We start from the raw sequence: 72089 nt of genomic DNA on the forward strand, positions 1-72089 counted from the left end.
ACACTTAAAGTATTAAAGGAATTTTGCTATTTGGGGAGCAAAATCACTGATGATGGTCGAAGTAGAGAGGATATAAAATGTAGACTGGCAATGGCAAGGAAAGCATTTCTGAAAAAGAGAAATTTGTTAACATCGAGTATAGATTTAAGTGTCAGAAAGTCGTTTCTGAGAGTATTTGTATGGAGTGTAGCCATGTATGGAAGTGGAACACGGACGATAAATATTTCGGACAAGAAGAGAATAGAAGCTTTCGAAATGTGGTGCTACAGAAGAATGCTGAAGATTAGATGGGTAGATCACATAACGACTAGAAGAAGGGATCGGTTGGTAGGACATGTTCTGAGGCTTCAAGGGATCACCAATTTAGTATTGGAGGGCAGCGTGGAGGGTAAAAATCGTAGAGGGAGACCAAGAGATAAATACACTAAGCAAATTCAGAAGAATATAGGCTGCAGTACGTACTGGGAGATGAAGCAGCTTGCACAGGATAGAGTAGCATGGAGAGCTGTATCAAACCAGTCTCACGACTGAAGACCACAACAACAACAACAACAGCTATTAAAAGTACTTCGCATTGAAGATCGCGCTAAATTTCTAGCTTCTGTAAAACTTCGCCAGCATATCGGTAAGAACAGCTGTCTTAGTGTGATGTCGCAAGGCTTCGAGATCCTGTGGTAGAGGAGGAACATAAACGCTATCCTTGATGTAACCCCACAAGAAAAAAATCGCAAAGTGGTCTCCTGGCCATGGTGGTCACTCGATTATCACCAGATCAGTGGCAACAACACAGCCAATCCAGTGACGGGGCAACATCTCATTCAGGTAATCTCGTACACTATTGTCGAAATGTGCAAGGATGCTATCTTGTTGAAGGATGAAATCCCGGCTATCAGTTTCAAGTTGTCGCGAAGCCACAATTACAGCATGTCGCGGTAGGTGATACCATTGACAGTTCTCTCAGTGCTGAAGAAGGGCCACGGCACGGCATACAATAACTTTCTCGGAATCCTGCACGTGTTCGATAGCTGCATGTGGGTGGGTTGATTCGGTTGACCTTTCCCGAGTGTCTTCGTCGCTGAAGGTTAATTTGCTTTCTTAGTCGAAATTTTCAAAGTTGTCCTGCAAATCAATGCAGAACTGCAGACGGCGCAATTTACGTCATTGTTTATGGTTTGCAGCTTGTATGGTTTCACTCTTAATTGCTTACAAAGGATTTTCCGTGCTGTGGCCTGAGGGATGTTCAGTTCTGCAGTAGTTCCACTCCACAGACACACGTTGTGGGACTTCGCAACATCACGTCCGTCGCATGGTCTGCTGCCTGTTCTGATAGCCCGAACATTTTACACCACGCAAACAATCACCTGCTTCTAGTTTCTTGTACCACTTCACTATACGTACTGTTTTGAACGGGTGGTGCCTCGCGAAAGTTGCCACAGTAAGTTCTTTATTCATGCGCTACCGATTGGCAACGGGCAAATTCTAGCACATTAAATGCTTCATCTGCCTGGTTCGCAGCCTCTTTCAGCAACTGCGGTCGGTGGAGCCCCTGTCGGCTGTTCCCCAAACTAACTTGCCGACATCAGGTTCAAAAAGAAACTACGAGGATTCGCCTTTCAAGTACTGTATTCTTTGCTATGTCATATTTGGGCATTTTCCTATATCGATTTTTTAAAATATTTCATCGACTTTATAATTACGCGGTAAATACAAATTAATAAACCTTACATAAAAATTAACTTTGTTTTGAGTTCTAGGTGCTGCTTCGGAAAGAAATGCTAATGTTTTCGAAAATACAGTAACATTTTTAACTTTGCTTTTAAAAGGTAAAACCTTACATCAACTTCTTGTTATTTTACCCATGTTGTATCTTGCGAACTCTGCAGCCTTTAATGAATTATGCTCAATATCGTAACTAGCCACAGAAGATTTTGAAATGCTTTTAAGACTCATAATAGATTTCGGCCATTGTTGCCGATCTTCGGATGGCCAATGTTTCCAATTACATAATTATTGTCAACACCGCTGCTAAAAAATATTTGAATATTTAGTGCCACTATAGTGTTGTTTCGATGGTAAGAACAGAGTACTATGCCTGCGTTTATTAAAATATGCCGTGATAAAGTAGTATACAATTACATACGTTCCAGGAGACGGTGTTCCGCCTTGCCATCGTCTCTATACACTTCCGGGAAAATTTACACGTTGTTGCATTCTAAACAGTACACATCTTTTAAATATATCCTTGTGGCTCGTAAAGCACACTTAAAAATATCCATCACGTCAGTTTGGACTTCATACATGTGCTTTACAGTCGATGTTTTTGTTTATAAAGCAAAGGGCCTCCACCATACAAATATTTGATCTTATTTTGTAAAGATCTTCAACTAAGGAAGGAAAGTCTGTTGCAGGTGAAGCATGTGAAAAACAGAAAAAGGTTTTACTGGAAGAATTAGTATATCATTTGAAGACTAGAATAAATACAGGACTATTTTTTACAACCAATTATATACATACGTATCTCTCTTATATTCAAAAGTTTTGATGATCATTATAGTGCATAAGTTAATTGAAAGCAATACAAAATTAAAAAGATAGAGGGTCGAAGTGTGGATTTAATTAATTTCCTGTTGACGTCATGAACAAATATTTTCAAATATATACATCGATGGTAGTCAATGAAAACATCGTAACAGGTGAAACAAAACAGTTTGTTAAAAATTGGTATAAAATGATAAAGAACGTTGCTACGTGTGTAACAGTATAGCAGAAGCCTAGTTATTATCATATTAGAGAAATTCACGCACTTTCAAATCTCTCTTTGGTTATGGATTTACTGGTTACTGAAATTACGAGATTCGACAGATAGATGGATTTACGAGGTTTTCGTTGCCTACCGTCAATATATGAAAATTATGTTTGTATTTGTGAGATGTTAAAAAATAATATTATTTGTTCTTTGGGTGTTTTGATTAACCATTTAGTGTATTGATTTATACCTCAGCTTCTTTTTTCGTACCATAGTTGTTACGAGGCTGTGTGGTGCAGGTGTTATTCTGTTGCAGTGAGGATATTCTTTGTTCAGATTACTGACAGTTGTCTGTATGTGTTATGTTTAATTCTGTTAACAGGTCAAGGAAATTAAGTAGACATTGTTTATTAGATAGCTCCAGTTGGTCTTGTTCATTCTTACAGTAAATTCTTCTTTCTATTTTTAACATTCTGCATCTTCAACAAATTATCTTTCCTTAACTTAGATCTCTGTCCATTAAGAGAAAAAAATGATACCTTTGCTTAGATGATGCTCTTTGCTTCGTAAGTAAAAACATCGAGTGTAAATCACATATGTCAATCCCAGACTAACGTGATGAATATTATGAAACGTGTTTTACGTGACACAGAGAATTACTTAAAATAAATATGCAATTTACAATGCAACAACTTGTGCATTGCTCTGGAATAGTACAGCGATCTTGGCAAGACGAAACGTCCTCCACTGGAACATATGATACCTCTGTTATCACCTTATATGTAAAGAAATGTAGACAGAATAGCGTGTTTTTTTACCATCGAAACAACATACAAGTAGTACCAGATATTCAAATAGTCTTGTGGTGGAGCTGCACCGAGCGAAGTGGCGTAGTTGTTAGCACACCGGGCTCTTGTTGGGGAGGACATCGGTTCAAACCCGCGTCCGGCCATCCTGATTTAGGTTTTCCGTGATTTTCCTAAATCGCTTCAGACAAATGCCGGAATGGTTCCTTTTGAAACGCCACGGCCAACTTCCTTCCCCATCCTTCCGTAATCCGGTGGGATAGATACCTCGCTCCTTGGTTCCCTCTCTCCAAATCAAGCAACCAACTAACGAGATGGCCGGCCGGGGTGGCCGAGCAGTTCCAGGCGCTACAGTCTGGAAACGCACGACCGCTACGGTCGCAGGTTCGAATCGTGCCTCGGGCATGGATGTGTGTGATGTCCTTAGGTTAGTTAGGTTTAAGTAGTTCTAAGTTCTAGGGGACTGATGACTTTGGAAGTTAAGTCCCATAGTGCTCAGAGCCATTTGAACCAACCATTTGAACTAAAGAGGTGCTGCTGCAGACAACACGTACGTAACTGGAAACGTTAGCCATCTGAAAGGGACATGAACACTCGAAACCGATTGTGGCTCTAAAATAAAAGCATTTTAAAATCGTTTGTGGCTGGTTGCGTTATTCACAAACTAAATTCTTATTGGATCTTCTTGGTAGATTAAAACTGCGTGCGAGACCGAGACTCGAACTCGAGACCTTTGTCTTTCGCGGGCAAGTGCTCACCGACTGAGCTACCCAAGCACGACTCAGGACCAGTCCTCACAGCTGTACTTCTGCCAGTACCTCGTCTCCTACCTTCCGAACTTCAAACAAGCTCTTCTGCGAACCTTTCAGAAGTAGCACTCCTTGCGGAGACATGGCTTAGCCAAAGCCTGGGGGTTATTCCCAGAATGAAATTTTCACTCAGCAGCGGAGTGTGCCCTCATATGAAACTTCCTGGCAGATCAAAACACTCCGCTGCAGAGTGAAAATTTCACTTTAAATTCTTCTTTATTGCTCCTTGATGTGTCAAACTGCCGTTAAATCGAAGTCTCAGTTATTCGATCTTTTTTCTGAGGTCCTTTGAACTCCGAAAGTCTACTGTATTTATAGTTGTTAGTTTCTTGTGTTCGGACGTATAAGCCGCCTTTGCTGGTCAGCCGCTACGTGACTGCGACCTCGCCTCGGGCAGTTCTGCACAGGGCCGTCGCGGCACGCCACACGGGGCCCTGCTGCCCGGGGGGAGGACACTCGGGGAGCGGTGTCGGCGGTGGTGGCTGGCCGTGTCTGCCTCAAGGCGGGTCGCGTTCCCCCGCTGGTTCCGTTAGGTTGGGCCGGCGCGGCGGTTGGCGCGCCGCTGGCGGGCAGGTGTGCTCCCCACAAAGGCCGGATTCGCACGCAAAAAATACGCGGCCTGCGCTCGACCTACGCCCCACGCAGCTGCGGTACAGTCTGGTGCACGCGGTTGGCCTAGCCGGCGGCGCATTTCGCCACGGGGGCCACGTTAAAAACCGTCCCGGCATACTTCACCGCGTTGCGCAACGGGACAAAGTTGCAGAGCCAGGTGGCGCGGTGGTCAGCAGCCTAGACACGCACTCGGCACGACATCCCTTCAGAATCCCGTGCTGTTATCCAAAATTTGGTTTCCCGTTGTTTCTTAAATTTTCCTCCTTTACTTGTCTCTCGGGATTGGCCCTCGTAGCCTTTTTACACCGTTCTGAACGTAGCTGCGTCGTTTCATGCTACGGCGCTATCGTCTTCAGGTCACTGTTTAGACCCGATGTACACAAGCGAGTAACAGCCACACGAGCTCCCAGCAAGATCGCGGCGTCACAAATCGTTTCACTGCACACACGGCCGCGTCTCAGTGATAATCGCGCAGCAGTGCTACGAAGGCCGTTCAATAAGTAACGCAAAACATCTTTTCTCGCCCAATTTCGGTTGATAAAAGACAGAATTTGTTGTCTGACATCGTGTGATATACCCGGTTCAGCCCCGATTCTGATAGTTGGCGGCGCTATTCGAAGCCTTCAAAATGCCGTCTGTAACTGACTTCCGTTCTAAGCAGAGAACTGCTGCTGAGTTTCTTTTACCGGAAAACCGTGTATGGCAGATATTCATTGGCGCTTGCGGAATGTGAGCTGGTAGTGAGCTGGTAGTGAGCAAAAGCGTGGTGAGTCGTTGGGCGAGGCGTCTGTCATCATCGCACCAAGATGGCGCAAACCTGTCCGATCTGCCGCGTGCCAGCCAGCCGCACACAGTTGTGACCCCTGCAGCGTTCGAACGTGCGGACACTCTCATTCTAGGTGATCGAAGGATCAGAAACAAACATCTCGCTGCACAACTGGATGTCTCTGCTAGCAGTGCTGACACAATGGCCCACCACCTGGGCTACACAAAGGTGTACTCGCTGGGATCCACCCTACAGTCCATCTCTCACACTTTCCGATTTCTGCCTGTTTAGCCCAATGAAGGATGCGCTCTGCAAAAGCAGTATGTGGGTGATGCGGAGGTTATTGATTTAGGAAGACGCTGGCTGGCTCCGACGTCGACCAGTAGAATGGGACCATGTGGGCAGAGGCCCTCCCAGTTACGTGGCGTAATGTCGACGTATTGAACGGAGATTACGTTGAAAAATTGCCAGAAGAGGGGGGAACAATACGGTGTATTGGGATTCCGAATAAAACCGACCTGCTTTCAGATTAAAAAAAGGTTTGCCTTACTTATTGAACGCCCCTCGTACACTGGAATCCAAGAAGCATGTACGAAGGCAGAGTAAGCAAGCGGTATTTTCGTAAGTCGTTTATGAATTAAAGGAGCGTTCGTGACGTTGTTTACAGATCTAAGAGAAAATGAAAGTTAATTCTTTATTTCCGAATGAGTAATGAATTAACAGTAAAACAACAGTTTTGATGTCAACTGTTCATCTACTGCAGATATCTGAGTAGTAGCTGCACTCTAACTGATCTGCATTACCAATACAGAATCGTATACATTGTTGTTGTTCTGACGGCCAGTGTGGCCGAGTGGTTCTAGGCGCTTCAGTCTGGAACCGCGCGACCGCTACGGTCGCAGGTTCGAATCCTGCCTCGGGCATGGATGTGTGTGATGTCCTTAGGTTAGTTAGGTTTAAGTAGTTCTAAGTTCGAGGGGACTGATGACCACCGATGTTAAGTCCCATAGTGCTCAGAGCCATTTGAACAACTTTTTCTTGTTGTTCTGGTCTTCAGTCCAGAGACTGCTTTGATGCAGGGCTTTACTTTATCCTGTACAAGCTTCTTCATCTCCCAGTACCTACTGCAACCTACATCCTTCTGAATCTGTTTAGTGTATTCATCTCTTGGCCTCACTCTACGATTTTTACCCTACACGCTGCTCTCTAATACTAAATTGATGATCCCTTGATGCCTCAGAACATGTCCTACCAACTGATCCCTTCTTCTAGTCAAGTTGTGCAACAAACTCCTCTTCTCCCCAATTCTGTTCAATACCTCCTCATTAGCTATGTGATCTACCCATCTAATCTTCAGCATTCTTCTGTAGCACCACATTCCGAAAGCTTCTATTCTATTCTTGTCCAAACTATTTATCGTCCACGTTTCACTTCCATACGTGGGTACACTCCATACAAATATTTTCAGAAAAGACTTCCTGACACTTAAATGTATACCCGATGTTATCAAATTTCTCTTCTTCAGAAACGCATTCCTTCCCATTGCCAGTCTACATTTTATATCCGCTCTACTTCGACCATCATCAGTTATTTTGTTCTCCAAGTACCAAAAGCCTTTTACTGCTTTAAGTGTCTCATTTCCTAATCTAATTCCCTCAGCATCACCCGACGTAATTCGACTACATTTCATTATCCTCGTTTTGCTTTTGTGGATTTTCATCTTATATCCTCCTTTCAAGACCCTGTCCATTTCATTCAACTGCTCTTCCAAGTGCCTTGGCTGTCTCTGACAGATCTACAATGTCATCGGAGAACCTCAAAGTTTTTATTTCTTCTCCATGGATTTTAATACCTACTCCGAGCTTTTCTTAGAATTTTTCATTCGTTTCCTTTATTGCTTGCTCAATATACAGTTTGAATAACATCAGGGAGAGGTTACAACCCTGTCTTACTCCCTTCGCAACCACTGCTTTCCTTTCATGCCCCTCGACTCTTATAACTACCATCTGGTTTCTGTACAAATTGTAAATAGCCTTTCGCTTCATGTATTTTACCCTTGCCACCTTCAGAATTTGTAAGAGAGTATTCCAGTCAACATTGTCAAAAGCTTTCTCTAAGTCTACAAATGCTAGAAACGTAGGTTTGCCTTTCCTTAATCTATCTTCTGAGATAAGTCGTAGGGTCAGTATTGCCTCACGTGTTCCAATAATCGTATACATAAGACTGCGTAAAACAGTAAGTAAAGTTTGTAACTGTGAAGGGAAAGTCTTGCACAAAGAGTGAATGCCGTAATTGTCACAAGAAAAATGGCCGAACAATGCCAGGAGATCTGAAAAGCATGTTATGTAAAGCGGACAATGAAATCGCACAACCAAGGAGAAAGTTCCCTTAACGGTAGTAGAAATGTTTTTCCTGATTATTATACACAACGCCGGTAAGTGCCACGCCAACAAAAGTATATCCAAATCTGGTAGATAATGAGCAATGAATGAATTTTGTTTCTGCCTATTTAATTTATGTCACTTCTGTAATGTGTGCAATTGTGAACATTTGTGACTGCAGTACAATAAAGCAATTATTACAATGAACCGGCTGAGGTAACAGAATTTATTTTCACTGTTATTGTTAACTGAAGTCTTGTCCATACGACGAAAGAGCTCCCTCCAGGAAGTAAAGCACTTGCCGCATGGCGTTATTTTGGGTTTTGAATGGCCACCTTCGAGCAAAAATGCCACACCTAGAACAAAAACCCAAAGTAGTGTAACAGTGATGTTTACCTATATCGTTTCATTCCTGTTTCGGTTACGCAGCAGAATCCTAACAAACACACTTGAAACCACGCGACTCTGTTCTTAATCTATCATGGTACTCGTTGCGAGAGGTGTATCATATTTCAGGGTATTTTTTCACCACTTCAGTCAACTATTCCGTGTCCAAACCGCCTGCATCCATGGCAGGGTGACAGTAGCTGTTGCTACAGTTGCTACTGCCCCATTCCGTCCATCTACAGCGATCAGCGAGGTCGCTGCGATGCAGCAGTGGTTGGTGAGTTCCGCGGCGGCTTCGCTGCGTCACTGCCGTGGCGTGCGCGCCTCAGTTCACATACACTGCTGAAGCGCGCAAGGAAATGACGCTGCGAGTTCGTGATAATAACCGGCTTGTATACATCGTGCCTTAGGGTCCTAATCTAAGAATTTGGTGGGTGGTGGGCGTTCGGGGCTTCTTTTCCATTTTTTTTTTATGTCAGCTACTGTTCTTGGAAGGAAAGCGTTTCTGAAGAAGAGAAATTTGTTAACATCGAGTATAGATTTAAGCGTCAGGAAGTCATTTCTGAAAGTATTTGTATGGAGTGCAGCAATGTATGGAAGTGAAACATGGACGGTAAATAGTTTGGACAAGAAGAGAATAGAAGTTTTCGAAATGTGGTGCTACAGAAGAATGCTGAAGATTAGATGGGTAGATCACATAACTAATAAGGAGGTATTGAATAGGATTGGGGAGAAGAGACATTTGTGGCACAACTTGACCAGAAGAAGGGATCGGTTGGTAGGACATGTTCTGAGGCATCAAGGGATCACCAATTTAGTATTGGGGGGCAGTGTGGAGGGTAAAAATCGTAGGGAGAGACCAAGAGATGAATACACTAAGCAGATTCAGAAGGATGTAGGTTGCAATAGGTACTGGGAGATGAAGAAGCTTGCACAGGATAGAGTAGCATGGAGAGCTGCATCAAACCAGTCTCAGGACTGAAGACCACAACAACAACAACTGTCCTTGTCATATGGTTACGTTCACAGCGCATGGTATGCACGTACCAGCGTAGGCAATTCTCTTGGATCTTTTCGGCTATGTTTGCTATCTTAAACGAGCCTCGGATGTGATTGTTACTTAATCTGTTTTTCAGGGTCACTGTTCAGACCAACATAGCATCCTTGTCTCTGTAACCTTGATCTTCCGTTCGTCTGATTTGCACAGAGACCAACATTCTGATCTGATCTCATTGCCTGACTTCGATAGCCAGGTTCGCAGAAGAGCTTCTGTAAAGTTTGAAAGGTAGGAGTCGAGATACTGGCAGAAGTAAAGCTGTGAGGACCGGGCGTGAGTCGTGCTATGGTAGCTCAGATGGTAGAGCACTTGACCGCGAAAGGCAAAGGTCCCGAGTTCGAGTCTCGGTCGGGCACACAGTTTTAATCTGCCAGGAAGTTTCATACCAGCGCACACTCCACTGCAGAGTGAAAATCTCATTCTGGAAACATCCCCCAGGCTGTGGGTAAGCCATGTCTCCGCAGTATCCTTTCTTTCAGGAGTGCTAGTTCTGCCAGTTTCGCAGAAGAGCTTCTGTAAAGTTTGGAAGGTAGGAGACGAGATACTGGCAGAAGTAAAGCTGTGAGGACCGGTCGTGAGTCGTGCTTCGGTAGTTCAGATGCTAGAGCACTTGCCCGCGAAAGGCAAAGGTCCCGAGTTCGAGTCTCGGTCGGGCACACAGTTTTAATCTGCCAGGAAGTTTCATCCTCTGATAATGCTTGATTTAAAGCCAGTATAGGGAAGACTCCAGCCGCGCTAAACCAACCGCAGTAGGAATGCAAGTCGGGAAGTGGGACAGAACAATAGGCTACCCTTTTCTTCACTCCATGAAATCGACCACCGGACGCCTATAGTCTGTCTGTAAACTGAAGAGCGAGCAGCGCTTTTAGTGGGGGAAGTGGCCTTTCCCGGAAGAACCCTGCCACTGGCCTACAGGGCAACCCAAAATCAGTTGCCCGTCACCTATATAGCAGTGTAGTTCGGCGTGCCGTGATATACGTCGCTTTTGTTCGTGGGATCTTAGTTGCCAATCTCAGTCAGTTGACTTTGAGTACTCACTGATATACTTCTGTATCCGGAAGTGATGGATACTTGCCCTGCATTGCAAGAAAATGTGCAGAATACGAAGGAGATATTTGCGCAGAACGAGCGTTCGATCGTCTCTAACGTAATTACAGCTTGTGTTAAGGAGGCTACATAAAAAGAGCTGTTGGCTAATATTACCAGTCCCAATCAAAGTGCTGCAGTTTATACAAACTTCAGCCTCGCCAAAACAGGACGCGTAAGGAAGGAACGCGAAAACAAGGCGCACGGTTTACTGGAATCGCCGCGAAGAAAAACTAATAATTTAGGTAGGGAACCCATCGTTATAGACAGTTTCACAAAATCGGTCATTCGACAAACGATGGAGGACTTTTACATAAACTAAAAAATAATGCCCACATTACGGAAATTACTCACTGGCGTGAAACAAAAAATACATTTTCGTTGCAGAAAGATGTTTTACACAAGACGTTGCGTGAAATGGGATTTACCTGGAAATACTTTTCCGACATGTTTACGAAGACAATGACAGAAAAAGCAGTGCGAATCGAACTAATAAAACACACGTAATTATAAATTTCTGATTAATTTTTAAACACTATTTGTGTTGCAAGAATTGTTAAGTTTTAATGCAGCCCTTCAAAGAAAACTTCTACCTTTAAGTAGAAACACAAAGTAAGAACAAGCCTTAAATTCTACAGACTGATTGCACTATATCTGGTTCGTCTTACGAATAGAGGAACATACATTCAAATGAATAGGCATTCGGTTCTATGTTTGTAGTAGAATCCTGACTTCCGTTCTTATGTTAATATTATATACTCTATAATGTTTTGTTCCGAAGAAGCTATCATCTTTTGTTTTCCTTATACTGTTAACGCATTTGTCTAAAAATAAATGCAGACAGGACATATCTGTACACTGCGTCGCCAAGATTTAAAGCGCGCGCCGCGGCAGGGACTGTATGTACTACGTTGTGGAACAGTCTGTAGAAGCGCCCTGTGACGTAGCAGGGTAGGCAGAGTGGGGACTCGCGCGCTCGCTCTTCAGTTTGCAGACAGACTATACCACACTCAGATTTATGAAACGAGGCGTCATATGGCGAGATGAATGGGCGAATAACTCCCTGATCTAAAAGTATCTCTATAACAGCCTTAACCCTTTCACTGCTAAAGATGCAATCTCTGCATTCCTTGACGAACGTGGCTTTCTTGTCAATGTACTGCTCTTCAAATGCTGTTACCTGTTCTGAGAGACAGCGCTCTAGCTGCTATTAAATACTTATCACTCGATTATAAGAAAACTATTCGCTGAAGAAATTGATTTTTGCACATCGCGCAGTCTGATATCTTCACTCGATAAAGGAATGAATAGTTAGCGTGCTGTAATAAATTTTAAGGAGTTTGCAGAGATAAACGTGTACGGTATCGTGTAAACTTCCTGTATTTAAAATTTAGAGCCTAACGATATCTCATTTCGTTCTCGAGTTACTACTTTCTATATCCGGTGGATTGTCGCATATGATGCATCCATTTTTATCGCTGTGCTCTGGGAATCATGTGCCCATTAAAATTTTCATGATTCATAAACGGTTCAAAATGAGAGCTTTTGCAAATCATAGCACGCTAGTAGATACGTATGTTGCATGACAGATACTCGAAACTACGATATTCACCGAGATATGGAAGTAACTCGTCCGCAGCAGTGAGAGGCCTGCTAAGTGGGATACATATGCACATCAATACTGCCTAAAGGAAATCCACAGGGGCTGCGTTTAGCGTGTCCCCAGTACCTGGGGAGTGGTAAATCATGACGAGTTAACTCGCCAACAGTGGTCAAAGGTTTAAGCTACTTCATGCATTTCTTCATGCACTTTGAGGAGAGACGGTAAGGTAATTTATGTACTGGAATTTATCGCCGAGTTCTGTTTGATATTCCACCAAGGATGTTCCTCCCAGTCTAGCACGTCAGAAAACTCTTGAGGAAGATGTCTAATTTTTCCACCGTGCTCGGTATCCAAATGCTGCATATCAACTTCGGTGGCTTTCACCTTTCCCTCCATCCCATACCCGCACTCTACTCCATAAAGCGCGTGTTATTAGCGACAGTGTAGCTGCTTGCCCTCAGTTCCAACACGCCCCGTTTACAAATATTCTGGTTTTCCTGAAACCAAGCTTCAACAGCCAATTAATAATACTACCCGAATGTGGAAGGACACAAAATGGCTCGTTGTTGACATAGCAACAAACGAAAGGAAACCTGTTTCTGTCCTTGCTGCCTATACCTCATATTCTGTACCCTTGCTACGCTTCCTTTTGCAAATCTTACACCTTATAGCTAGTCACAACTTTTCTTTACCTTTGGCCCTTTACCAGGAATTGCTACTCATACGGCATTCCTTTCCAGAATTAAAGCATTTAATCGACCTACCCTTCAGCTCTTTAGAAACCCCAGGCACATTTCTTATTAGTGGGCCTGAAGTAACTTCCTCCCTTTTGTTATCCACATAAGATTAGGCTCCAATACGTCTTACCAATAGATCCAGAGTTTGAACATCATACGGCACTGCCCCAGATACGGCATTTTGTTTATCCTCCCACTGAGAATGTGCTGCACCACTTGTACTTCACTATATCCAAAACACAAAACCTCTACACTTCTTTTTATCCTCATGACAAACTCCAGTATAAATTCATGCCTCCCTTGTTCCTTAGCATAATTCTCATGAGCTAACTCACCGAATGCTCTACAAAGAATTATCTGTTCTACCAGCTTCGTGTGAAAATGGGTAAAACTAGCGACTTGATTAACTGTCTTTTACCCTAACTGCTACGAAGTACATTTTACCTTAACTGCCATTACGAGTAACTACTGATGACTGGAAATGCCCAGTACCTCACCTTAATTCTGCAGTTCTATCATCGAATGTGCTAGCTTTAGCGCTTGCGGAACTGACTCCATTTCCTAGTTGGCTTGTTCCCGTAGCCATGTCCTCCGAGGGATTGGGAAGTTGAAAATGACGTTCCTGAATAAGTTAATCTTTCACTATCATCCTGCCTCGGCTCGCCGTCTTCCTCACCTCCTCATTAATCCTCGACAATCACTGACAAACCCCGTTAATCGGAGTCCCTAGCTCAACAATTTTAGACTTAATTTCGCCAGTAGACAGCCACCCAATCCAAATCACTCAACGAATTCCGGTAATGTTCCTAACCTGACTATAGGAGGAAGCTGTTTCTATAGAGAATTAGACTAACAGGTGAACGTATTTTCCCAGGATACTCTGATAGGCTTACAATTGTTTTATCCAAAATCTCCATTATTTGGAGAATCAATTCAGCCGTAGTCCCTTTTCAGTTGAAGTTCAGAGACCAGTTCTTGCTTTTTCAACCATACTGAGTCACGGTCATTCCTTGGTTTCGTACTGAAACAGATATTACCATACAGTATCGACTTCCAGTATTGATAGCCTGTATGAAACAACCTGGAGAACCACGCTAACTTCCACCTGAATGTTATCTTAGCATTAAATAAACTTAACCTCAAAAGAATACAAACCAGCAAATAAGTGTAACGTGGCGTGCTGGCCAATTCACAGGCAGGTTGCACTTATAGTTCACATTTATTTCAGAAAATTACGTTCTGGGTTTGTAAACAGTAATCTCTGTTTTGGTTCATCGCTGTTAAGTCATGTGTCAAAGTATCGAGCTAATATTCACAATTTTCTTTTAAAGCATAAGCTTGGAGGTTGATATCCTGTCATATTTTCTCGGAATATTCTGAAAAACAGTATTTCAGAAACATAAAATTCTATCCAAAGCTCTGTTAAATCGCCCAGAACCTCAGATAGATCCACATATCGGAGAGTACCAAGCAGGGTTCAGGAAAGGAAGATCGTGCAGTAAAGAGATCTGGTGCCTGAGAACAATATTAACAACGAGAAAGTCCAGAAACACCACAATAACATTTGTTGATTTCAAGAAGGCCTATGATTCCATAGACAGAGAAACACTTTTCAGTACACTGAAGAAGTGAAGGTAGACTACAAGACCAGGAATCTAATCCAGGAAAGCCGGCCGGGGTGGCCGAGCGGTTCTAGGCGCTACAGTCTGAAACCGCGCGACCGCTACGGTCGCAGGTTCGAATCCTGCCTCGGACATGGATGTGTGTGGTGTCCTTAGGTTAGTTAGGTTTAAGTAGTTCTAAGTTCTAGGGGACTTATGACCTCAGCAGTTGAGTCCCATAGTGCTCAGAGCCATTTGAACCATTTTTTTAATCCAGGAAACATTAACAAATACTAAGTCCAAAGTGAAGTTCATGGGAGAGATCCCGGAACCGTTAGAAATCAAGACAGGAGTGAGACAGGGAGTTGGCCTGTCATCCATTTTATTTAACGCAGCTTTAGAGAAAATAATCAGGACATGGGACAAAGGAGTCAGTGGGGTGAAGATGGGGAGACACAAAAATAGAACCATCAACAGAAAATGTCTGGCCTTTGCCGACGATATAGCCATCATAATAAATAACAGGAAAGAAGCCAAAGAAGCCCTAGAAACACTACATGAAATCGCAGCCAGAACAGGACTACAAATTTCGTATGATAAAATCCAGTACATGGGCACAAAATCCACAGACAGAAACCCATTGGTAACAAAGTATGGAAAGATAGCACAAGTAGAAAGTTTTAGATACCTGGGAGAGATTATACAGAAAACAGGACTAAATTCGACAGCCAATGAAGAAAGAGCTGCAACGCCACAAAAAACTTACATACTTAGATGGAACCATTACAACAAAAGAAATATTTCCGTTAGTGTCAAATTAAGACATTACAAAACAGTATAGTCTTACCCGAAGCCTTTTATGCCTTAGAAACGACAGTAATCAGGGGAAGAACGAAAATGAAGGAAATGGAAAAGCAAGAGAGGAAAATTCTGAGAAAGATGTATGGGCCAGTTCAGAGACAGGGGATCTAGATAAAAAGACTGACAAAAGAACTGTACAAACAGACAGGCAATTACAAACATCAGGAAAAGAAGGGCTAAATTCTATGAGCACTTTTATAGGATGAACGAAAATAGGCTGAACAAGAAGATTTTTAACGTAGTGATGAGTTATGCGATGAAAACCAACTGGGCGAAGGAAACCATGGAAGACCTCAAGAAACTAAATATCTCCACAGAAGAAATCACGAACAGAGAAAAATACAGGAAAAAATTCAGGAAACCGAAATTCGAGGAAACACCAAAGGAGAAGAAACCAGGAAAGTGGACAGAAGAGGGGAAGAAGATTCAAATGGTTCAAATGGCTCTGAGCACTATGGGACTTAACATCTGAGGTCATCAGTCCCCTAGAACTTATAACTACTTAAACCTAACTAACCTAAGAACATCACACAAATCCATGCCCGAGGCAGGATTCGAACCTGCGACCGTAGTAGTCGCGCGGTTCCAGACTGTAGTGCCTAGAACCGCTCGGCCACACCGGCTGGAAGTGGAAGAAGAAACGCATTTAATATATGACAGGTATTTGGGAAGAGAAAAAAAGAGACAAAAAAAGTGCAATGAAAACTGATGTTGTTTTAACGCTCTCCTAAATGGGAAATTAACGATGATAACAATAATAATAATAATAATGTTGATTCACCGTGTTTTCCAGAATGGGACTGTGCGGCTGATCCCGGCGGAGGTTCGAGTCCTCCCTCGGGCATGGGTGTGTGTTATTGTCCTTCGGATAATTAAGGTTAAATAGTGTGTAAGCTTAGGGGCTGAAAGAAACAACACAGTGAACACATGAAGAAAATTTGGGCTCAGAAAAAACATAAACAATCATCATAAAGGAGTTCAAGTTCAAACGCTCTCTTAAATGGGAATAATCGAAAATAATAATAATAATAATAATAAAACACTTAAAATCCTTTATCACAAGAATGGATTGACAAATGATTCCGCATGTCAGGCATGGGATCAGCATCAACCCACTTGAACAAATTCCAACCTCTCCCAGGGCATAATGCACTTAGTGCGTATCTTAACCTCACACACGGTCCAGTCACAGTCATGTGACCACCGCCTACATTCGACGTCAACGTTCCATAGCCAATCACGGACGGCAGGTAGCAGCGGTAGCAGTGGGGGTATCTAAAGCGTGACGGGGAAAGCGGAAACCGTACAGTCATTGCCTTAATGCCGGAAACGGAGCGATTTACCTGACGTCCAAAAGGGCATGATCATTGGCTTTGGGGCCAAGAGTGGAAGTGTTTCCGAGACGGCTAAGTGTGTAAACTGTTCGTGTGCTGCCACTGTTGAAGTATACCACGCATGGCAAAATCGCGCTATCCAAAGCACGTGCTGAAGCTATGAAACGTCCCCTTAAAAAAATTTATACATGACTGTGCTTAAACTGACACACAATATTTTTAGCGCAACGCAATCTGATTTTCAGAAATCCGTACAAAGGAATGGCCCTGATTAACATTAACCTGTACCTTTCACAAATCACTTACCTCACAAAAATCTTCGGTACTCGAACTACTGCAATGCAGCGAGCGCCACTATTGCCAGCTAAATAAAAGATTCAAACTACGGAAGGCACTAACTACTGATAGGCATAGTTAGCAAATGAAAGATTTTAATAGAGAACAAACAATGTTTTTACCTTAATAGTCATCAAAAGTCAAATACAATGACATCCAGTTTTACAAATTTCAAAATTCCGCCATTTCTCGCCCCATATCCACCACTGCTGGCGGCTCACCTCCAACTGCGCAACGCTATGCGCTGTTAACATCCAGCTGCCCAACACTACAATGGCTGACAACAATGCAAACTGGCCACAGACTGCACACAGCACAGCCAATGATTTTCATACAGAGCGCTACGTAACGTTGCCAATAAGAAAACATAAACAGCCTACTTACAAGGCAACTATGGTGTACCACAAGCCGTAAATGACAGGGTTGAACAACGGCTCCGGAGATGTGTACAGGCGAATAGATGTGTAACTGTCGAGCAATACCAACCAGACGACGCAAGGGGCTACCAAGAGGGTCTCCTCAACGACCGTTCAGCAAACGTTGCTGGATGTGGGCCACTGTAGCCGGCACCTGGTTCATCCACCCATGCTCTTCAGGGACGACGAAGGCTGGAATTTGCACTGCAGTACCACAACTGGAAGTCCAGTGAGTGGCGACAGATGGCCTTTTTCAGGTGAATAACATTTTCTGCTCCATCCGACACATGGGTGTTAGTGTGTATGGCGTGATTCATCTGCAACCAGGAGGGAGCATCATGGTCTGGGGAATATTTTCGTAGCATTCCCTGGGTATTCTCCTCATTCTGGAAGACACAATGGTTCAAGTGGCTCTGAGCACTATGGGACTTAACATCTGAGGTCATCAGTCCCCTAGAACTTATAACTACTTAAACCTAACTAACCTAAGGGCATCACACACATCCATGCCCGAGGCAGGATTCGAACCTGCGACCGTAGCGGTCGCGCGGTTCCAGACTGTAGAGCCTAGAACCGAACGGCCACTCCGGCCGGCGCAGACGCTGCAAGAGAGACGATATGCGTCGAGGAGAGGTTTACTGTTGAAATTTCGAGAGAGTTCTTTTCGGGAATAGTTGGACAACGTATGACTTCCTCCTGCAAACATCTCACGAAATGAACAGAATGAGAAAATTCGATAAATTAGAACTAATACAGAGACTTACCGAAAATCATTCTTCCCATGCGCCATTCGCAAGTGTAACTGGGAATAGGGGGTCAGTTAATGGTACCAGAAGTACCCTCCGCCATACACCATTAGATCGCCGCGTGGGATTAGCCGAGCGGTCTAGGGTGCTGCTGTCGTGGGCTGTGCGGCTGGTCCTGGTAGAGGTTCGAGTCCTCCCTCGAGATGGGTGTGTGTGTTTGTCCTTAGGATAATTTAGGTTAAGTAGTGTGTAAGCTTAGGGACTGATGACCTTAGCAGTTAAGTCCCATAAGATATCACACACACACCATTAGGTCGCTTGCGGAGTAAGATGTAGATAATAGAATTTATGCTGCTTCCAGATGTCTGTATGCCCTCAGAGATACGTTCAGGTCTATAGCCATAACACATTTTGCGAAAATGAAGATCTACAAGCGCGTTGTACGCCTCATACTCCACTATGGTTCAGGAGCTGAACACTAACTGAAAGGGAGATGAGCCGGCCGGTGTGGCCGTGCGGTTCTAGGCGCTTGAGTCTGGCACCGCGTGACCGCTACGGTCGCCGGTTAGAATCCTGCCTCGGGCCTGGGTGTGTGTGGTGTCCTTAGGTTAGTAAGGTTTAAGTAGTTCTAAGTTCTAGGCGACTGATGACCACAGATGTTAAGTCCCATAGTGCTCAGAGCCATTTGAACCATTTTGAAAGGGAGATGCGGAAGCTCCTAACAATTGAAAGAAAGGCGAAGAGGAGTATTTGGGTCGCTGAGAAACGGATGTAGTTGGAAAACTACAAATAATAATGAATTTATGAGCCCATGAAAAAGCCGAACGTTTTGCGGTATCAAAAGAACATATGAATCCACGGGCAGGTCACGTGATCCGTATGCTAGAGACCCTACTTGCTAAGGAAGCTTTCATTGCCTGCAGTGCAACTAAAAGGCCCCCCTGGGCATGTCAAGAAAGAGATGGGAAGACGACGTAAAGAAAAATGCGGAAACTGTGAAAGTAGTCATTTGGGAGAACACAGCAACAGACATATCGCAATGGGGACTGACTGTTGACGCGGTGCACAAGGAAGTAAGTACCTAAGTAAGTAAGACCGTCATTTTAGGTGTTCTTACGGCTCCTCCCCCCCTCTCCGTCCCAAAAAAGAAAATTATGATATAAGCGTTTTTATTTTTACACATATGAATTTTCGAATTTCTTAGTTAACTTTCGGAGAATACAGCAGCGTGAAAACTAACGGTCTTGAGAATGCTAATAAACCATAGAAAATTACAAGCTCTGTTTAAAACAGAATATCAATGTAACGTGGCCTACCTAATGTGGAAATATAGTCTCAGCTATATTTTAATGCTGAATAACTGTAGGCCTAGGTAACTGGACACTATTTGTTATTAAATTTGTCAGTTAAATGTATTTTATTTCATTTTTTTGTCCCTACTAGCTTACAACAGAAATATTAGATTGTCATTAGAGACTTGTTTTTAGCTCAGCGTACAAAGAACAATAACATGATTCTGTTTTATATTATTTATTACGAAATGGTTCTTGAAAGGCTGCGACTGTGAAGACGATGGTGTTGCTTGTTAAACAGTAATAGTTGGTTCAAATGGCTCTGAGCACTATGGGACTTAACTGCTGAGGTCATCAGTCCCCTAGAAGTTAGAACTACTTAAACCTAACTAACCTAAGGACATAACACACATCCATGCCCGAGACAGGATTCGAACCTGCGACCGTAGCGGTCGCGCGGTTCCAGACTGTAGCGCCGAGAACCGCTTGGCCACTCCGGCCGGCTGTAATAGGTGCTTTTATACAATGACAACAGCCAATCGATGTCGTTTGTGGTGTCCTGTAGGATTTTGAATGATGCAGCAGTCCACAGAAATGAGTGAATACACAACCTATGCGAACTGATCTTACGGGTCCTAGCGATTGCTGTTTCCCAAGAAACAAGTATGCTAAAGCAGTATGGCATAAAATAAGAGTCCTGGCTTTCATTACAACTGCTCAAAGCCACACAAAAACAACATAACGCTAAAGAAAAAAATCTCGCCTGCATATCTGGTACTCTCATCAACAGCAACGACAACTAAAGCTTCTAACCAGGTTTTTATATGTTTGTTTGCTCGACTATCATTCGCTTTTACTGTAAATATCATCGATGTGTTAAACGTATCTCTGAAACGCAGTGCTTCCAAGTTTGAAATGTCATTCGCTTAGGAAGCATAATAAACGAATGTAAAATCTGTATATTGTGCCGGTTGCCCACAAATTTTCGTATCCTCCGCGGTGCCGATCGTATGAACGAAGTCCGTAGCGCACCCTGTATGAGGGACAGTGGGTACAGTGAGCCCTGGGTATTGCTGTGGAGCGCAGCGGAGGACACAGTCGTGTGGGTCTCGTCAGTGGAATGTACGCTGAGCGAGGTAGTGCCTTACGAAGAGATGAGCTGTTTTGAACGCCACGTGCCGCGCCTGTTGGATGGTGGGCTTTAAGCGTTGTGTCTTTGATGTATTTTGTGCAGGAGAGCACAAGAGTGGACAGCATGATGTCGTGAACGTTGTGAGTTGACTAGGAGTCAGTTATACTGTCCAGTGACGTTAATGTGACTAACTGTCAAAAGCCTGAATAATCATCTTTGGCAGGGCCGTCCGCTGCGAGACGTGTAGGAAAAGAGCAGTGTGACACGCTGCGTATTACTACTGGTGCGGACGAAACAAATGGCTTCTAGGATTGGACGTGGTCCCCAAGAATAGATGCATACTTGCGTTGATCCATTGTGAATTCGAGAATGACGAGAGCACCAGGCAATACCACGAACATATTCCCCAGTGAGGTTCCGGAGGGTACCATGCTGACTCGAGCGCCGTGGCAGCTGCCCCGGGTTTCTCGGTTGAGGATCCACGGCGCAAACAGTCCGATCAAGGTCGTCCCACCGATTGTCGATTAGTTTTAAATTCGGGGAGTTTGGTGGCCAGTGGAGTACGGTAAATTCATCCTGGTGCTCTTCGAACCACGCACGTACACTACGAGCTGTATGACACGTTGTATTGTTCTACTGAGACATTGTCATGCAGACGAAAACAAACTGAATTGAGGGGTGGTCCCCAGGGATAGATGTATAGCCGGCCGCAGTGGCCGAGCGGCTCTAGGCGCTTCAGTCCGGAACTGCGCGACTGCTACGGTCGCAGGTTCGAATTCTGCCTCGGGCATGGATGTGTGTTAAGTCCCATAGTGCTCAGAGCCATTTGAACCATTTTGCAGCGTCTGTTTGTTGTTTGTTTGAGTTTGTTGAGCATATATATATAATGATTTCGCACCGATTAAATGATCCCGTTACGAAACGGGCCGCTCTTCGTTGGATTGTCTCTATCTCTTCTATCAGTCCCACCTGGTAAAGATCCCAGACTGATCAACCGAATGCAAGGGTCGACTGAACAAGGGTCTTGTAAGCCACTTTCTTCGTGGATGAATTACATTTCCTTAAAATTCTTCCTATGAATCTCAGTTTGGCATCTGCCTTTCCTACTATTTGTTTTTCGGGGTCATTGCACTTAAGGTCGCTCTGGATAGATACTCCTAGATATTTTACGATAGATATTGTTTCCAACAATTTGTCATAAATATTGTAGTTGTACAGTAGTGGATTTTTTTTCCTGTGTATGCCTAAAATGTTACATTCATTTATATACAGGACCAACTGCCAGAGCCTATACCATTCACTAATCCTCTCCAGATCATTCTACAAATCTGCACTGTCTCCTGGCGTTCCTACTTTCTCATAGAAAACCGCATCGTCTGTGAATCGTCTTAGAAAGCTTCCGACGCTTTCCAGCATATCATTTACGAGTACATACATTGTAAACAGTACTTGTCCTATCACAGTCCCTCACAGATACTCGGGATATTACTTTTACATTTGTAGATTTTGTTCATTTATCTCTACGGGTACCTGATTATCGCAATTACACCCACCTCCCAGGTATTTTAGCAGATCAACAGAACTAAACTTGTCTTCATCAACTGTGAAGTGTCTTGTGCATATTTAGTTCCGCTTGCTAGCATGCGCTTTGTTCTGCTTTACTTGCTGCTAAGGCGACCCTTTTCTACAATTACCTAATATCTAGTTCACTCTCGCTCACTAATGCTATATCGCCTGCGTCAGCAAATATCTTGAAACCCACCATCTCCTATTCGTAGCCCATTCACTGATCACCTTTGCTGTTTCTCTCATGACTTCTTCCAGAGTGAGATTAAACTGTACTTATGACAGTGCACCTCCTTGCCTTAATAACGTAGTTCTTATGGAGAAAGGTTGTGAGTATGCTCCTCCATTCAATTGCTCTTGACTCACTCATATATACTCTAATCATTTCAATAAGGTTATTTAGGCTTCGGAACTCCTTCAGGGGTTTACAGAAGCTATCTCAATTAATTCTGTCGCAAGCTCCTTGAAAACCTATTTACAGTGCCTGGACTTTTCCATCTCTTTCCCAATATTACTCAAGAATTTTCTGCAGGGCAAACACATAGTCAGTACTTGCACAGTTTGGACGGAATACATCCTTATATTTCCAACGATATTTTCTGCAAATGGTTTTACCTTTTCTAAAATAGTTTTGGAAAAGGTCTGATATGCCACGTTAAGTAACCAGATTCGTCGGTAGTTCGAGCAGTCCATCAAGCTTCCTTTCACATTCGACAAATAACTGCTGCCTTACGGTTGTCTGCCAACGGCCCAATCTTCCAAACGACCTGAAAGAGTTCCCACAGCTTTTGTCACCCTTAAAACTGCTGTTCTCATACAAGATCCTCCATTATCAAACTCATCACTGTGTAATCACTGATTTGACGAGGAGCAATAGGAAAACAATAGTACCACCAGTGCTACTACTAACTACTACTACTACTACTACTACTACTACTACTACTACCACTACTGTTTAGTACTACAACACAGAAGACTCATCGAAAAAAAGTCATTTCGAAATATGAAGATAACTTAAGCGTCACTGAATGAAGTTCTGTCATTTGTAAAACTAGTTGCCGTATTTCGTATCCCCATAAAAAGGAGAACAATTACTGGTTTGGTGAATAAGTTCGTAGAATTTTTGCGTAAGTTCAACAATACACATAACAGGGACTTCAGTCGTCAATAATATACTCTCCTTCGCTATTTACAACAGTCTGATAACGCAGGGGGAACCTTTCGATTCCGCACCTGTGGGAATCACGTGGTACATAGGCGAAGAATTCGTCGATCCGTGTTCGGAGGGCATTTACATCCAAAAAGGAAGTTCGTCGAAGGTTGTTCGATACAGAACGGAAGAGATAAAAATTTGAGGGTGCAAGATCAGGTGAATAAAGTGGGTGCGGAATGACTTCTCAACCCAACTCCTGTACAGCGTTTTTTGTCAGTCTAGCAGAATGCGGACGGGCGTTATGGTGGAGTAGTATGTTTTCAGGCCGTCTTCTTGGTCATTCTTCTTGGACTGCGTCTGCAAGGCGTCTCAGTCGTTCATAATACATGTCAGCAGTAATGATTACATCTCGGGGGAGCGATTTGCAGCAGACCATACCGTCATTGTTCATAACATTATCTCTTGTAGCTGCCTTTTTTTTTTTTAACTCAACCATTCCTTCCTTTTCCATTTGTTAGCATAAAGGCACCATTTATCGTCACTAGTAGTGATACAGGAAAGGAATGGTCGGTGTTGCTCACGAGCCAATTGATGACGAGCAAGCAGAGACGCACATATGAGCACCCGCTGATTTGTGTGATTTTGCCTTAGAGCACGCAGTACTCATACAACGGATTTTTTTTTACATCCCCATTGCATACAAATATCACTCGATGGTGGAATGGTCACAGTTCATCACATTTGACACTTTTCGAGTACAATGACGTGGATTACTGTAAATTAATGCGTTTAAACGATCTTCATCAAACACCGAATTCCTGCTGAGCGTGGAGAGTCACTAATGTCAAAACGATCCTCATCAAAACGAGAAAAACATTTTATTGCCGTGCTTGTCAGATGGCATTATCCCCAAACACGACGCAAATGTTTTTGGCTGCTCCTGCTACTGTCACCCTGTTACTGAAATCAAACAGAAAAATATGTCAGAAAAGTTCCGATTTCTCAATTTGGCACTCCATTTTCTAGCGTCCACACGGAGCGAGGTAGTACAGTGGTTAACACACTGGACGCGTATTCGGGAGGACAACGGTGAAAACCAGCGTCCAGCCAGTCTGGTTTAGGTTTCCCATGATTCTCCTAAATCGCTTCATGAAAATGCCGGCATGGTTCCTTTGAAAGGGTACAGACGATTTCCTCATCGTTGCCGACGGGACGTTAAACACCGACTTCCTCCTCCTCTATCGTCCACAGCACCACTCACTGTCTCCAAATGAGAAAATGACAACATGTAAACTCAAATAGCTTTAGTCTTGTACGTGAAGACTTAGGCTGTAAATATTGATAAGGGACAGTGGATGAGAAACAGAGCTATTTCATGTAAAACATGGTACGTGATGTGCTTTATTTACGTTAGTTTTTAGTTCGAGGATAAAACGAGAAATGGTAGACCTATCTGAATTTAGATTCAGATTCTCACTATGGCAGCTTGGTCAGGCTCTGCATATGTAAACAATGATAAGTGGTAACACTTATGGTGTTCGTCCTAGGAAAATACCTTTCAGGAACGATTTTTACAAGTCTTAGGATGTTATGCATAACTGCACCCCAGATAAAGGTTTTGAATACTTGTATAATCCTGAACATAAACGGCTTCAAAGGCTCTTGCTAATCACCTAAATACGAATAATTATTTAAGCAAGTAAACAATTTTAAGTTATGTCTGTTACGACAGTTTACTTGAATATACGTGGTGGGGTGATAGCAATGTGTTAATGGTCATCCTTTACGTTGTTTACTTGCTGTATTATTAATACATACTGTGCCGAATTATATATTAATTTTTGAGATCGTTATACATTAATGTTGGAAACATTGCTAATGGAACTGTCAGAATCATAAAATGAGACAATTCGGATCTTCTAATTTTGAATTTTTGAGAGGTTTCGCAGTAATGATTCGTTAACTCATCCAGCAAGTAAATAGTATCAAGTCAATCCTAAGCCACGTTAAGTTACCCCGATGTACTTGAAATATCTCAGATACGAGATTTTACTGAAATTTTACCGTATAGTTTCTCAAAATTGCATAACCTCTCTCAACTTGGCCCTTGGCACTGTTTACAGCCGATGTCTTCATATTTCTCTAGTCACGATGACCATCTTCCATGCTTCATTGAATACCCTTCGGGAAACGAAATCAACGTTTACCAAAGTATCTTTCGAACTTTTTCCTTTGAATCACTTCAGGTCTCCATCTAGTACACAACCTATCTGTCACATCTCACATACCGGAAATGCCATATTATGGCAGCAGTTTCGGTTTCAGCTACGGTTCTCGTTCCGCTTTCTGCAATTACTTGCGGAACTTCCGGACAGCCCTTCACTCTTGCCAATTCTGGCAGGATAATAATAACCACAATGGAATGTGGTGTGTGAAGCGCGTATTCGGGCGATCGCCATTGGTCAACCCGGCCTTGGTTGCAGAGAGAGTGCTGGGACGCGGAGTGGGGGAAGGAAGGCAGTGCATTCTTGCGCCTACCATCACAGGTATTTCCGGAGGCGAACAAAGACGTCTAAGAGAGAGCAAGATGGCTCGCTATTTCCGTAGAACCCTGAGGCGAAGAATTTGCGGTAGCTTGTTCCCGGCGTGTGTTATGTGTTTCAACTGACGACTCTCACATCCTGGAGCCCTACGAACTACCGGCCTTCCTAAACGAAGATCGACTTAAACTACAACTTTACTGTTAATGGTCACAATTTATTTTATTTTCATTCCGTGTTTCAGAGGTTTAAATCTCAATCAGGGGGATTCACTTGTATCAATAATGTACGACATGCACAGTCAGGGAACAAAGTGTTCATACACCGTCGTTCATGTAGAATAGCTTCATTTATTAGAACTAGAGAGCATAAACAAAGATGTTGTTTGATAAACTAACAGTATAATCGTTCCTTCCTGTCCTGTATATATAAAAGGATCAACTAAAATAGGTTCTCGCAAGAAGTAAATAACAATTTGGCCGAGCTTGCTTCTCACAGTGGGGAAAATGGTATTCACACTGCCGCACGGAGGAATGCCTACAAAGTATTAACGTTGCCATTATTTTTATATGCATCGTAATTTTGTTTGTAGGTATGAATATTTGTTTCCCCACTGCGCGGAGCCAGTTCGTACAGAGTTTTTATTTACTTTTTGCAGAAGATTAATTTAGTTAATTCTTTTATATGTACAGATTAGGAAGTAAACCTCCACACTATTAGTTTACCAAATAACTCCCCTTGTTGTGATCTTTAATCCTAATAAATAAAGTTATTCTACATGCACAACGATGTATGAACACTTTTTGCCATGACTGTATGTGTTCTGCGTACGACTTTGGGATAACCTGTGGCTCTGTCCAGTAACGGAATACAAAACAAAATACTGTATCAGCATGTGGCTCAAAGATTTTTGGAGGTCTGTGACTGCAAAGAGGAACAAAAACATAAATATGAAAATTAAAACACCTGCAACTGTTACAGCGTCTTTTTTCGCCACGTTACATCATATGCAACGTCACCTGTACTTTGTAACCACTGAAGCAAACATAGGTGGCTTCGCCAACCTAATACGTGCAAAGAACATATAGAATAATAATGTTGCCAATAGTGGCAAACACAGAATAGTATTTTGGAACAAGTCTCAAACTATTGTGGTCTTCGATTAAGAGGATGAATAGAAATACAAATGTATTGTATACACTTAAATTAGGAAGGTTGGTGTGTTAGAAGCATTAAGTTGTAAAGAACATATAAAATAATTATGTTGCCAACAGTGGCAAAACGTAGAAGCAGAGTACTCAATGTTATAATTAGTACTATTATTATTAGTACTATTATTATTATTATTATTATTATTATTATTATGTCACACTAGTAGTGTGTGTGTATGTGTGTGGTAGGGTGAGAGATGGGAGAAAGTGGGTGAAAGGTAGCTACGAAGGTAAGAGAAAGAAAGAGAGAGAGAGAGCACAGCTTTGCTAAGCTTACATGGTTCAAATGGCTCTGAGCACTATGGGACTCAACTGCTGAGGTCATTAGTCCCCTAGAACTTAGAACTAGTTAAACCTAACTAACCTAAGGACATCACAAACATCCATGCCCGAGGCAGGATTCGAACCTGCGACCGTAGCTGTCTTGCGGTTCCAGACTGCAGCGCCTTTAACCGCACGGCCATTTCGGCCGGCGCTAAGATTACATGTATAACGTGCTGTGTCTAAGCAACGGTTGAGATAGTTCCTGGATTATGTTTTAAATAATATAAATAGATAGGTATCCTCTAAAGAATGTAAACGGATTTATATACTTTTTAACTGACAGTTGGTGAAAATTATTGGCGTGTGGGTGGATATGGTAGCAGTAAAGTTGTAGTTTCAACATATATCTATAACAGTCACTGTAAAGGCTAACCTAAGCATGTTTTCTTTTAAAGTTAAATGACAATCTTCAATGAAAAACATTCATTATATGGAATCAGCGGCGACAAACGAAAATGTGTACCGGACCAGAATTCGAACCCGGTATCTCCTGATTCCTGGGCAGGTGCGGCAACCACTGCGCCATCAGAGATACGGTATTATCTACATCTAAATCTACATCTACATCGTTACTCTGCAGTTCACACTGGCAGAAGGTTCATCGAACCATTTTCATACTACTACGCTACCATTCCACTCTCGAATGGCGCGCGGGAAAAAGGAACACCCAAATCTTTTCGTTCGAGCTCTGATTTCTCTTATTTTAATATGATGATCATTTCTCCCTAAGTAGGTGGGTGTCAACGAAATATTTACGCTTTCGGAAGAGAAACTTGATGATTGAAATTTCGTAAATAGATCTCGCCGCAAAGGAAACCGCCTTTGTTTCAGTGACTGCCACCCCAACTCGCGTATTATATCAGTGACACTCTCACCCCTATTGCGCGATAACACGAAACGACCTGCCTCCGTCAGTCCTACCTGGAAAGGATCTCATACCGTGTAGCAGTATTCCAGCAGAGGACGGACAGGTTTAATGTAGGCTGTCTCTTTAGTGGGTTAGTCACATCTTCTAAGTGTTCTGCCAGCAATGCGCAGTCTTTGTTTCGGCTTCCCCACAATATTTTCTATGTGGTCTTTCCAATTTAAATTGATCGTAATTTTAATTCCTAGGTATTTAGTCGAATTGACAGCCCTTAGATTTGTGCGATTTATTGTATACCCAAAATTTATCGGATTTCTTTTAGTACCCATGTGGATGACCTCGCACTTTTCTTTGTTTAGTGCCAATTGCCACATTTCGCACCATACAGAAATTCTCTCTAGATTATTTTGTAATTGTAATTGATCGTCTCATGATTTTTCTAGACGGTAAATTACAGCGCCATCTGCAAACAATCTAAGGGGTCTGCTCAGATTATCACCTAGTTCATTTATGTAAATCAGGAACAGCAGAGGGCCTATGACACTACCTTGCGGAACGCCAGATATCACTTCTGTTCTATTCGATGATTTACCGTCTATCACTACGGACTGTGACCTCTCTGAGAGGAAATCACGCAACTGCACGGCCGATCCACACTTCTCTGGAGCGCCAGCTATCCGCAGAACCTATCTATACAATGTTTCACAGCAAATAATAGACGCTCAATGGTTTCCGTGAAAAAACATGTTTTACAAAATAAAGGACTAAATATTCAGCACTAGCGACTAAAAGATAATTGGGACGGAAGCTTCCAGTGGGATTTTAACAGTAACGCTGCTCATACTGACGCCTGAAGCAACGTACAGTCCCTCACAGTATGGATCTGTAATATTCTTAAGATCTGGTACGAAAATGATCCTCAGATGGTCGAGAACAAGTTCACCGGTGGAAATAACAGTAACATTTCATAAGCATCTGGACGCAACTAACTAGAGCTAGACTTTTTTTTAAAGTACAGCCGCTGTGTTCTGCAGTGCCAATAACAGACAAGCATGAGTTCACTGTTTCCTTGAATCACGAGTTTGCGATAACAAAACCAGTTTCACAAATTCTGAACAGGAAAAAGGTGTGAAATACAGCCTTTATAATTGCACTGCACAAAACGCAACAAGGACGGACGATATGACAAAAAAAACCACAACGTGCCCTAAAATCATAAAATGTAGACACCATGTCTCCCTGCAAAACACGAGCATTGATAACGCAGCTTCAGAACTAGAAAAGAGACTCAGGTAACACGGTACAGTGATGTGGGCACATGTTTGAGCAGACCATTTGATAAAGAAAACACTTTCCTTTGCAAAACCACAGGACTTTTGTAACAACCGATATAAAGGAGCGGAGAGGAGGCAAAGGAAAGAAGAGGGAGGAGCATCGGAAGAGATAGAGACGAAGAGGCAACAGAAAATAATGGATAGAGATCGTGTAATGAAAGAAATAAGGTAACATCCATAATAAAAGATGGTAAGGAAAAATATACAATCACTCAAACTACTAGGTGTTATCCTTTCATCATTTTTGCTTACAATCTTAACACCATTCATCTGCATTCTAATGCGCGAAATATCTCCGCATAACTACAAAAATTCTAGTTAGCAATGATCTGACAATAATAACCTTATTTTCAACTCGGTTAATAGCGTATTAAAAAAAAAAGAAATGTTGCCCATCCTTAAATTGCTCAAAACACAACAATCCACCCAAAACCATTAATCTACAACAGCTAAGGCACCTCCATCCCGACAAATACACTGTGGAAAGGAGATCACTTTTTCGATATCGTTTAGTTGTCTTCCATTCCGATGCATAATCTGAAATTTGTCTCAAAGGCGGCTACAACCATCCTCTGTCATGGTGACGTTTCAACCAACAAGATGGTTCAAATGGCTCTGAGCACTATGGGACTTAACATCTGAGGTCATCAGTCCCCTAGGCTTAGAACCACTTAAACCTAACTAACCTAAGGACATCACACACATCCATGCCCGAAGCAGGATTCGAACCTGCGACCGCAGCAGCAGCGCGGTTCCGGACTTAAGCGCCTAGAACCGCCCGGCCACAACGGCCGGCTCAACCAACAAGAACCCAAAACTCAAAGCACGCATTTTGGTAGGGTGGACGAGGAAAACGCTGCAGACACACCGCCTCTCAGAATTGAAAGGAAAAGGCACCAAGGGGTGGTATAAAGTGCGTCAGAGAAACCGTCCTTTCCTTGCTGAGCTGATTACCACACATTTTGAGGTCGAAAACGGCAGTCTGCAGTTTAACGAGCAACGGAATGACGTTCTTGATAAATTTGGCCACTGCTGCCACACCCTGGGCTTTTCGACCCTACTTTAAGGACGTCTCGGTGCTGCAACCCGAGTGAATGTGATTTCCGCACTTTGCAGTGAAGCGTGACAGCAATTTTTGCTGTGCCATACAGGGTGGGAGCGTTCAAAACCATTAGGCGAAATTTGAACGTGGTTCGAAGCAGAAAAGTATCTTTATGCTTCTTCATCCCTCATTTTCCGCATCCTCCTGTGGTATGATGACGAGAGGGTTCACACTGACATATGCGATAATAAAACAACAAATTACCCATTTCGTCGGCAACATCCTCGGTGCGACCCACACACCTTTCTCAAGCCCATTAAAAATGTTCGATGCCAATTCACGCTAGCGGCTGAAATGGTTCAAATGGCTCTGAGCACTATGGGACTTAACATCTGAGGTCATCAGTCCCCTAGATCTTAGAACTACTTAAACCTAACTAACCTAAGGACATCACAAACATCCATGCCCGAGGCAGGATTCGAACCTGCGACCGTAGCGGTCGCGCGGTTGCAGACTGAAGCGCCTAGAACCGCACGGACACACGGGCCGGCTAGCGGCTGATACACCGCCTGAGGATTAGGTGACTCCCTCGACACTGTTAGGGAGAGCTTGCCTACCTTCGGGAACTAGAGCAGCAGCGAGACTGAATGGATGTGGAAGTTTCTGGCAGTTACATTCTCGACTTGCTTAACAAAGGTGCGTGGGCGGCACCGAGGGTGTTGCCGAACTGGGTGGTCTTAGACGGACACTCACGCATATATCAGTGTGAGCCCTTCCGTGATCACGCCACAAGAGTGTGCGAAAAACGGAGAGATGAAAACGTCTGGAAATACCTTTCCGCTTCGTATCACATCCAGATTTCGTCTAGTGGTTTTGAATGGTCGCTAGTTGTTCCACCCTGTATGATACAGCAAAAACTGTTTTCACGCAACACTCCAAAGAGGTCAGATCACTCTCCGTGGGGTTGCAGCCCCACAATTCTTTAGAGTATGTGTGGAACGACCAGGAGGTGGCCTCAGTGGCCATTGTCAAGAACGTTGTCCTATTGCTTATCGCACTGCGAAATGTCATTTTCGACTGTCTCACGCGAGTACACAGATTCTTCGACTCTTTCGTAATGATCACTCAACACGTCCCTTATGTACCGTACTAGGCCTCGTAACAGTGCTAAACACGAACAATACTAAAGCACTGTGATGACAGTTCCACAGAGCATTGCAATTAAAATCACTTTCACACCCGCCGGCGGCGTGTACGTATACAAAGTTAAATTGATATCCCACCAAGTCTTCTGGGTATTCTCTTCTTTTTCTGTCACGCAGAGTTCATCTGGAGTGTTGTATGACAGTGAAGCATGGACTGGGAGAAACCGAAGAAGAAGAGAATGTAAGCGGGTGAGAAGCATCGCTATAGAAGAATGTTAAAAATTACGTGGACTGATTACGTAAGAAATGAGGAGTTCCTCCGCAGAGCCGGAAGGGAGAGTAACAATATGCAAAATGATGACTGTGGTACTTGAGGGGTGCTGTAACGGGTAAAAACTGTAGTGAAAGAAGGAAACTGGAATATGTCCAACAAGTAGCTGACGTTGGGTGCAAGTGCCACTTCGAAGTAATGAGGTTGGTACAAGAGATGACTTCAAGGAGAGCCGTTCACGAGTGAAATGTGGTAGAGCGTTTACATGACGGGAAATCAGAAGATGGCAGCTGAAATTCATAAACCAGATTTGTAGCCAGAATCGGTACTGTGGTGTTTACATGGCCAGCCAGGAGCGATACTATGAAATCGGTTTATAAAAAACCAGATTGAGGAGTCAATGCGAACGCCGTAATTATTCCCCATGTTTGTAGCTGAACCAAGCTCTGTTAACACGTCTCTAGCTCCTTCTGGCATTTCATTGCTTTGGCCGTTTAACATCTTGAGTGATGTATCCTTTCCATACGTTACATAATTTTTCACACAGCGAACTTTCTTAGCGACGTTATCAAAACGTTTTGGGAAATCGATGTGCAGCCTGTACCGTTCGACACATTCATGGAATTAACTGATTTTGTGTAACTAATGATATATTTCATCTGTTTCTTGTTTTGAACCGAGACTTCAAAAAATGGCTCCAAGCACTATCGGACTTAACACCTGAGGTCATCAGTCCCCTAGACTATAGCGATGCTTCTCACCCGCTTACATTCTCTTCTTCTTCGGTTTCTCCCAGTCCATGCTTCACTGTCATACAACACTCCAGATGTACTCCGGGTGACAGAAAAAGAAGAGAATACCCAGAAGACTTGGTGGGATATCAATTTAACTTTGTACACGTACACGCCGCCGGAGGGTGTGAAAGTGATTTTAATTGCAATGCTCTGTGGAACTATCATCACAGTGCTTTAGTATTGTTCGTGTTTAGCACTGTTACGAGGCCTAGTACGGTACATAAGGGACGTGTTGAGTGACCATTACGAAAGAGTCGAAGAATCTGTGTACTCGCGTGAGACAGTCGAAAATGACATTTCAAAAAATGGCTACAAGCACTTTCGGACTTAACACCTGAGGTCATCAGTCCCCTAGACTTAGAATTACTTAAACCTAACTAACCTAAGGACATCACACGCATCCATGCCCGAGGCAGGATTCGAACCCGCAACCGTAGCAGCAGCGTAGTTCTGGACTAAAGCGCCTAGAACCGCTCGGCCACAGCGGCCGGCGTACCGAGACTCACCATCAGGTTATGACGCATAATCGGTGTGCAAATCATATGTTTCTTCTCTTATGTTACGAACAAATAACTGTTCAGTAGTAATGTATTAGCGTTAAATATATCAACAGGTTATTGCACATAGTGGGAGAAGAACATACTTTTCTTAAATAATAAAGAGTACTAACTGCTTTCTGTGCACCATGCTGACACATCATTCGGCAATAAATACACTGAAAAAACAGAAAGAAAATGTAACACCCTCAGTGACAACGTCATTTTATTGACAAGTGACGTTACAGACAGTAAATCACTTGGAGTACATGCTAACAAATTCAGATCAAGTCAAATATACAAGTACATGTCACAGTATCCCCAAACAGTCGCACCAATGAAAAGTGTAGCGTCCTCTAGCGCCAACGCAGTTATGTTTTCTCATGTACAGACCATCACTAAGGCACCTGGTAGAAAACCCAAAGAGATTCTGGTAGTATGTTAAATATACCAGTGGCAAGACGCAATCAGTACCTTCACTGAACGTTGTTACTGACGACAGCGGCACTAAAGCAGAGGTACTAAACGCACTCTACCGACATTCCTTCACAAAAGAGGACGAAATAAATACTCCAGAATTCGAATCACCAACAGTTGCCAAATTGACTAACTTAGAAGCAGACATCCTTGCTGTAGCGACGCAGTTTGAAATATTTAAGAAAGGCCCAGACTGTATACCAGTCAGATTCCTTTCAGGGTATGCTAATACAATAACTCCATACTTAGCAATTATATACAAGCGCTCGTTCATCGAAAGATTCTAGCCACGGAAAGTCACACCAATACCCAAGCAAGGAAATAGGAGTAATTGTAGTGGTCCGTGACTGGCAGTACCCAAGATCGATTGACCACGACAAGGGATCGTACTGTACCAACGTCTCTATGAAGTTACTGCAGAGTATCCTGTTGCGCAAAGTACTAAGGCCACGAGTCGCTCACCACACCTTTAATTAGGTACAGTTTCTTATTTTTAACTAGATGTTAAGACTGCAGAACGCTATCTAATTGCAGAAGATTCCAGTTGGAGAGGAGCCTCTGATATCGACGAGAATCTAGCCCGCGCCGCAATCACACTGGCAATGAACCATCGGACACGAAATCAGCCTTAGTACAATTAATATTGCAGACACCTCAACCGCTGACCATGCAAACAGCCTGTCTGCCAAATAATGGGAACAACACCCTGCCTAGACACGACGCCGAAATCGTACCAAGCCACGACAGAACTGCGAATAATCACTTAACAATATTCCCACGCCAATGATTACTGAAGTTAAGCAGTAGTGAATAAATGGACCTATTTAATGAACCAGTCTCGTTGTCTTCGATACTGTTCTCGTCAGAGCAACAAATTACTTTAATTTCAGTACCTGATTACCTTGCGTGATGATAAATGCGACATCCAACTAGAAATTGTTACCTTTCGCAACGAGCTTTTCACAACGCAGTTCGTACTCTCTGACATAAACTCGGAACTATTTTATTACTTGTACTAAAATACCAATCTGTCTACCGTCTTGAAATGATATTTCTTTTTATGGACATTTCCATCACTACTGTTAGGAATTAGAACATTTTTAATTCTCCCTTAAGTATTTTTCCAACTCGACGCAGCGATGTTGGCCTTTCCGTAAATAATTCAATTACTTCAGTTAAACTTATTCATCATTTAGAAAACTTGTTCCCTTAGTTGAAATCTTTTGTTTAATATTGAGACGATCTACTTTCAGTAGCTTATTTATAATTTCATTCGTTCAAGAACCTTTTACCAAACACATTTAAAAACACCACATTATACGTTATATCGACTCCACTGTATCAATACCTCTAAATTACACTCTTTTATACTCCCGAAAATGATATAGATACATTCACACTAGATACCAATTGAATAGACCGGGAAGTTTCCTTTAACCCCAATAAAATTGGATTTATTTTCCTTCTAGGTATCTCAATACACGTTGGTTATCACCATTGAACGAGTGCCAGGAAATATATTATCAGTCCCCACAATCCGGAAACAAGTAATAAAAAAATCAAACAAAAATCCTAAATGTCACCGCCACTTTTCAACTAACCTTAAGTTACAATTTAAAAGCAAATCTTGACCTCTTCTGGCGTTTACCACACGCGACCCGCTAAGTTCCCTAACATTTAAATCGGCCACTCGTCACCTTGATGAATCAAGTTTTGGTTTAGCTACGTGTAGCTCGTTAAATGGTTCCTTCAATTTACTATCGCTTGTCTACTCAGTGATACGTGCACACCATCACCGTATAGTGAAACAGTTCGTCGTTCAATGAGCCAATTCGCTGTCTGCTGCAAGCTAGTGGTCTTGAAAATACAACTACCAACACGTGTTCGAGGCTTTCCCTTTTCGATACACACACGCACAATACCCAAACCACCTCAATAAAAACTACAACTAACCCAATTACCTCTGGGCGCGTCGCGACCACTCAACATACAATGCAGACGGGATATCGGCCACACCGATTCCACAAAACTCAGCTTCTAACAAAGCAATCTCTCAATTAAATCAGGCTCACGCGGGACTCACCCCACCAAATTTTACGAACGAAACTGTTCCCACAACTATAATCAACAAAATTCCGTGCACTTTCCCAAGACTTAGGTGTCAACTGAGTAGCCTCACTACACCACGCAGTGAAACGCTGTAAGATCAGACCTGATATACACCACTACCACCACTTGGTCGGTGAGAGGTCTATCCGGGAACTAACTAACCCTTTTCGTTGTACAATAGGAACCATTTAAACCGAACAAACACGCAACGCCACGCCAGCTTTTACAATTAATGTAGTAATCATCGATTCTGTCGATTCTTCGCAATAGCGGCCGGCTGCTGCGCGTCGCGCAGGCGGCATCTCTGGACGCAGCGAGGGCGATATGGTATATCGCTGCAGTCGCGCATGCCGACCACCTGCTATTCCGTAGACGCTCTCATATCATCTAGAACACGATTTGATTTTGGTTTTACCACATCATACACGTATATTATTGTGGCCACCAGGTGTTATCATTGATTTATCACGGAGGACGCTCAGCACCAGTAAGGGCGAACGTACCCCGTGCGTTTTGACACAGCACATAATCCGCTGAATCACAGGCCCACATCACTAGTGGCGATTTGCAATAGGATTTTGGAAGATATACTGTGTTCGAACATTATGAATTACCTCGAAGAAGACGATTTATTCTCAAATAGTCAATACGTATTTAGAATACGTCGTTCTTTTGAAGCACAACTAGCTCTTATGCTCGCGAATAAAGGAAAACGAATCGACAGGGGACGTCAGATTGTTTCCATATTTTTATATTTCCAAAACGCTTTTGACATCGTTCCTCAAAAGCGACTACTAATGAAATTGAGTGCCTATGGAGTACCGTCTGAGTTGTGTGACTGGATTCGTGATTTCCTGTCAGAAAGGTGAAAGGTTCGTAATAACTGACGAAAAGTCATCGAAAAAAACGGAAGTAATATCTGGCGTTCCCCAAGGAAGCGTTATAGACGATCTGTTGTTCCTGATCTACATAAAAGATTTAGGAGAAAATCTGAACAGTCCTCTTAGATTTTTCAGATGATATTGTCATTTACCGTCATGTAATGTCGTCAGATGATCAAAAGCTGTTGCAAAATGATTCAGACAGGATGTCTGCATGGGACAAAAAGTGACAATTGGCTCTAAATCATGAAAAACCACGTAAATCTAAAGGCTGTAAATTCAACTAAATACTTATGGATTACAATTACGAGTAAAGTAAATTGGAACGATCACAAAAGACTGCGATTTATAGACAGAATACTTAGAAAATATAACAGGTTTACTAAAGAGACTGTTTACACTACGCTTGCCTGCCCTCTTCAGGAATACTGCTGTGCGGTGTGGGATCCGCGTCAGATAGAATTGACGAAGGACATCCAAAAAGTTCAAAGGAGGGCAGCTCATTTTGTAGTATCGCGAATTAAGGGAGAGAGTGCCACGGAGAAGATACAAGAACTGGTGTGGCAGTCACTAAAACAAAGGCATTTTTCGCTGCGGTAGGGCCTTCTCATGAAATTCCGATCACCAGCTTTCTCCTCAGAGTGTGAAAATATTTTATTGGCCCCACCTACATAGGTAGAAATGATAGTTGTAATAAAATAAGAGAAATCAGAGCTCGCGCAGACTGATCAAAATGTTCGATCTTTTCCGCGCGCTGTTCGAGAGTAGAACTGTAGACATGTAAACTGTCAAAACTTCACCATCCATTGCCGGCGGTTCACCACCGGCAATGGAGGGTGAAACTTTGACAATGCTAGCCACTCGTGCTGGCGAAACATCAGTAAAATCGTCAGATGAACGTCGGCCGAAGAAACCGAGACAGAAGCCAATACGCAGTTTGTCAACAAGCGGCCATGAAAGCCTTAACAATTCTTTAGTAGAGATGTAGCTTAAAGGTAGTTCGATGAACTCTGTGCCAGGCACTTTGAATTGCTTAGTAATTATGTAGCTGTAGATGTAGAATGGCATCCTGCGATAGATTATACCAAGCATCTTCCACGTTTTGCTGCAATTCGCGAACTCGAGGCCCCGTGGTTGACAGTGAGCAGTGCTAAGCACAAGACCACGAACTACTAACGGCAAGAATAAATAAAACACCGCAATACATATTGATGTCTTAATTTAGACAGTAAATGTGCATGTGTGATGCATCATGAGACTACAGACTTCATAGTGTAACCTCTAAAGCATTGTCCAGGCGATTTGTTCAGCAAAATATCTTCAAGCGAACGCTTTTTTATACTAAATAGTGCTACAGCAACCAACTACAAATGCGAAAAAAATACGTGCTCACAGTTTATCAGCACGAACAGTCAGTGGTAACAGCGAAGCTAAAGGAAAGCCTACTGTTCTGGATCGAGATTAAGCTGAGATTTCGTTACCATTAATGACTTGGAGATGCAGGCTCCATAAAATCTGGTGCTCGTATGCACGAAATTTTAAAGACCTGTAGTCCGTCAAAAAATCAGGAAGATTCCATGCTTGGTGGAATAAATTACTTTTACACAAACAAACTAGGGTGGTCACATAAAACTTTGAGAGTCCCTGTGGGCAAAAATAAATACAGAAATAAATAAATAAAAAGAGAGGTATCTCTCACATAAGTCATCTACTAGATTCTACTGCGTAAAAATTCAAATACTGTACAGGGAGATCTCCTGGTCAACTGCAAAAGCATTTCTTTCTTGAGTGTTCTATATCTCGTCTATTTACTGCTAACGCACACCAATTTCTTCGTTACAGGGAGAAATGAGGATACGAAATGCACCAGTATCATTGATGAAACGTCCTGGCGTATTAATCTGGTTTTAATCACAAAGGAAGTTTCATTTCAGCACACACCAGAGGCAGACCAAAATTCATTCTGGATTATTACGTATTGATGTATATAAGTGATTTCACATACCTGTATCACATTTTAATTTGTTTCATGTACCCGATAACTGAAAATTAAATGACGTTATTTTCCTTAGAAAATTATGTTTCAATATTTATTTATTGTAATTTCCGCTGACAAAAAATTTAGAATTTAAATACAAGTAAAAATGGTTGGGTGGAAAGGAGGTTCGAATCGCAGATCTCTCCGTTACGACATTTCGATGCTATTCATCCAGCATTTTTTCCGTTATTGTACTTGGCATTTGGTCCGGGGAACGTCAAACGACACCTATTCAGGTTGATCGTTGAATACTTCAGTCCATTCTTTATTACAGACGGCAGTCAGACGTCTGACCGAATACTCTGAGCTACTGCGCCGGCGCCTAAATGTACCACTTTCTATATTCTGAATTGTTTTGTACTTAACAGAGATCGTAAATGATCTCGTTTTTTAAGGCAACTTTTTCCAGTTTTTCTTTTTGAAAATCGCGTCGCACTGTTTTAGTGAAGCGATGTCTGGGCCCAGACTTTTAAAATCCTTCCAATGTACCTAAAGAAAAAGAACGGGACCAGTTCACAATGTCTCCTTGTCAGTCAAAAGCTCACAGGCATAAAATCAATACAAGCTGCTGTTTGACCAGCGTGCAAACACATATTATAGAGCGCATAACAAACCCGATAATGACTCAAATACATTGCAGTCATTTTCAAAAATCTGAAGAAGAAGTTTTGGCTGAGTGTATAGTGACACTTACTGGCAGCCCTAGACACTGGGTGGCATGTCGTCACGATCCACGGGCCCAGAAAGCTTAGGATCTAACGACGAAAGTGGAAATGTTTCATAGATCACCGCTGACAGCAGTATCAAACATGTGCAGGTATCCGTCGACACGTCTATCCATCTTCCGCAGGCCCACAATGCGATCCCGTTCAAACGGCTGATTCTGCTCAACAGGAATACATGTTCGTTGATGATTGCACCCTAGAACGAAAGTAGCAACCGCTGTTCACGTCTAAATTCAATACCGTTAGCGCCTGCAGAGTCAAAACACCATCCTAGCGGTTCTAGGCGCTCAGTCCGGAACCGCGTGACTGCTACGGTCGCAGGTTCGAATCCTGCCTCGGGCATGGATGTGTGTGATGTCCTTAGGTTAGTTAGGTTTAAGTAGTTCTAAGTTCTAGGGGACTGATGACCACAGATGTTAAGTCCCATAGTGCTCAGAGCCATTTGAACAATTTTTTTGAGCACCATCCAAACACCGATGACCGTGACAAATGAATCACTAATACTTTAGCTCCTCCGTGTGCACTTATTAAACCCGGTGCCAATGAACACAGTCCTTGATGGTGGTCCAATTTTTTTCCGGCAGATAAAATGGAGAAGGGAAACAGGTAAACGTTTCGGCTGTCTTAGCCAAAGCACATTCTCTATTTCTTTTAGCGAACACTTTCACTTCAAACTACTACAAGCGGTATGACTGACTATCCCAATTTCAGCGGATAATAAATATCATTAAAGTAAAAGCCTGGTGCGTGTTCCTTCGGATGTCGTGTCTGTTCTTCGGGACACGTCCGAAAGAACAGGCACAACATGGTATCCGCTGCAGTGATACATGTTATGTAAATTGAAGATGGAGGAGAGAGAAAGAAAAGAAAAGGGAAAGGACTGCTGATGCCAGCTGCATCGGGACTTTACGCGGAATCAGGGGCGACGAGTGAAAACTGTGTCGCGCCGGGTTCAGAACCTGGGATCTCCTGCTTACTAGGCAGTTGTATTAAAGACTGCGCCACACAGGCATGCACTATGTGATCAAAAGTATCCGGACACCCCCAAAAACATACGTTTTTCATATTAGGTGCATTGTTCTGCCTCCTATTGCCAGGTACTCCATATCAGTGACCTCAGTAGCCATTAGACATCGCGAGAGAGCAGAATGGGGGGCTCCGTGGAACTCACGGACTTCGAACGTGTCAGGTGATTGGGTCTCACTTATGTCATACGTCTGTACGCGAGATTTCCACACTCCTAAACATCCCTAGGTCCACTGTTTCCGATGTGACACTGAACTGGAAAAATGAAAGGACACGCACAGCATCAAAGCGTACAGGCCGTCCTCGTCTGTTGACTGACAGAGACCGCCGAAGTTGAAGAGGGTAGTAATGTGTAATAGGCAGACATCTATCCAGATGGTCACACAGGAATTATAAACTGCGTCAGGATCCACTGCAAGTACTATGACAGTTAGGGGCGAGGTTAGAAAACCTGGATTTCATGGTTGAGCGGCTGCTCATAAGCCACACATCACGCCGGTAAATACCAAACGACGCCTCGCTAGGTGTAAGGAGCGTAAGGATTGGATGATTGAACAGTGGAAGAACGTTGTGTGAAGTGACGAATTACGGTACATAATGTGGCGATCCGATGGCAGTGTGTGGGCATACCGAATTCCCAGTGAACGTCATCAGCCAGCGTGTGTAGTGCCAACAGTAAAATTCGGAGACGGTGGTGTTATGGTGTGGTCGTGTTTTGTATGGAGGGGGCTTACACCACTTATTGTTTTGCGTGGCATTATCACAGCACAGGCCTACGTTGATGTTTTAAGCACCTTCTTGCTTCCCACTGTTGAAGAGCAATTCGGGGATGGCGACTGCATCTTTCAACACGATCGAGCACCTGTTCATAATGCACGGCCTGTGGCGGAGTGGTTACACGACAATAACATCCCTGTGGTGAAGTACCTGCGCAGTCCTGACCTGAATCCTATAGAACGCCTTTGGGATGTTTTGAAACGCCGACTTCTTGCCAGGCCTCACCGACCGACATCGATACCTCTCCTCAGTGCAGCACTCCGTGAAGAATGGGTTGCCATCCCCAAGAAACCTTCCAGCAACTGATTGAACGTGTGCCTGCAAGAGTGGAAGCTGTCATCAAGGCTAAGGGTGTGTACACACCATACTGAATTCCAGGATTACCGATGGACGGCGCCACAACTTGTAAGTCATTTTCAGCCATATGTCCGGATACTTTTGATTACATAGCGTAGTGTCTTTCGAAATTCCGCGGAGTATCTAGGCAAGCCTCTCCGCCGACCCACTTTCCCACTCATTGTCCATCGAGGCGAATCAGCTGTATGAATGCGTGGCCTCTGTTCCTTTGTCTCTATGGGCAATGAATGCACCACCTTCTGTGCGGATGCACAATTAAGACCGATCCCCTGCGGGAATCTCAAAGTAGCGAACATGGAGGACGTGGCGGGGACTGTGGATAGGTAGCGCTAGTTGGGAGTGTGGATCGTCCGAGAGGCGTGTCGACATACGTAGCGCAGTTGCGATAAATACTCTGTGCGGGTGGCGTAGTGCTCTGTCAAGTAAACAGTAGATCCTGCTTCGAATCTCATTCTGGCACACTTTTTCACTTGCCGTCGCTGATGACAATAGTCCCTTTCCGTTCTCCCCCTCACCTTCAGTTTACATAATAAATACCATATAAATGCAAGACTTGGTTTTATTTTTTTAAGTGATAGGTACTTCAACATCTCAGTGTATAAATACTGTACATTAGTAGCATTACCGATGCAGGAAAATACGTTTCTGCGTATTATCACTTACTGCGACCTTCTTTCTACGCTCTTAACGGTCACTAATATATTCTAACAAGGCAAACGGCACATCACGTCCCCCTTATATTTACTGGTATGATGACCCAGTGTATAGCCCGTGAAAATCTGAACATACCACGGTTACCCAGAAAGGAATGCATCGCACTTTTCTTTTTTCTGAGCCTAAAACAATGCTACGAATCCGAAACGTTAGGTATGTACTATTTGAAAAGTCTCCTGAGTGTGCGCCCCAAGTTTCCATTACTTCCGACAGATAGCGTAGCTGCAGGACAGTTTCAATATGGCGTCTGCAGGTGATGTACGTTACAAGCAACGTGCCGTCATTGGATTTCTCACTGCAGAGAAACAAACTGTGGGAAATATTGACAGACGCGTGTACAGAGTCCATGGAGCATCTGCTGTCGACAGAATTACTGTTAGTCGCTAGGCACATAGGATGAGATCATCACAAGCCGATTCGGCGGAGCTCCATGATTTGCAGCGGTCGGGGAGACCATCCTCGGCTTTCACACCTGCCATGTTGCAGCGACCTGATGTTTGGGTCATTAAAGGATGCCATTCGATAAATATACATTGGCAGACAGTTGGCAACACTACACACCGTAAGCACACAAGCGCACAGACAAAATTGCAACTGAATTGTTGTAATAATCGTGGGCGAGAAAACGCCGGAAACCGGTCATCTGGAGTATGGAGACATTTCCAAGATAATTCACAAGAACTAACAACTTTAGAAATCGTAAGTAACTCAAAAAATAATGTATCGATTCGAAACTTGTGCTACAAAAGTTGTTTCTAATCTGAAAAACAAGAGAATGAATGAGAAAACGTAATATATCAACATACTTTTAACTACTACTTCCTCCATTTACTGTATACATATAAAAATAAATCCGCTAATACAGTTAGAGGGCTAGGACTTGGCATCGCTATTGTTGCGGGGGTGGAACTGATATTGAATTGTGGTTTTCATAGAATGGATTGGTAGTCAGGGATTCATATAGCCAGCCAATCTAACAGACTGTAATAATACTTAGATAGCGTATTTTTTGTGAAGTCTTTCATAAACGGAACATCCATAAAAGTGTATTTCTGCGCAAAAAATACACTTTCTGAGTGTTATTACGATCTGTTGACTGGCTGACAATACGAGCTCGTGACTACCAAATCGTTCTGTGAAAACCGCACATCAATAGCACTTTCCATTCCCACAATATTTGCAATGCAATTTTTAGGTGATTCACTGTGCATACGTGTTACAGAATAGTACAGTACTATCATTGTTAGGGGAACAGCAGAGCCTTATGAGAGTATTAAGCGCCGTCATTAGATATTCATGGGAGTGTTTTATATCTGACAGTGCATATTTACTGCTGGCTCTTTACGTTTGACCGTGCCTAACAATCAGAAAATTTAAGATCTGTTATGCTATTGGACTGTTAGATATTTACATGATTGTCAGAATGTATAGCATTGACATGTATTGGTTTTTTTCCTCATTTTGTAGCACTTGACAATGCAATAACATAGTCCAAAAACATGTCGTGATAAATGTATCACACATTGGACAACTGGTGCATGACATTCTCAGTACTGATTCATGAGACAGGTGTACGCTTGTTTCTCAAATGATATCAACTAAACCGTTTAGATCAGACAAAGTATAAATACTCTATGAAGATTTACCGCTACTGCACAAACATAAATAGTGTGCAGGTTGTTTTTAGATTAGTTATACAAGAGTAACCTTTATTCGTGAAAAGATTAAACAAATTGAAGAAATGTTTGATCCAGCACTGAATGCAGTATATCTCCAAGTTTTATTTCCACCTAACACTCTTAGTTCCCGATGTTCTTGCTAGGTGGTATGCGCGAATGAGTTATTGAAGTCATATAATGGTGCCGAAAGTGCACAGTGTTCTTCATGTTTCACGAATCCAAATCCGCTACTATAGTTCAGAGACAATTCAAGACTAAATACCCCAAGCCACCACCTCAGAGACAAACTATTATTAACAGGTACAATCGTCTCACCGAAACTGGCTGTGTATCAGATAGGAGGCGTAAGCGTCGGCCAGGCGTCTCTCACACAGAAATTTAACAAGTTTAAGAGGTAGCCAAACTGAACATTTGTAAATACAATTTGAAGATATACTGCATTCAGAGCTGTATCAAATATTTCTGTAAGTTATTGGCCTTTTTCATGATGAAATGTTATTCTTGCATAACTGATAACCTGTACAAGTGAGCCGTTCACGATATCGTGGAAGGAGCAAGACTCTCCTAGTGAACTGAACAGAACTTCAAGACCTCATCCGCAAGAAACAGGTGAAACTGTAGTATTCGCACTACAATAACAGCGACATCATTTGGGGCCCTCTGAAAACGGACGAAATGGTTTACATCCGTGTAATCTGTTTCCAGCGGCAAATTGAAATGGATAAATGTTGTAACATTTGCCCGAACCTGTCAGCCAACACAAACATTTGTGTCTAAAGCTCAAGGCCTCGGGAGTCTGTCACGCAGTCTACTGAGAGTAAATAAGTACGTAAGTCTTCTGGCTGGGACAGGCAGTCATGTAGAACTTTTTGAGAGACTTCATTTTCGTACGGTATGACATGCGTGCATGACGAAAGATTTTTAAAATTTGACCTGTGCTGAAACATAGTCTTTTGCAATATATAAGTTGATAATTGCCTTAAGTCCGAAATTGCATTAGGGAGAATAAATAATTTCTGTAGTAAGTGGGGTAAATGATGCTTTTCAAAAAATTAATACGTCGTTTACTACAAACAGGTTCGGAAGTGTGCATATCGTAGAGTTGACTGCAGGTTACTATTGGATTGCATACCGCCGTCTGTTACGTACAGCATGCAACATTCGTGATCAAAAAACCGTGTTTTCTTTCTCTCCATCTCTGCTATTGAAAATTCGTTCCCTTGGCAAAACAAGAACGAGGTCAAAGAGAGCAAAGAAGTCTTCTATTTAATGTGAAGATTAAGACGAAACAGGATAAGGAATTCCGCCTAAAGCAAGACACCTTGGGAGTTTTGTTTTACCCAGGCATGTTTCAGAACTTCTTTACCGTCTTCAGTGCGCTATTTTATTTTATGTCTGTGAAATTGTTATTAGATGTTAGCATATGATAAAACAAAACTCTAAAGCTGTCTTGTATAAGGCGGAATTCCTCATCCGGTTTTCTTAGTAAGCACGGAAATAAGAAGAACTGCAATGCCACAAGATAATTAGCCTAAGAAGGAAGTTAGTCACGGCATGGAAGAAGCGGGAAATTTCGTCGTGTGTCTCCGTGTCTCACTCCACTACTGAAACAACGCACTTTCCTTCCCGTCAGACAAGGTGCTGTGTCCTGATGACAAAGTCTCTACATTTACACAAATGCGTTTCCTTTTTTACATATACTCCCGGTCTATGTATTGCGTCGAGGCGTCGAAACAGACGCACTTTCCAGTTGAAACGAAATACGTTTCTTTTATAACCGACGTCATACTTGTGAAATGAAAGAACATTTTTAGTACATTTCAAAGTGCAAATGAGTATTGCAGTTCCGTACCATGTTTGTCCGCTCTTTGCGGATTATCTTCAATTATCATTGTCTGCACTCTTTTCTGTTCTTCATTAATATACCAACTACTGATGTTTGCGTGATATTCTTATACGTATGTGGTATTAAGTAACCCCCTACCCCAATGTTGGATCTTTCTTTGCCTCGAATTTGTAATAAAATCCATTAGAACCAGGTCCAATGATTATGGTCTGTACAGCGTGGTCCATTGATAGTAACCGGGCCAAATATCTCACGAAACAAGCATCAAACGAAAAAACTACAAAAAACGTAACTCGTCTAGCTTGAAGGGGGAAACCAGATGGCGCTGTGGTTGGCCCGCTAGAAGGCGCTGCCATAGGTCAAACGGATATCAACTGCGTTTTTTTTAAAATAGAAACCCACATTTTTATTACATATTCGTGTAGTACGTAAAGAAATATGAATTTTTTAGTTGGATCACTTTTTTTACTTTGTGGTAGATGGCGCTGTAATAGTCCCAAACATGTGGCTCACAATTTTAGACGAACAGTTGGTAACAGGTAGGTTTTTTTAAATTAAAATACAGAATGTAGGTACGTTTGAACATGTTCTTTCGGTTGTTCCAGTGTGATACGTGTACCTTTGTGAACTTATAATTTCTGAGAACTCATGCTGTTACAGCGTTGATTACCTATAAATACCACATTAATGCAATAAATGCTCAAAATGATGTCCGTCAACCTCAATGCATTTGGCTATACGTGTAACGACATTCCTCTCAACAGCGAGTAGTTCGCCTTCCGTAATGTTCGCATATGCATTGACATGCGCTGACGCATGTTGTCAGGCGTTGTCGGTGGATCACGATAACAAACATCCTTCAACTTTCCCCACAGAAAGAAATCCGGGGACGTCAGATCCGATGAACGTGCGGGCCATGGTCTGGTGCTTCGACGACCAATCCATCTGTCATGAAATACGCTATTCAATACCGCTTCAAACCCATGCGAGCTTGTGCCGGACATCCATCATGTTCGAAGTACATCGCCATTCTGTCATGCAGTGAAACATCTTGTAGTAACATCGGTAGAATATTACGTAGGAAATCAGCATACATTTCACCATTTAGATTGCCATCGATAAAATGGGGGCCAATTATCCTTCCTCCCATAATGCCGCACCATACATCAACCCGCCAAGGTCGCTGATGTTCCACTTGTCGCAGCCATCGTGGATTTTCCGTTGTCCAATACTGCATATTATGCCGGTTTACCTTACCGCTGTTGGTTAATGACGCTTCGTCGCTAAATAGAATGCGTGCAAAAAACCTGTCATCGTCCCGTAATGTGTCTTGTGCCCAGTGGCAGAACTGTACACGGCGTTCAAAGTCGTCGCTATGCAATTCCTGGTGCATAGAAATATGGTACGGGTGAAATCGATTTTGAAGTAGCATTCTCAACACCGACGTTTTTGAGATTCCCGATTCTCGCGCAATTTGTCTGCTACTGATGTGCGGATTAGGCGCGACAGTAGCTAAAACACCTACTCGGGCATCATCATTTGTTGCAGGTCGTGGTTGACGTTTCGCATGTGGCTGAACACTTCCTGTTTCCTTAAATAATGTAACTATCCGGCGAAAGGTCCAGACACTTGGATGATGTCGTCCAGGATACCGAGCAGCACACATAGCACACGCCCGTTGGGCATTTTGATCACAATATCCATACATCAACACGATATCGACCTTTTCCGCAATTGGTAAACGGTCCATTTTAACACGTGTAATGTATCACGAAGCAAGTACCGTCCGCACTGGCGGAATGTTACGCGATACCACGTACTTATACGTTTATGACTATTACAGCGCCATCTATCACAAAGCGAAAAAAGTGGTTCAACTAAAACATTCATATTTCCTTACGTACTACACGAATATGTAATAAAAATAGGGATTCCTATTTTAAAAAAACGCAGTTGATATCCGTTTGACCTATGGCAGCGCCATCTAGCGGGCCAACCATAGCGCCTTCTGGTTTCCCCCTTCAAGTTAGACAAGTTTCGTTCTTTGTAGTTGTTTTGTTTGACGCTTATTTCTTGAGATATTTGGCTCGGTCACGATCAATGGACCACCTTGTATCTCCGATGTTGTCCGATAAACTGGCCTGAAACACTTCTGTGAAGATTCCTTGAATAAATGTACAGTCAGTTCCGTGACGTATTACTGCCAAAACTATACCAAAGCTGTGTCCCTGATCACATGGGTGATGTCGGTAACTCTAGCACCAAATGGAGCTGATCCTGCAAGACGAGGCAGTTGACGGAACGAGAAAAGACAGTGTGTCTCCATCAGCGAGCAGTTAGGCGTACTGTGGTGGTATTCTTCACTACAAGGAGGCACGAAGAAAACATTTGGATGAATTCACATGGGAAAGATTCATCTTGGAGCTGAAAGAAGCAAAAATAGTGACGAGTGCAGCCCAGGAATTTGGTACTACTCACAGCATTCTTTCACGTACATGGGGAGTTTTCTGAACCACCGGAGGTCAAAGATGGTCAACTACAATAGCAGATGATTGCTACATTGTGCAACAGGCAAGAAGAGACCCACGCCAAACAGCAGGTACAATTACGACCACATTCAGAAGGACCACAAGTCACGTAATCTTATGCTCCACAGCGTCATGGCGTCTGCAGGGAGGTGGTCACTCTGCCCGACTACCCGTTCGTTGTTTTCCTTTGACGCTCGCGAATCGGCGGCAGCGTTTACGAGATTCTGGATATATCCTCATCTAGCGAGAGATGGGAAGACGGAGTTCACTCTGAACGTTGACGATCATGATCGTTTTAGAGGTCCACATGCTATTGTGTGGGGAGGCACAATTTTGCGTAGTGTACTAACGTCCAAATCTTTGAACACGGTATACTTACTGGTCAACATTAGTGTAACACTGTGCTCCATCTCTCTTTTCGGGGGTGTATTCGGTACTAACTTCACTTCTATGGATTATAACGTGCGACTGCATCGAACAACGCAATTGGATGAGCTCTTAAAACTAGAGGATATTCGGCAAATGGACTGGCTTGCCAGTTCCCGCGTCTTAAATTCCATCAAGCATACGTGAGATGCATAGGGGAGATAAAAGCTCCAAGACCATCCAGCAGTTGTGAACAGCACTGGTGGAGGAGTGGAACGCCCTACCATATCAACTCCTTACCAATCTTTTGGCGACTGAGAGCAAATGTTTCTAAAACCGAGGTAAGCCTGTTCCACCTCTCTAATCGCCTTTCATCAGCAAAGATCAGACCACAGTTCGGCCCTCTTGGCACACTCAGATACAACGAAAGCCCAAAATACCTGGGAGCCACTCTGGACAGAACTTTAACATACAAAAAACACCTTTCCAACTTGGCCAAGAAGATAGAAACACGAGTGAACCTTGTGAGAAAGCTAGCAGGCAGTACATGTGGAGCAACCACTTCAGCCCTCCAAGGAGAATCCCTTGCACTTGTATATTCTGCAGCAGAATACTCTGCACCAGTTTGGCTCCGAAGCTCCCATGTAGTGAAAGTAGACGTCCAACTGAACTCAGTTATGAGGGTAATTTGTGGTACAGTCCGGTCTACACCTGCTTGCTGGCTACCAGTGCTTTCAAACATCTGCCCACCAGACCTCCGTCGAAAGGCTGCTCTTTACAACCTCTGTCAGCAAGTTTCTGAAAACAACTCGATCCCTCTCCATGACGATTTGCTATCACTGCCAAGGAAACGCCTCAAATCTAGAAGACCAGCAAATGAAATGGGAGTCCAAATGCTATCCACAGGATTCGACCAGGACGTAGAGTGGAAACGTGAGTGGCAAGCTACAAGAACCCGAAACCACGAATCTGTAGACAATCCAACAGTTCCAGTTCCAGGCTTCCACCAACCAAGGAAGATGTGGGTGCAGTTAGATATCGGACTGAAGAGGGTAGGTACAAGTACAACACACACAAGTGGGGCTTTTCAAGTGACAGTGTGTGTGTGTCTGTGGTGACACCCAAACAATTAGCCACATTGTGAACGAATGTCCAATCAGACACTTCCCTGGTGGCATTGAGAAGCTCCATCAAGCATCCCAAGAGGCACTCCGCTGGATCGAGTCCATCAACATTCGAGTGTAGTCTGAGCCTATTTAAAACTTGTGTACTGTATGTAATTTCACATGTTCATTTTTATACATATTTCTTTGTTTTGCTAAATGTGTATTACTCTAATTGATGCATACGATAATAATAATAACCAATCTTTTGGCCACAATGGGATCACACTGCAGTGTATGCATTGCTATATGTGGTCATCACACGTCCTATTAAGAACCACGTCCCACTTTTTGCTAGGTGCAGGGATTTATGATAAATAGCGATGGCTTCAGTGCAATGATTGTCTTTGGATAAACGTGTCATTTCTGTTCGTCTCAAGACGTATTTCTTCGAGTGAGCGTCCGTACTACACTGCAATAGTTTCATTGAGCTATGATACTAGGCAGTGATACATGATGCAAATGTTACTGTTGTTCTTAAGTTTTGCACACCGATGTAATTCATACACTTTAAGACAGGCAACATGACTCGGTGTGAATAATATAAGTTGGGTTGCCTGTAACAAGGCGCTTGATATATTTTCCAGGCAAATTTTTGTTTGCTCACTATGTAGGCTTACATTTACATAGGAAACTATACACTGTAATTCATTTCAAACTGCTCAGTATTAGTTAGTCTTCATTGAGCCATGTTACATTCCGTTCTATGCACTGTATACGTATTAGTATTAGTTAGTCTTCATGGAGTCATGTTACCTCCCATTGTATGCACTATATATGTACGTTTGCGTCATTGGTAAGAAACTCTGCTGCCTGAGTAGATATGCTTAAATCTGTGTTGCATCCTGTACACAACAGATGACACCCAACAAGAGGAAGGTGGCTGAAAATATGAGTACACTAATATACACTCCTGGAAATGGAAAAAAGAACACATTAACACCGGTGTGTCAGACCCACCATACTTACTCCGGACACTGCGAGAGGGTTGTACAAGCAATGATCACACGCACGGCACAGCGGACACACCAGGAAACGCGGTGTTGGCCGTCGAATGGCGCTAGCTGCGCAGCATTTGTGCACCGCCGCCGTCAGTGTCAGCCAGTTTGCCGTGGCATACGGAGCTCCATCGCAGTCTTTAACACTGGTAGCATGCCGCGACAGCGTGGACGTGAACCGTATGTACAGTTGACGGACTTTGAGCGAGGGCGTATAGTGGGCATGCGGGAGGCCGGGTGGACGTACCGCCGAATTGCTCAACACGTGGGGCGTGAGGTCTCCACAGTACATCGATGTTGTCGCCAGTGGTCGGCGGAAGGTGCACGTGCCCGTCGACCTGGGACCGGACCGCAGCGACGCACGGATGCACGCCAAGACCGTAGGATCCTACGCAGTGCCGTAGGGGACCGCACCGCCACTTCCCAGCAAATTAGGGACACTGTTGCTCCTGGGGTATCGGCGAGGACCATTCGCAACCGTCTCCATGAAGCTGGGCTACGGTCCCGCACACCGTTAGGCCGTCTTCCGCTCACGCCCCAACATCGTGCAGCCCGCCTCCAGTGGTGTCGCGACAGGCGTGAATGGAGGGACGAATGGAGACGTGTCGTCTTCAGCGATGAGAGTCGCTTCTGCCTTGGTGCCAATGATGGTCGTATGCGTGTTTGGCGCCGTGCAGGTGAGCGCCACAATCAGGACTGCATACGACCGAGGCACACAGGGCCAACACCCGGCGTCATGGTGTGGGGAGCGATCTCCTACACTGGCCGTACACCACTGGTGATCGTCGAGGGGTCACTGAATAGTACACGGTACATCCAAACCGTCATCGAACCCATCGTTCTACCATTCCTAGACCGGCAAGGGAACTTGCTGTTCCAACAGGACAATGCACGTCCGCATGTATCCCGTGCCACCCAACGTGCTCTAGAAGGTGTGAGTCAACTACCCTGGCCAGCAAGATCTCCGGATCTGTCCCCCATTGAGCATGTTTGGGACTGGATGAAGCGTCATTTCACGCGGTCTGCACGTCCAGCACGAACGCTGGTCCAACTGAGGCGCCAGGTGGAAATGACATGGCAAGCCGTTCCACAGGACTACATCCAGCATCTGTACGATCGTCTCCATGGGAGAATAGCAGCCTGCATTGCTGCGAAAGGTGGATATACACTGTACTAGTGCCGACATTGTGCATGCTCTGTTGCCTGTGTCTATGTGCCTGTGGTTCTGTCAGTGTGATCATGTGATGTATCTGACCCCAGGAATGTGTCAATAAAGTTTCCCCTTCCTGGGACAATGAATTCACGGTGTTCTTATTTCAATTTCCAGGAGTGTATTTTATGAGTGTGTGGCCAGGGGTGTGACCTCTCTAACAACTTCTTGTAACATTATCATTTCCGGATCACGTCTGTGGACTAACACAGGTCACTATTGTCAATACCGCCATTGGTTTTCCAGTTTCTGGGGGACCGAAACTGTTCTCCAGCCTGAAGAGAACGGTCTCTTCTGTCATTTATGCAGCTAAATGGATGGTTGCCGTAGCCGACCACGCTCTTCAACACGGTGGTCAGTGTTTCCTGACACTATCTGGGAAAAAACTTCTAGGAGTGTTGGTAGAGAGTAGTACCTTACAACAAATTCTATGGGAATTAGCTGAAAATCGCCAAGACAGGTGTGTGAATTATGTTCTGTAGGCATCAAGCGAAAGCAACTTACAACAATTTCGCGGGGCGATTCTGGAGCTTGCCAAATCAGAACGAGAGTCGTGGACCCTGTGTGACGGAGCTGTCGTTTTAAAAGTGTTCCGTGTATGAGTGATTTTCTGTGATCAATAAAGTTGTTCTTCAGCTACGGAAAAAACTGATAGATTTGGCAAGTGCGTTTCCCGTGCGTGGCATGACGCAATTCTGCTTTTGTATAACCTTTAAAACTTAAAGATGAACATTGCTTCAGAACTAAAACTGCTTCACAGCACTGTGTGCAAAATGTTCTGTAACTGACGGCCATCAACCTCAAGGCAAGCATGACATCGGAGAACAAGATCCTGACACACCCTGACAAATACACCTGGTATGTTTCGAATCACATCACAGGCAGCTACAATTCTGGTAACTAATTCCAGCTCCCTATCCCCTGGGATCTCATAATGAAGTGACTTTAGATACCCGCATAGGAAATAATCAAGAGGATTCGAGTCAGGTTGCTTCGCAGGCCATGGAGTAGTACCCCCCCCCCCCCCTCCCAATCCAGCAACCAGGAAATACAACCTTGAGATGGTTGCGCACATCCACAGTGAAGTGAGGTGGTGCATCGTTTTGCTGTATCCACATCCTCTCACGGACAGCCAAAGGTACGCTCTCCAACGTCTCAGGTAGGACTCTTTGCTCGAACCTCAAGTACAGGTGGTCATTCAGATGGCCTACTACATCATGGCTTCCTAGTAATCAGTCTCATCTTCCTTGTTTCCTTCCAGGAAATAAACAGTTTGTATGTAAATAAACAGCACAATGCGTGTAAATTGTATGCACCTTAGTTGTAAGTAATCTGGAAAACAGTAATGCTAGACAAAGCGGTACACAAGTTTACTTCCATATCTCCATAAGCTGGCTTCTCCGACCCCAGGTTCGCTACCTCAAATTGTTCAGAAGAGCGTACTCTATATCCTGTAACATTTTTGCACGCTCTTACGGAAACACATACATATATCAGTGTGCTGTCGCTATCCTATGTATGGATGTTGTGCAACCCACACCTTCTAAAACCGCCGTTAGATTTTCATATTCTCTCGCTCGCTACTCACGAACAGTTAGTCCTTCCGCAAAAATGAAAGGGACTTATTTGTAGTAAATTTAATTTAGTTAAATTTTGCAGTGGGATACGTTTTCGCTGGAGACCACAATTTCCGAGATACTCAAGAAAAATGCATCAGAAGGTCACTTTTGTATGTTTTTCTTCAATAATTCGATAACTACGGCCTCTAGCGAAAAAATACCAGTACAAAATGTAAGTACATTGAATAACCTACAAAGAGATCCAACTTTGTTTTTTCTGTAGGACTAATAGTTTGCACGTAGCGAGCAAGAGAATATGAAAATGTGGTAAGTGGTATTTGAAGGTGCTGTGGGTTGCCTGAAACCGATAGGTAGGGACAGCTGAATCACATATATCCCTGACACATTCCAAAGAGTTTCCTTACGTGTTACCTCAAACCATGTCAAAACCATAATGACTCAATTGGCGCCAATCGGGTATAATATGTATGAGGATTCTGAACAATTTTTGAATAAAAATACCATTGAGATAACTTCCGTTTTTTAGAGTATTAGTCAGATTTAGATTATGTAATATTTCTCGATGCTATGTCTTTATGTGACGATTTTTATCAATAATATCAAACGACAAAGGTTACAAAATTTGTAAATATAAAAATTATAGATTTTCTGTCATCTTGTATTATCGATTACATGTCGATGGTAAAATAATTACAAGTATAACTAAGAACATATGCTTTATCTGCTTTTAAAATTGTTTTTAGAGAATTTGTTGTTGATTATTTGCCAGCTAATTTTCATATGGTAAGATAAAAATTTGAGATTATATCCACATATAAAAGGAAAATTATACTAGCGGGAAAACTGCACCCGACGACTCCAAAACGCTATAAACTTAATTTGTAAAACACTTTACATCCGCGCAAAATTTAAATGGTATCGTCCAGTTCGTCAACTTAGCAGAAGTTTCGATGGAACTGATTTCGTTGTAACGGGGCTGAAGGACTCGCTGTTTTCCTGTTTTGTGAAAGAAAGTCTGACTTAATGAGCGAGCATTTGATATTTGGACATAGGTCTTATATTAAAAAGAGGAAGCATCAGCTAACTGGAGATGGATTTGATAACGAGGCGAATTCGGCGAAGCCTTATATGAGGACAATAAATTCCACTTGTTTCCGTAGAAACATACTGTGTTTTTTTGAGTGCCCTTTTTCGCTTTAACTTTTGACTGCTATCTTGCTTTGTTTATGGAAGAGATACTAGAAACCAGTCGGAGACGGCGTACCGACTGTCTGCGGGTCTCGTTTTCCAGTTCAGTGGTCGGATCTGAAAGTCTTTCGAAACAGGGCATTGGCTAGCGCTATCGTAGTAGTGACAATTTTAACGATGACTCGCGGTTCAAAATGAGTATGGCGAACGTAAGTTAGACTTATAGTATACCATACGTGTAGCAGTGCGTAGAAATATCAAACGTCCGCGAACAAACGTTTTCGAAGCAGTCTACGGAACAATATGTTGCGATATCAGTGTCACGCACTGCTCCTTGCTGTGAATGTGTGGATTCTGCCCGCAGATGTGTGTGGCTCACCGTTAGTCACTGCGGAACTTCTGCGGACGGGCGTAAGTAACCTTACAACGTTTACAGGATTCTTCCCGGGTTCATACCTCTGGTTCTGTTGATGGTAGATCGAGGTCAAGTGTTTTGAATAGTCGTTGACCTGGGGAACATGTGTATACTCAGAAAACAGGTTCTCTTCCTGCAACTTACAGTACAGGGTCGAAGTTGGAATATTACACGGAAAAACACGGTTGATTCTTTTTGCATTAGATGTAGTCTGTGGCGTGTTTTAAGCGGCTTATGGAGGCACCATGTAAAAACCGCAGCAAATTACTCAAATTTTAATGGTATGATCTCTAGGCATTTCTCTAGAAGCGCAATCTCCCCGTTTTCAAAAATCTTTATCTCTTATCGAAAAACACCTCAAAAACACGATTTGTCGGTACCAAAACCGAGCCGCGAATTTTAAGACGCTTGTTCACAGGAAACAGCTTAAATTCTGCTGTACACTATGTGATCAAAAGTATCCGAACACCCCCAAAACATACGTTTTTCGTATTAGGTGCGTTGTGCTGCCGCCTACTGCCATGTAGTCTATATCAGCGACCTCAGTAGCGATTAAACATTGTGAGAGAGCAGAATGGGGTGCTCCGAGGAACTCATGGACTTCGAACATGGTCAGGTGATTGGGTGTCAGTTGTGTCATACGTCTGTACGTCTCCTAAACATCACTAGGTCCACTGTTTCCGTTGTGATAATGAAGTGGAAACGTGAAGGGACACGTACAGCACAAAAGCGTACTGGTCAACCTCGTCTGTTGACCGACAGAGACCGCCGACAGTTGAAGAGGGTCGTAATGTGTAATAGGCAGACGTCTATCCAGACGGTCACACAGGAATTACAAACTGCGTCAGGATCCACTGCAAGTACTATGACAGTTAGGGGCGAGGTGAGAAAACCTGGATTTCATGGTTGAGCGGCTGCTCATAAGCCACACATCACGCCGGTAAATGCCAAACGACGCCTCGCTAGGTGTAAGGAGCGTAAGGATTGGATGATTGAACAGCGGAAGAATGTTGTGTGGAGTGACGAATCACGGTACAATGTGGCGATCCGATGGCAGGGTATGGTTATGGCGAATGCCTGGTGAACGTCATCTGCCAGCGTGTGTAGTGCCTACAGTAAAATTCGGAGGCGGTCGTGCTATGGAAGGGGTTTGCACCCCTTGTTGTTTTGCCTGGTACTATCACAACACAAGCCTACAATGATGTTTTAAGCAACATTTTTCTTCACACTGTTGAAGAGCAATTCGGGGATGGCGATTGCATCTTTCAACACGATTGAGCACCTGTTCATAATGCACGGCTTGTGGCGGAGTGGTTACACGACAATCAACATCTCCGTAATGGACTGGCCTGCACAGAGTCCTGACCTTAATCCTATAGAACACCTTTGGGATGTTTTGGAATGCCGACTTCGTGCCAGGCATCACCGACCGACATCGATACCTCTCCTCAGTGCAGCACTCCGTGAAGAAAGGGCTGTCATTCCCCAAGATACCTTCCAGCACCTCACTGAACGTATGCCTGCAAGGGTGAAAGCTGTCATTAAGGCTGAGGGTGGACCAACACCATATTCTATTCCAGTATTACCGATGGAGGGCGCCACGAACTAGTAAGTCATTTCCAGAGACGTGTCCGGATACTTTTGATCGCATAGTGTATAAGCCCAAGATCCCTATCGCAAAAAACGTTGAAAATTCCTTCATATCCTTAAACGTTTCCGAGATACAGAGCTTCAAAGTTACTCTAGTTCTACACGTAAAACACGCATGTAAATTCTGGTGTGGGGGCCAAGAGGTAGTTTATAATGTGACGTTAGCACGGAGAAATTTGCTGTAAAGTGTTTCCCTTATCACGAGAAGGTTTTTGGGATCCAGTGTTGTTGTGGTACTGAAACTTATGCAAAACTTTTGCGTAAAACTACTTTTGCGTTATTTCAGTTTCACGTAAGTGAACTATCTGAATCTTACTGACCAATACATTTCTTTTCATATGAGTTACATACCCTGCATCATCAGGGAAAAGGAGGGAACCAGCGGAAAAATGCTCCTATTGGACCACAAAACATGCAAATATGTACCTGTTTATTTAAAAGACTCTGTCTGAAATGTGGGGTACCAACTGCCTCGTTCTATCTCCCTCAAATCATCATCATCATCATCATTTAAGACTGATTATGCCTTTCAGCGTTCAGTCTGGAGCATAGCCCCCCTTATACAGTTCCTCCATGATCCCCTATTCAGTGCTAACTTTGGTGCCTCTTCTGATGTTAAACCTATTACTTCAAAATCATTCTTAACCGAATCCAGATACCTTCTCCTCGGTCTGCCCTGACTCCTCCTACCCTCTACTGCTGAATCCATGAGTCTCTTGGGTAACCTTGCTTCTCCCATGCGTGTAACATGACCCCACCATCTAAGCCTGTTCGCCCTGACTGCTACATCTATAGAGTTCATTCCCAGTTTTTCTTTGATTTCTTCATTGTGGACACCCTCCTGCCATTGTTCCCATCTACTAGTACCTGCAATCATCCTAGCTACTTTCATATCCGTAACCTCAACCTTGTTGATAAGGTAGCCTGAATCCACCCAGCTTTCGCTCCCATACAACAAAGTTGGTCGGAAGATTGAACGGTGCACAGATAACTTAGTCTTGGTACTGACTTCCTTCTTGCAGAAGAGAGTAGATCGTAGCTGAGCGCTCACTGCATTAGCATTGCTACACCTTGCTTCCAGTTCTTTCACTATGTTGCCATCCTGTGAGAATATGCATCCTAAGTACTTGAAACCGTCCACCTGTTCTAACTTTGTTCCTCCTATTTGGCACTCCATCTGTTTATATTTCTTTCCCACTGACATTACTTTCGTTTTGGAGATGCTAATCTTCATACCATAGTCCTTACATTTCTGATCTAGCTCTGAAATATTACTTTGCAAACTTTCAATCGAATCTGCCATCACAACTAAGTCATCCGCATATGCAAGACTGCTTATTTTGTGTTCACATATCTTAATCTCACCCCGCCAGTCTATTGTTTTCAACATATGATCCATAAATAATATGAACAACAGTGGAGACAGGTTGCAGCCTTGTCTTACCCCTGAAACTACTCTGAACCATGAACTCAATTTACCGTCAACTCTAACTGCTGCCTGACTATCCATGTAAAGACCTTTAATTGCTTGCAAAAGTTTGCCTCCTATTCCATAATCTTGTAGAACAGACAATAACTTCCTCCTAGGAACCCGGTCATATGCCTTTTCTAGATCTATAAAGCATAGATACAATTCCCTGTTCCACTCATAACACTTCTCCATTATTTGCCGTAAGCTGAAGATCTGGTCCTGACAACCTCTAAGAGGCCTAAACCCACACTGATTTTCATCCAATTGGTCCTCAACTAATACTCGCACTTTCCTTTCAACAATACCTGAGAAGATTTTACCCACAACGCTGATTAAAGAGATACCTCTGTAGTTGTTACAATCTTTTCTGTTTCCATGTTTAAAGATTGGTGTGATTACTGCTTTTGTCCAGTCTGATGGAACCTGTCCCGACTCCCAGGCCATTTCAATTATCCTGTGTAGCCATTTAAGACCTGCCATTCCACTGTATTTGATGAGTTCCGACTTAATTTCATCCACCCCAGCCGCTTTATTGCACTGCAATCTATTGACCATTTTTTCCACTTCCTCAAATGTGATCCTATTTCCATCATCATTCCTATCCCATTCTACCTCGAAATCTGAAACATTACTGATCGCATTTTCACCTACGTTGAGCAACTCTTCAAAATATTCCCTCCATTTGCCCAAGCCATCCACAGGATTCACCAGCAGTTTTCCTGACCTGTCCAAAATACTTGTCATTTCCTTCTTACCTCCCTTTCGAAGACTGGTAATTACACTCCAGAATGGTTTTCCAGCAGCTTGACCCATAGTCTCCAACCTGTTTCCAAAGTCTTCCCACGATTTCTTCTTGGATGCTGCAATTATCTGTTTGGCTTTGTTTCTTTCTTCAACATAACTTTCTCTGTCTACCTGGGTTCTGGTATGTAGCCATTTTTGATACGCCTTCTTTTTCCTTTTACAGGCTGCCTTGACTGTATCATTCCACCAAGCTGTTTGCTTCATCCTACTTTTACACACTACTGTTCCAAGACATTCTTTAGCCACTTCTAGTACTGTTTCCCTGTACCTTGTCCATTCCTTTTCCAATGACTGTAATTGACTACATTCAACTAACTGGTACCTTTCTGAGATCGCTGTTATGTACTTGTGCCTGATTTCCTTATCCTGAAGTTTCCCCACTCTTATCCTCCTACATATGGACCTGACCTCCTGCGCTTTCGGCCTCACAATCCCAATTTCACTGCAGATTAAATAATGATCAGTGTCATCAAAGAATCCCCTGAATACACGTGTGTCCCTCACAGCCTTCCTGAATTCCTGATCTGTTATTATATAGTCAATGACAGATCTGGTTCCCCTGCCTTCCCAAGTATACCGGTGAATGTTCTTATGTTTAAAAAAGGAGTTTGTGATTACTAAGCCCATACTGGCACAGAAATCCAAGAGTTGTTTCCCGTTCCTGTTGGCCTCCATATCCTCTCCAAATTTACCCATAACCTTTTCATACCCTTCTGTTCGATTTCCAATCCTGGCGTTAAAATCACCCATGAGCAGAACACTGTCCTTGTCCTTTACTCTAACAACTACATCACTGAGGCCTCATAAAAACTATCCATCTTATCTTGATCTGTCCCTTCACAATGCGAATATACTGACACAATCCTAATTTTCTTGCTAGACACTGTCAAATCTATCCACATCAGTCGTTCGTTTACATACTTTACTGCAACTACGCTGGGTTCCATTTCTTTCCTGATGTAAAGCCCTACACCCCATTGTGCTATTCGTGCTTTGACTCCTGACAGGTAGACCTTGTATTCTCCCACTTCCTCTTCTTTCTCACCCCTTACCCGAATGTCACTAACAGCTAAAACGTCCAGCCCCATCTTACTTGCAGCCTCTGCCAGCTCTACCTTCTTCCCAGAGTAGCCCCCATTGATATTAATAGCTCCCCATCTCATTACCATTTGTTTGCCAAGTCGTATCTTAGGAGTCCCTGATTTGTCAGTTAGAGGTGGGACTCCGTCACCTCCAAAGGTCCGAGGCATTTTGCTCTGATTATCGCCAGCATCATATTTAAAGTACCAGGGAAGCAGGTTGCTAGCCTTACTTGCCCCGAGTCCCATTGGGTTTTACCCCTAACGGCTGAGGGACTAACCGGTGGATTTGGTAGTCTTTGCCGTATGAGCACAAAGGTGACCACGACTCAGAATATGTCCGAGATGCCCAGCCTTATTCCGAAGTAACCGGTATCCCGACTGTCGAGACCACTTACTTGGCCACTCATACGTTGCCCGTGGTTCATGAACTAGGACATGACTACAGGAACCCACACCACTCCCTCAAACCTTTCAAAAATTTTCAAAGATTTTGGCATGCGAACATATTCACGCTTTTTTTTGCGAAGAGAGAAGGGGACAGTGGCAGTGGAAAAGAGATGAAAAAGTAACAAATACAGGAGGATAACAGCCAGTAGTTGTGTTACAGAAAGAGCGAAGGAGACAGTGGCAGAGAAAGAGAGGGACACTGTGGCAGCTCAACGTCGTTGACAGGGACCCAGCGGTGCTAGGAAAAAAGTGAAGGAGACAGTGCCAGTGAGAGAGGAATAAAGAGAGGGAGAAAATGAAAATATCCTTTGATAATGAAAAGCACTGTCTATGACAATGACAACGAAGCAGAGACAGGTAGAGACAGTGAGAAAAGAGACGGCAACAATGGTAAGCAACGAATGAGATAGTAACAGAAAGAGAGAGCAAGAGGGAGACAGTAAGAGTGAGAGGATACAGTAGTAGCAGGACAGAAGGAATGAGACTCCGCAGAGACACAAAGAGATAAAGACAATGAGCTGGGCTGAATAAGTGAATGAGAATGGGCAGGTGGGAGTGGATGAGTAATAGCGACTCAGCAGCGATGAACTAGTAGTTGTGAGCGAGTTACATACGGGAAAATTTTTGAAGATGCTGAGGAAGGTAGAATGAGGCAGTTGGTACCCCACATTTAAATCAGATTCTTTTAAGCAATAGCATATTCGGTGTTTTTATGCTCCATTACCAGCATTTTTCGCTAGTAGTATTCTTTAGCAGAGCATTAGCACACTATGACATACTTCAGAACATTTCATATGTTCTGGTGTCAACGCATTTTCCATTTATTATCCTGTGAAATACTATGAAGCAATATATGTAAAGCAGTCCAGTTCAAGTCCTCACTCGGTATAAATTGGCAAAAATCAAAAAGTTTCAGTCAAATAGCATGTGTGATACAGCATCTGTTCGCCGAACTTTGAGATCCGACCACGTCAATATGAAGTATCAGCAAGGACTCCATTGAAACTTTCTGGCAGATTAAAATTGCGTGCCGGACCGAGACTCGAACTTGGGACCCTTTCCTTTCGCGGGAAAGTGCTCTATAATCAAAGCTACCCAAGCACTACTCACGCTCCATCTTCACAGCTTTACTCCTGCCAGTATCTCGTCTCCTACCTTCCAAACTTCACAGAAGATCTCCTGCGAACCTTGCAGAACTAACACTCCTGGAAGAAAGGATATTGCGGAGACATGGCTTAGCCACAGCCTGGGGATGTTTCCAGAATGAGATTTTCACTCTGCAGCGGAGTGTGCGCTGATATGAAACTTCTGGCAGATTAAAACTGTGTGCCGGACCGAGACTCGAACTTGGGACCTTTGCCTTTCGCAGGCAAGTGCTGTATCATCAGAGCTACCTAAGCACGACTCACGCCCCGTCCTTACAGCTTTACTTCTGCTAGTATCTCGTCTCCTACCTTCAAAACGAGAACACGAGGGGTGGGAGAATTCTTGTACCTCTCCCGATTAATTCATAAACCGTCTCTTTCTTTTGTGACCTCTCTGTGTCTGCGCCCTTGGCGGGGGCCTATCTCGCCACGGCCTCGGTACAGCCCTGTATAAGACGGCGAAACTGAAATGTCTCTTTAATTTCTTCCATATTTTGCAGCTTCAAACGTGACGGTATTCAATGTACTGGAAGTATGAATTAAACAACGCCATTCATGACAGGAATAAGCATTTCACTTCATTTAAGAGAAGAAATGAAGCATGTATTAAGACAAATTACACCTTATGATGGACCCACAGGGTCCTAAGTGCATCGTCAATCTAATAAAACACGAAAAGTTGTGACTGAAGGCGTTTCTTGATTCATAGGTCCAGTGAAATGTCTCTGTCGTTAATTATATTCGTCGTCATCGGCCGCTAATACTGGTATCCCAGTTTTCATTGTTCTCCTGCAATATTGCATTGCAGCTCAGGCTTAGAGATGCCTCGATGGGTTAGCAGACCAATCCTGCCATGAAACATGCGGCCACATGCATTACTCATAATAGAGGGTGGAGGTCATGGCTCCTGGCGAAATTTGCATGTCTGTCGTTGTACATTTTCCTGCCTCCGACTTTCCTGCTCAAAATGTAAGACTGTAGCTGAATAGTTGTGGGTCAATGTTTACGATCTTCTGTGGCGGTACACCTATGCCTCTGATCAATATTTAGACTACTTAGATTCTTCTTGAACTGGTTCTTAAAGCGCTTCAGAGGAGCAGGCCTTCTACATGTGCTCACTTCACTGTATAAAATTTGTTGAGGAAGGCTGTTTCTCATCCGCTGGGCTTGCCCAGTCCATCTCAGTTGGTTACCAGTAACGGCAGTTTCTATAGTATACATCTTTGCCTTCTCATTAACAATCATGTTTGATAAGAAGTCGTCCCACCTGATGACTTGATGTTCATAATGTATCTGAGCCTCTGTTGGTTTAAGAGTTCCATTTTCTTAAGATCACGGCGGTGTATCTTCCAGGTTTCGCAACCATAAAGCAGGATAGAAAAAACAACTGCTCGGTTGACCATCAATTTGACGCATAGTGTGAGATCTTTATTCAGAAAGACCCGATGTTAAGACACTTCGATGTATAATACGTGTAGTATGGATCCTGTTCTCCACATCCTCTTCAGATATGTAATTAGCTGATAATATGCTTACTACATACAGGAAGTCTACGTGATCCAGAGGTGAGCAGAAAATAGAAATATTAAAATCCGGAAAGGCAGTTCCAGCAGATAGCGGTTCTAGTACGTTACTTTTTGGAATCCTGATGGTCAGGCCAAATCGTTTATATGCAGTATTGAAACAACTCTGCGGCTCTGCGGATGTGTGAGCGGGGAAGCACTGGCGTCGGCATACTACAATTCACTTACATGGCTCAGTCTTTTAGAATGCGGTCTGAAATGATTAAATAACCCTTCGTCAAATGTGTACTAAAGTTCTACTAGTGCATGGCTGCTAGGTGCAGAGCAAACAACGTTGGCGAGAGGACACATCCTTGTTTGAGCCCATTAGTGAAAGGGAAACTGTCAGAGGTTTCGTTCTCGTATAGCGCTTGCCAGAAACGATATCATGGAAAGTCTGAATCTGTCGAACAAAGTGTTCAGGGTAGCCAAAAAGTATTAAGACCTTCCAAGTAGCTAGCTTCTCTGGATACTGTGTGAAAGGCCTTTCCTAGGTCTTTTTTATTTATATATATCTATATTCTTTTTTCTTTGAGCCGTCAATTTTCTGACTGGGTTGATGAGGTCCGCCACGAATTCCTCTCCTCTGCCAACCTCTTCATCTCAGAGTAGCACTCGCAACCTACATCCTGAATTATTTGTTGGATGTTGGGTTGGTTTGTTTGTGAGGGAGGAGACCAAACAGCGAGGTTGGATGTATTCCATCTCTGTCTTCCTCTACAATTTTTGCCCTCTACAGCTCCCTCTAGTTCCATGGAAGTCATTCCCTTATGTCTTAACACATGTCCTTCCATCCTGCCCCTTCTCCCTGTCAGTATTTTCCACATATTCCTTTCCGATTCTGAACAGAACCTCCTCGTTGCTTACCTTATCAGTCCACCTAATTTTCAACATTCGTCTGTAGCACCACATCTCAAATCCTTCGATTCTCTTCTGTTCTGGTTATCCCACAGTCCATGTTTCGCTACCGTACAATGCTGTGCCCCAAACGTACATTCTGAAAAATTTCTTCCTCAAATTAAGGACTGTGTTTGATACCAGTACACTTCTCTTGACCAGGAATGCCCTTTTTGCCAGTGCTAGTCTGCTTTCGATGTCCTCCTTGCTCCGTCCGTCATTGGTTATTTTGCTGCCTAGGTAGCAGAATTCCTTAACTTCATCTACTTCGTAACCATCAATCATGATATTAACTTTCTCTGTTCTCGTTTCTGGTACTTCTCATTACTTTCGCCTTCCTTCGATGTACTCTCAGTCCATATCCTGTACGCATCAGACCGGTCATTTCATTCAGCAAATCACGTAATTCTTCTTCAGTTTCACTCAGGATAGCAATGTCATCAGCGAATCGTATCATTGTTATCCTTTCACCTTGAATTTTAATTCCGCTCTTCAACCTTTCTTTTAGTTCCATCTTTACTTCTTCGATGTACAGATTGAACAAAATAGGCGAAATACTTACACCCTTTTTAATCCGAGCACTTCGTTCTTGGTTATCCACTCTCATTATTCTCTCTTGGCCCTTATACGTATTGTATATTACCCGTCCCTCCCTATAGCTTAGTACTATTTTTAACAGTATTTAGAACATCTTGCACATTTTTACATTGTCGAACGCTTTTTCGAAGTCGATAAATCCTATGAAAGTTTCTTGATTTTTTCTTTAATCTTGCTTCCTTTATCAACCGCAACGTAAGAATTGCCTCTCTCGTGCCTTCACCTTTCCTAAAGCCAGACTAATCGTGATTTAACACATCCTCAATTTTCTTTTCCTTTCCTAGGTCATAGAATGAGGTACATGGATCAAATCGTGAAAGATGTGGGATGTAACACCTATAAAGAAATGGAGAGAAAAGCTGAAAGACGCACAGAATGGAGACAAGCTGCCATTGTAGCTGTTGCAAACCAATCCTTGGATTGACCACTACAGAAGAAGAAGAAGAACAGAAATAGTAAAGCCTATGCTGTTCCCTGCACTTGTCTTGCAGTCGTCGTGCACAGAGATCCTGTCAAAAGTGCCTCTGCAGGGAGATATCGCCACTGAGAAAGAGTCTGAAGGCGATTCAATAGAAGTGTAGCGAAAATTTTATACTCACGGAGAGCAAGGATGTGCCACCGTAATTACCATATATCTTTCGGTTCCATTGTTTTAAGATAGCGACAGTTGTGAAGTTCTTCATGTCAGCTGGTGCCTTACGGGTTTCCCACATTAGAAGAAACAGGGAGAAGAGTCTGGTTCAGGGTGAGGCACCACACTGAATGATCTCCAGGGTATTTTAAAACTGGGACAATCACAGCTAAAATCATTGAAATCTCCAGACATAGTATGGGCAAAGGATAGGAGACGTGGAAGGGTGAACCCAGGCTGAGGACATTATTTTTCCTTAAGAAATTACAAATTTATTTCAAAATGTGCAAGCAATCAGAATGATGAATAAAGCCACAGTCTTCTCTTGCATCCGTTAATAATGAACGCATGTTTCTCTTAGAGAAGCAGATAAGAGAAATATCGATTTGAACAAAAAGCTCAACTTATACAAACAAATTTAAAACGAAGAAACAATAATTGAAATAACTACTGTTTATCATAATAAGTAGGCCGAAGCCACCGTTACCCCAGCAGGGGCCGCTCTTAAAACTCAGTAGACAAGTTCAAGTCAACCAAAATTTTAAAAGGCCGTCATGCCCTTAAATAAAACTCACACAAGTATAACAGTGGAATTAATTAAAGTTCCTAAATTAAATTACAGTACAACCAAGAACAAGAATTAAACCTTTGAGAGCAAATTTACAATTTTAGGTCTAGTAATCTTACAGTGAGTTAGAAGAAGTGCGCAATCAAGTTAGGCCAAGCTGATTATCAAGAGCAGTGAACTACAGATGGAATTTAAACGTTCAAATAACTGAAGCAGAGCAAATGTTCATAATCTCAAGTACGGAAAATAGATTCTTAGCTTCATTAAGTTAGATTGCAAAACAGGATATACTGGAAAAAGCAGTTACTTAAAACCACCCATCAAATAGAATATCCAGAAAATGTAACTTGTTTAGCAGCTGCATCGGGAACGAAAGCTTCAGCGAGAGCTCACGGCCACCAGAGACATCGTCCTGGTACTTACACAGGCCTAAATACAGGAGTACGTACACGAGGGCAAGCGCCGCGTCAATCACAACGTCACGGTTCAAAAGCCATGGCTGTTAACAAATAGCATACGCGTGACAAGTCAAGAGCTCCGGCACTAAGGTGTTCAGGTCTTCCAAGACTTAATAAGGTCCTTAAAGCAGCGTAGCGTTCGCTAAGCAAATACCTAACTCTAAGTTAAGTGAAAAAGGCTTAAACCTTTTTATTATAAGCAGAAACATTAGTTACTGTACTAACACTGCTAATATAACAGAATAAGACACTTGTGATAACCAACAACACATTTTCCAGCAGACATCGTGTCCTCATCTGAAATTACAGAATAACAGATACAAGCTTACCCGCCTGGCAGTGACTTCAGGCTTAACATTTACAGTTAATATTGAGGTTGCAGTCCCTCAAGATTTAAACCCATCTAAAACAAATTTAAAAGAACATTAGTTTAAAACATCAAAAATTGATTCAAAATTGCTCAGAACTTACAATGGATAGGGAATGACTTAAAGCTAAGGAACAACAAATGGAAACACCAGTGCGCATTAAGAACCACCCGCAGAATCGGGGCAGAACTGTTCAAAGACAAATTTACCACTTTAGTCAGTGGGCCATTTAAGTAGACCAAGTAATCCGAGACTAACTCGGAGGTTCTTAAAGACCAGCTGCCCGTACAACATTTCTTATACACACATAAATGAAAATCACTAAGCAAATCAACAAAATTACCCTCGTGGCTTCAAATAGGTTACAGTAAATGCAAGAAAACCTTATCTCTCAAATTCCCCAGGCAAGGTTCACTGAGGGAATAAATGCAATATGTACCATAACTTCTTTAGTACTCCATACCCAGCCGGCGGCAGTGGCCGAGCGGTTCTAGGCGTTCAGTCCGGAATCGCACGTGCTACGGTCGCAGGTTCGGATCCTGCCTCGGGCGTGGATGTGTGTGATGTCCTTAGGTTAGTTAGGTTTAAGTAGTTCTAATTCTAGGTGACTGATGACCTCAGATGCTAAGTCCCATGGTGCTCAGAGCCATTTGAACCAACTCCATACGCCATCACTCAGAGCACTGTTCCGGTCGCCAACATCCAAACTGCACACGCCGAGAACACTCTAGAAGGCAGATTGCGGTGCACTATCTCTCCAAAACCCAGAAATCAGCCTCAGTGGATGTTTTCGTGTATACTTCCCCAAGTGCCACCATGTCAATAGACGGTCCCTCAGTCCGTACGTGCTACCGCCTCGTACCACCGCCGTCTCCTCACTTGCAAATAGCGATAAACCGAGCGAATCAGTGTGGCATTCGCACCTCATATCCGGACGCCATGCAATCAGAGGATCCAAAGATAGCACAGTGCCACCAACTGCTCAATAGTTATACATGGTTGATTGACATCTTATACAGTGAAACAATTTTTTAAAATACATCTACATCTACGTGATTACACTGCTATTCACAATGAAGTGCCTGGCAGAGGGTTCAATGAACCACCTTCAAGCTGTCTCTCTACCGTTCCACTCCTGAACGGCACGCGGGAAAAACGAGCACTTAAATTTTTCTGTGCGAGCCCTGATTTCTCTTATTTTATCGTGGTGATCATTTCTCCCTATGTAGCTGGGAGCCAACAGAATGTTTTCGCAATCGGAGGAGAAAACTGGTGATTGAAATTTCATGAGAAGATCCCGTCGCTACGAAAAACGCCTTTGTTTTAATGATTGCCACTCCAATTCACGTATCATGTCTGTGACACTATATCCCCTATTTCGCGATGATACAAAACGGGCTGCCCTTCTTTGTACTTTTTCGATGTCGTCCGTCGGTCCCACCTGATGCGCATCCCACACCGCACAGCAATACTCCAGAATAGGGCGGACAAGCGTGGTGTAAGCAGTCTCTTTCGTAGACCTGTTGCACCTTCTAAGTATTCTGCCAATGAATCGCAATCTTTGGTTTGCTCTACCCACAATGTTATCTATGTGATCGCTCCAATTTAGGTTATTTGTAATTCTAATCCCTAAGTACTCAGTTGAATTTAGAGCCTTCAGATTTGTGTGACTTATCGCGTAATCGAAATTTAGCTGATTTCTTTTACTACTCATGTGAATAACTTCACACTTTTCCTTATTCAGGGTCAATTGCCACTTTTCGCACAATATAGACATCTAAAACATTTTGCAAGTTGTTTTCATCATCGGATGACTTTACAAGACGGTAAATGACAGCATCATCTGCAAACAATCTAAGACAGCTACTCAGATGTTAAAACTATTAAAATCTTACTGAATGAAATGTCCAAAGGTTCGCTGCAGCTGTATTTGTTCAGGTCACTTATAAACTCACTCAACCGGTTCCGCAACTTTTAAGTTTACGTCAAAGGTTACAGAATGCCACGTAGTAACAATTGGCGTGGTTAGGTAAAATTTTCAGCCCTCCTCAACTGATAAAAAAACCATCGTCAATGATGAATGACTGTTAAGTCGCGAACAGTACACTTTTCGATTAAAATATGCTCTTGACGGAAAGTGGACAGTTCGCGACTTAACACAGACATGACATTCATCATCGACGATGGTCTTTTTATCAACTGAGGAGGGCTTAAAACTGTACTTAACTACGCCAGTCGTTACTCTGCGGTATTCTGTAACCTACGACATAGCACTTATATTTGCACCAGAATATGCAACCAAAAAGTTGCGAAACCGGTTGTGTGGTATTATAGGTGACCTCAACAAATACAGTTGCAGGAGACCTTTGGACATTTCATTCAGTTTCATCTTCACAGTTTTAATACCTGCATTTTAAAAAATTGTTGACAGTATCAACTGTCGCACAATTACGAATCTCCAGGGCGATGTTGTCAGGCCCGGGTGCTTTTCTGGGTTTCATACTGTATTGCGAAATAAAGAAAAAGAACGAAAAGATACAAGCTCAGTGTGACAAACGAGTTTCAGATGCCACAGACTTCCCAGAAAAACTGGTCGCAAATTATCTACTCGTACTGGGAGTTACTTCGAAAGTGGATGTCCAGTTTCTACATCTGCCCGCATTCGGCTGGCCGTGTAAAGAGTGGCTGTGAATTACGTCAACAGGTCTTTGGCCGCGATATTTACGATTGTTTGGCGCCATTTAGGAGGCGATTGTGCGTTGCGCCATTGTCGGCAAACAAAAAGCAATCACGTTTGCCGGGCCGAAGCTGTAATTAAAAGACAATAAGCCAATTAACGCGAACGCGTTTAAATCACCGCGTTTGCGCATGTATGTATGCGCGTGTGTACAAATGTGAGGGTGGCCGATGGTGTCTGTGCACGATTTAAAACCAGCGAGTAGCGATTAGGTTGAACTGCAATAAGCTCAAATGCCATAAATTAAGATCGTTACTCCAACAAATCCAATTTATTTCAATACAAAGTTACATAAAGTTGAGTCTGTACCTCAGAATTGTTTGGTTAACCGTCAGAGCCATTTAAAAAAAATATCCAATTTGCATTTTCATTGAGGGAACAGTATAACTGGTCTTCCGTGCGATATTATACTTTAATAACGGGCAATAGACACACGAATAAAAACATGTCGTTCCAGCAACAGCTTCTGGTGTATCATTGCGATGTCAGATAAGGTACAGTTAGGCGAAACTCAGTATACGTAGTAAGTTAATTTGTATGACATGAATTAATACAAATGACTGACAGTGCACAAGACAATCATAAAACACTGAGATCTTAATGTCTCGATGCACGTGTACTGTGTCTGTAAAATGACTTTTCCTTAAGTTATGGTGATTGAGTTGCACATAAATTTTAAATATTAAACATGCTCTCTTTGCTACGTGAATAAGGCCCCGAATGATAATATTATTGGGGATGTGACATTACTTCAAGTAAGTATCGATACAGACACACGTACTTGGCACAACTAATATTCTTTGGGATCTGAAATGATTTATTATTGTCTACTGAGTCATGAGAAATTCATCATTGAATCTAACCTTAGATCCCCTAAGCATCATCTAGATTAAGCCTGGTAGGCAATAAATTTACTGTAATTGTAGATTCAGCTATAATTCATAGCACTTTGCTGTCAGGATCTGGTAAAACAACATTCCTTCGCTTGATACCCCATATGATTGTACTTTTGGCAATAAGCATAAGTGCGGTACTGAGTCCAATGCTTATCGGAAATTAAGAAATACTGTATCTACCTGGCTGACTCCATCCAAAGGTTTCTGTATGTCATGTGAGAAAAGTGCAAGTTGGGTTTCACATGACCGACTTTTTCGGAATCCATGCTGGTTGCCACTGAGGAGGTGAAATGCAATGAAATGTCGTGTGGCTAGGGCCTCCAGTCGAGTAGACCGTTCACCTGGTGCAAGTCTTTTGAGTTGACACCACTTCGGCGACATACGTGGCGATGGGGATGAGATGATGATGATGATGATGATGATGATGAAGACAACAGAACACGCAGTCCTTGAGCGGAGAAAACCTCCGTCCCAGCCGGGAATCGAACCCCGGCCCCTTGGAATGACATGCCGTAGCGCTGACCACTCAGCTACAGGGGTGAACATTGAGGAGGTCATTCTGTTGAAGATACCTCATTATGTTTGAGCTGAGAATATGTTCTAATATTCTACAACAAATCGATGTCAAGGATATTGGATGGTAGTTTCGTGGATCACTTGTACTACCCTTCCTGTACACGGTTGTGACCTGTGCCTTTTCTAAGAACTTTTTTTGTTCAAGGGATCTACGATAGATTATAGTTAGGGGGTCGGCTAACTCAGCCGCAAATTCAGTATAGAATCTGACCGGGATTCCATAGGGCCCTGGAGCTTTGTTCACTTTTATTGATTTCAGCTGTTTCTCAATACCAGTGACGCTTACCTTTTATTCATCTTTTCAGTGGTACGAGGGTTTAATTGGGGCAATTCTCTTGGGTGTTCCTTTCTAAATGAACATTTAAAAACGGTGTTAGGGATTTCAACTTTTTTAGGTTACCTTCCATTCAGAAGGCTGTTGCACACAACTGTTATATTGACTTGTAAATAACAGATTTCAGCTATCAGTCGTCCTTTTTAAATTTTATTGGCAGATCTAGATTTCAACTAGAAACTAGCCATTCGCAATGCACCATCATTTTTGATCAATGCATGTAACGCCTGTTGGTCGGGCTTCATCCATAGTGCCTACAATTGACAATAATAGTACTAGTTTATTGCGGCATTCGTGAAT

The sequence above is a fragment of the Schistocerca cancellata genome, chromosome 7, assembly GCF_023864275.1.
Source record: "Schistocerca cancellata isolate TAMUIC-IGC-003103 chromosome 7, iqSchCanc2.1, whole genome shotgun sequence".
In the NCBI taxonomy this organism is placed as follows: Eukaryota; Metazoa; Arthropoda; class Insecta; order Orthoptera; family Acrididae; genus Schistocerca; species Schistocerca cancellata.